The 53,280-nt window shown below is 42.5% G+C and overlaps 1 protein-coding gene across 2 annotated transcripts; it reads left to right on the top strand.

Moving 5' to 3' along the window:
• The first annotated feature begins 3,866 nt into the window (after positions 1–3,866).
• Positions 3,867–38,591, top strand: gigyf1a (GRB10 interacting GYF protein 1a). 2 transcript variants are annotated; one of them, XM_076288579.1, is made up of 25 exons: positions 3,867–4,062; positions 13,939–14,755; positions 15,226–15,289; positions 15,848–15,977; positions 18,409–18,504; positions 18,728–18,842; positions 19,009–19,117; positions 19,563–19,807; positions 20,043–20,260; positions 20,678–20,813; positions 21,032–21,208; positions 22,234–22,355; positions 23,359–23,518; positions 24,093–24,319; positions 24,940–25,043; positions 25,992–26,092; positions 26,354–26,427; positions 27,938–28,078; positions 28,587–28,784; positions 29,180–29,382; positions 31,503–31,666; positions 32,316–32,482; positions 33,924–33,971; positions 36,893–37,037; positions 38,384–38,591. In XM_076288579.1, the coding sequence occupies exons 2-25, from the start codon at positions 14,698–14,700 to the stop codon at positions 38,449–38,451; spliced, it is 3,270 nt and encodes a 1,089-aa protein (XP_076144694.1). In that variant the 5' UTR covers positions 3,867–4,062; positions 13,939–14,697; the 3' UTR covers positions 38,452–38,591. The 2 variants fall into 2 exon arrangements, with proteins under 2 accessions (XP_076144694.1, XP_076144693.1); XM_076288578.1 differs by having other exon boundaries at positions 25,989–26,092.
• Positions 38,592–53,280: the final 14,689 nt, after the last annotated feature.

Genomic DNA, 53,280 nt, shown 5'->3' with positions numbered 1-53,280 from the left:
ATGCAACACTTTACAAAGCACTGACAGGGCCACCAAGGACTGTGACCAAATCAACAGCAGAAAAAAAACTATTTAGCAAGCAGAATCCCAGCCCGGTGTTTGCATCATAGCAGGTTATCTTTCAGGTATATTTTCCATTAGAAAACCATCACGTTAGGGAACGTTGTGGCTAACTTAGCTTGTTAGTAGGCCAGAATGAGATGACAGTCGAAAGATACAATAACAGTGCTGCTATCAATTTGCTTGGTATAACCGCATTTATAGTTTTCTACAAATGCAATCAAATTGGCCTCCATCACTCAACCAATGCTAACGGTAACATTATTGTACCTAGGTCCTTATTGATATTATAAGATTAACGTACCTGCAGTAAAAACCAAGCATGTCCGATAAAAATTCTCAGATTTATTTCGGCTTTAAGAAGAAATGGGAATTACATTTCATGTGAAAATCGTCCTATCCTTATCAGACGTTCTCTGCGGTAAACTACAGTCCTTGTAGGAAGCGTCCATTGTTTTTCCAACCCACTTTTATCTTCCAACAAAATTACGTCTCACTGCAACGATGCGCCATCTAGTGGACAAACGACTACGTATCGCCAATACTGGAAATGCAGCCATGATGATGATGAGGAATATTTGGCTTTCCTTTAATCCTACTGAATTTGTAATTATGTATCAGCTGTTCTAATTGCCGATAGATAGTATGTGGGTGCCTGTGTGTGTGTGAATGTGTATATGTGTGCACCGCCATCTACAGGCCAATGAGTGTACAGTCACTACACATGTACACATAACCTAAATACTTTTAGACCCCCCCATGGATAAAATTCTACGAAACTTGGCATACCCCCAGAGAATGCCAGGTTAATCATACACATAACATTTGGTGCAGTTCTGAACATCTTAACTGAAGATAGGGGCGATTAAAGCAGAATGATATTGCATTTAAATTTTTTACCGGGGGGGGGGTGCAAATCACAAATGAGTGATTATGGGCCAGGTTGATGTGGGCCCTTGAGACCAACATACCATAAAAATGTCTTCATCCTCGGTGCCATGGTTTAGGTAGTTATTTAGGAAAAACTGCATTTTTTGGGTTTCGGGGGGCCCAGCGCGGGGGGGGGGGGGGGGGGGGAGTGGCCCCCGGAGACCAAACGAAATTTTTCCGTAAAAGTCTAGTGGGGCTACATACCCACCAAATTTCATGTGCCCCGGTGGTTCGGTGTCCCGGGTATCGTTGACCAAAAATTCAGGAAGTAGATGAGGAAAAAAAAAAAAAAACTTTGACAATCCCTATATGACCGCTTCGCTAGCTTCGCTAGCAGCGGTCATAAATATATACACGGGTTTCCCGTTTACCAACAAAACTAGATGCGCGCGCAGCCTTGAGGCAGAAGACGCTTGGTGGCCGTCCACAACGTTATAAACTTAACCTAAATAGTCGGCTGCTGTAAGCTACAATCGGATTTTTTTGTATACCCCTGTTGTCTCAATGATAATAACATCTCATTTCAGACTATATTTCAAAGTTTGACGTTCATTTGGATTATTAATATAACATCATCGTATTTTGTCATTTTTGGCGAAGACATGCATTCCGTTAGGGATATTGAACATATTTAACATTCTCTAACCATTGTGATTTCGAATTGGTGCAGTTTTCAGCACAAAAACTCCTTTTATTCTTTTGCTCTTTTGCATTGCTCTATGCTGTTCTATGGTGCTTTCTGCCTCTTGGTTGCGCACGCATGTTTTCGTGACGTTCCATAGAAATCCATGTATAGACAAACGTGGATTAGGCAGTTATTATGACCGCCGCGCAGCGAAGCGGCGGTCATATAGGTTTAGTCAGATTTTTTTATTTATTTTTTATTTTTTATTTATTTATTTATTTATTTATTTTTTCTTTTTCGCATGCCCAAATTTCTGTCAATGATTCCCGGGACACTGAAAGACCGGGGTACACGAAACTTGGTGGGCATGTAACCCCACATGGATAGCATGGAACCATCGTTTTTCGTTTTGATCTGTAGCCCCCCCGCTGGACTGGACCCCCCGAAAGGAGGGTAGGGCAGACACAGTTTTCTGTGAATATCTCGAAAACCGTAGGGTTTAGGAGGACCATTTTTTTTTTGTATGTTGATCTCAAGGGGCCATGTCAACCCATTCCATAACCACTCATTTCATGTATAGCGCCACCTAGTTAAACACAAAAAAGTAAAAATGAGGTGTTGTAATTGAAGGTATCTGTGACCTAACAAAGTCAAAACTGTACAAAATTGGAAGTGTAGGATCATTATGACACCCTCTGTATGCACGCCAAGTTTCGTGGAATTCCGTTCATGGGGGGCCACACAATAAATTAATTTATGTTACTATACACCAACTGGCCTGTAGGTGGCCGGAGACAGTTTTCTGTGAATATCTCGAGAACCGTAGGGCCTAGGAGGTCCACCTTTTTTATGTATGTTGGTCTTAAGGGGGCATTCCATTACCACTTATTTTATGTATAGCGCCACCTAGTTAAAAATGAAAAAGCAAAAAATTAGATGTTTTCATCACAATATCTCTGGCTGACAAGGTCAAAACTGCACGAAATTAAAAGTGTAGGATCATTATGACGCCCTCCAAATGCATGCCAAGTTTTGTGTACTTTCGTTCATGGGGGGCCTTACAATAAAATAATTTATGTGTACATTTAGTGACGTACACCAACAAGGATTCCCGGGACACTGAAAGACCGGGGTACACAAAACTTGGTGGGCATGTACCCCCACATGGATAGCATGGAACCGTAATTTTTCGTTTTGATCTGTAGCCCCCCCGTTGGACTGGACCCCCCGAAAGAAGGGTAGGGCAGACACAGTTCTCTGTGAATATCTTGAGAACTGTAGGGCCTAGGATGACCATTTTTTTCCGTATGTTTGCCTCCAGGGGTCATGTTAACCCATTTCATGTGCACACATGTGCACAAACAGATACACACACACACACACACACATACATTCACAGTAATCATACGTATGACACATACTCACACAGTAGACATATGTACGCTTGCATGCACAGGCACATACGCAGGCACACACACAAGCACGCACACACACACACACACACACGCATAACATAAACATGTACATGCACACAATTCAAGAATTTCTCAGAATTATGAACAGGCAAGATGGAGGTGGGGTTGTATAAAATTAATTTTACATGTGAAATCTATGAACTAATCATGTTTTAGTACTTGTTGTCTAGCAGATATCAGTGAGAATTGAGTGTGGATAATGCAATTTAGTGAGACAGTTAGAATCATATAGGCCTTTCAGAGTGATTTATTTTTGTGGAAAAAATGTGCTGGACTGGGTGGCGGTCATATTTTGTACCGCTCTGCGGTACATCTAGTTCATTTCCTTCTTGTTCCTGCGACTTGGTGGGGCTATCGAGTCAAATTGGGACAATCTATCGCACTACATCCAACGTGTCAGTGTGTTGGTCAATAAATAGTTAACTTCTCCAGCAGCCGCTTGTAGTAGTAGATTTCCAAGCTAACCCGGCCTGTGTCAGTCTCTGTTAACTAGGCCTACTGTACAATGTAGAACAAAGTTTATTTGTTGCGGGATGCTTTGCGGGTGCTTAGCCTACACATATGCCTAACATAATATGACAGATAGTTAAGTTCACACTTCGCTATTGTGACTAAACTAGTCCACATCCCATGAACGCTTGCTGTGATTGCAAGTAATGCTGAAACACTGATGAGCTGTCATCCTTTACCAAAACCTCAAACAGCCGAATCTCCTCAAGTCACGTGGTATTAAGAGGACGGCCATCTTTCTAAAACACAAACAACAAGAGTAGCAAGCAGGCCAGACATCAACACGCAGCGACCGTTGGAGTGGGTGAAATCATTAATTTAACAATTGATCACGATTCCATGAAGATAGCGCAATTCTTTTGGAAAACGTGATCAGAAGGAGAACAGATACCCATGCACGCACATCAAAAGTGAAGATAGTAAACAACGATTGGATACTAAAATACAGTTGCTTCAGATAAGGTGAGTTAATACTGTCCTACGCTGTGGCAATGGCTTGCTTCATGGTGGACGTAGCGACTGACTATCCACTTAAACCGAGGATGGCCTCGCTAACGTTACGCGTGTGCAGACTAATCGCGGGTCCGGTTTCTTTGGTACCGACTCTATCCTGGGTTTGTTGTGTTACCGGGCTGTGTCATATTGTCATGTCTTCACAAGGCCAACACAAGCAGCGGGTTAAAGTAACAGGGGCGGCCGGCCTGTGGTGAGGGAGGGGGTGAGGGGGAATGTGTTAACACACGCGGACACTCCGCCCCCCTTCGCCATATCTCTTGTCATGGGCAGTTGAAGTGAACCCACGTAACGTGGTTTAACCGAGGCCCACAACGACCGATTGCATTATTGAGATAGCCGTAGCGGAGTTATAAAGCATGGTAGCTTATAACGAGTAAAGCTTATTGGTTCATGCAGTGTAGAGCTGTATGATTTGTATCAATATCCGTGTTCATTTGCACCGAGACGTAACGTTAGTGCTATCGCTAATGCCCTGGACTCGATCACGTTGCTGACGCTACGTTCCGAAATGAATCCAACATCAGCGGTTCATCCTTAGTTCCAGACGGCAATATTACTTGTAGTTTGGCTGTGTATATCTCAGGTAACATCAGGTATGTTCACAAACAAATTCGCAATGGGGATTATAATCGTAGGTTGCTCACTGGTTTATGAACCATTGCAAACGGATATGATTTGCTTGAACAGCATTAGCGTCGTTTAGCCAGCCATGTTTCATGCAATGAATTGTCGATATGCATGCATGAACGCAGTAAAAACAAACGTGTAAATGTATAATTTCAGTTATTTACAACTACGATTGCGTTACTCCTACACTCAAACGTTCACATTCAAATCCAGCATGGCCATATTCACCTCGCTATGATTAAAACAACCCATGCATGTATCTCAGTTGATCAGGTGCACATGCGTAATGAGATCAGCATTATAATTGTTTTTGACCTGAAAATGTTTGTTCTGAGTTTTTAAAATAACTATACTATTTTTTGTTTGGTGGAAGTTATCGTGTAGCTGTAACTAGCGGCGGAGACCAGTGTAGTGGATGAATGTACAAGAATGTATGGCCTGTACGTAAACATTACGTACAAAGTACTGCACTTAATTTTTGTGGAATTGAGGTTGAAAGAGAAGTGTACCATTTGACCATCTTTAAGTCATCTATAAAAGCTAATTGGGGTACATGTCACTCCTTCAATTCTTTTTGAAAATTACCACCAATAACTTTGATCTTAGCTAATTATTTCAACACCCATATTTCAACACCCATTGGAAAACTTATTCATAACATTACTGTTCAGAAATTGTGAAATCTAATGACAAACACGTTGTGAATGAGTGTCTGTCTGCTTTTGTCAAAATATAAAAATAAAAAAGGTGCATTAGTGTCAGAAATTGCCTTAGACATATTGCCTAGGGTTAGGAAAGAAGGCTAGGGTTGGGAACATGGTCCAGGTGTGTGTGTATGTAAATATATGTTTACATGTATGTGTACATGTTTACAGATATTTAAATAATTTAATACATGATTGATTAATATGTTAATAAATGAGATTAGATAAATTAGAACTGACACTTGACTGTTTAAAAACAGTACTCACTGATGCATTTATTGTATGCTACCTTTTTTTAAATTGTCCTAGAATTGTTGAGAGAATTGCTTTAATGTGCTTTCAGAAAAGCTTAAACTGTTCATCATGTTAGTCGCTTTGGCTAAAAATGTGTCAGCCAAATGTAATGTAATAAGTGCTGGGTTTCCTACATCTTCCCTTATACTTCATTTAAGCACCTTGAGAGTGAAGCTGTGCCAGATCTACCGTCACAACGGTTGTCGGTCCAGTAATTTAGTTCATAAAAATGTAGCATTTTGAGATTGTGAAAAGTCTATATAGGTGTTCATGTGAAACAAACAACTTGTGTTAGACAACTAATTAGGTATCTCTCAGCTGCCTAAGTGAATGCGCTTCACACTTGCTTTTATGAGACTTGCTCAAAGGTAGGCTAGCTATCCTGGTGACCTTAACTCCCACTGCAGTCGAGCTAAACAGCTGATAACTCTCATGCTGCTCCTCTTTACTTCTTCTATGGTGCTATAGTTAGTTGCCTAGATATGGCTGGTTGCCATAGCATCTGTAGGTGCAATATAAGCCACCCCCTCCCCCATCCCTTCGTTCACAAGCTGAAGGCTTGAATGTTATCGGTAGCAATGTAAAAATGTGTGCCTGTGTTTGTTTTTGTGAAGAGAGGGTGTGCCAAGCGTTCTTTAACTTCCTTTAAGACTGTCACCTTCACTTGATTGTTGTTTCACACAACTTGGCAGTGATGTGCTAGTGAGGCTTTTTACTGGGTTGAGGGTGTCCTTGTGTAGGGGGAATAAAGCATCCAACAACAACAATAACAACTTGCATTTATATAGTGCTTTATCAAGGCACCGAAAGCACATTACAGCACATTAGTGGAGGGGGAACCTCACTAACCACTTGCATTTAAGTAATAATATTTGCAGTAGACTTTTGTTCACCAAATGTTAACCAAATTATTTGAAACACATTTCTAGATGTGCATTGTGATTTGGAATGCACATGCATGCCGGATATGCATGCCGGTGGCCGGTATGACCCTGGTACAAAAAGTTAAAGTACATCAGTCCAGTACTTTTTAAGTGATATGAGAGTATACAGTTGGACAAGGGCACTTGATTACAATACGCCCCCCAACTAGTAGCTGATCTTTGTTGTGTAAGTCTATAAAGTATATTTTGTTTTCTCTTGACTTGAGCCAGTGCTTCAGTACTTTCACACGCATGCCATGCATTATATGCATAATGCCTGACGGACACAAAATGTCTGTAGGTACCGGATGGTGCTGAAATTTGTATCGCCCGCATTTTTTTTTTTAGTATTTGCCCCGGTTCTCCCGGTTCTGAGGGAGAATGTGCATGATCTAAGGATCCATGCTGGTGTGTCCTTTAGCAAAAGATGATTCTGGGAAATGGGAACCACAGCTTGGAGCCCTAGACCGCAATATAGGACCTTGTTTCCCGACTTGGAGCACAAGACCGCAATATAGGCCCTTGTTCCCCGACTTGGAGCACAAGAGTGCAATATAGGACCTTGTTCCCCGACTTTGAGCACAAGAACGCACTATAGGACCCTGATCCCCCGACTTTCATGTTCCTGTGGCATTTCGGGTCAGTCATATCTCAATCATGGCTTGGGCTACACAATTTGCAGGAAAATATCTATTTGCAATGTTTAAAAGATAAGCTTCAGTTCGGTATTCCAAACTTCCAAAATATTCCAATGCACCACTTCTCTTAGGTGAGCTTCACTGTCTGTCACACAAGGAGGATTACATGAATATAAAAATCATAGATGTGGTAATATTAGCCATTGGGACAGAGTTGTGAGCTGCATGATTAATTGCAGTCTTTGCGATCAGCTAATTTCATTAGTTCAAATTGCGATTTTGATTAAAAATCGATTAATTTGTGTAGCCCTGCTCGTGGCAGTTCACCGGAGTTGAGACCGGCATTGTTAAGAGCTTCTACCCTTGGAATTATAAGATTCTACCTGCTTTCTGAGTAGTTCTGAGATACACTACCAGTCAAAAGGTTGGGGTCACTTAGAAATTTCCATTCCACTCCATTATAGAATGAAAACCAGCAACTGATCTCAACCCTTTTGCAATTATGTAAATTATGTACACATAATGTAATCTGAAAACAGCTGCCCTGATTAAAAAAGCAATGCAACTGATCTCAGCTTGTATTCTGTCTATAATGGAGTGGAATGACCCTAAACCTTTGACCGGTAGTGTATTGAGAATCACAATTTTAGAATTCCATAGAGTTATACTGATAAGTGGAACAAACTTTTTCAGATATAACGTCCAAAAATGCCAAAACACTTTTTGCAACACAAAAATGCAACAAACAATTTTTGTCGTATGCAGACACAGGCTACCGTTTAACTACCTAGTATTAACTTCTCTGAAATTCCCTGCTACACTTTTCAACCCAATAGAGAATTACTAAAACCCTTACCCCTATTCCACTCTTGTAGAGATGTGTCGTGTTGTATTGAATTTGTCATGTCACTCACGTATCACGATACTAATTTTGTAGTTGATCTGTTTACATAGGCCCTACTCACTGCAAGGTGGGCAGCTCACATGTAGAATAAGAACAAGAACGACTGAATGCGGAGTTCAAACTGTAGGCGAGGAAGAAAATAAATGGTCTGGATCACGTTTCACAAAATATGTTTTTGCATGGCTCTCAAGACTGTAAGATGATGTGACTTGTGGCTAAGAAAACCATGGCGAAAAATATTATTCTCATATCGTCATTTGTATTGTTGTTGCCAAAAATGTCTTTAAATATTGTGATTTCAACTCAATATCGTTCATCCCTACACACTACCAGCCTCTGTGGTTTTGCATGTGGTTTACTTTACTATCTTTCTAATGATCAAGGTGTGTGTTGTGTGTGTGTGTGTGTTCGGTCTATTTTTGCTGCTTTCACGTCAATGTGCTTTGACTTTCACACTACTCGCTTGTTGTGAGCTGCAGCTGATTTGAATTGCAAAGCAAAGTAGGCAGGCCACAGAATTGCTTTTCATTTCTCAACATTTTAGTTTTTAAAAGAGGGGTTAGCGTTCTACCTGCCTCCATTTGATTCAACACACCTGGTTTTACATGATGGAGAACAATGCCATTCATGTTTTTACAGGCTCGTTGCTTGCACAGATCTAGAAAAGTATGGAATTGTGAAAAATGTTTTACAGGCCTTTAAAAGTATGAAAAGTGGGAGGGGGTAGTTATGGCTTTACACACCTTGTGTATATATATTCCACTCCATCATAGTCAGTTGCATTGTTTTTTTAAGCCGGACAGTTTTCAGATTCCATTATGTGCTTACATAATTGAAAAAGGGGGTTCTCCAATGTTTCCTCAGTTAGCCTTAAAATGATATCCAGATTAGTAAACAGTGTGTGCCTTTGCAACATTGAATGAATGAATGGTTGCTGATAATGGGCAATGTAGATATTGCATTAAAGATCAGCCATTTCTTTCTACAACAGTCAAACATTAATGATGAAAACAAGGACATTTCTAAGTGACCCCAAACTTTTGAACTTTTGACAATCGGCAACAATTTCCTTTAGTCGTAACAATACTAATAATTTCTTAAGACTATTTTCTTCTAAATTTGAAGTTCAATTTAGTGTGAGATATTTAAAAAAATGTTACATAGACTAATGTCCTTCATTTTTGCACTCTCTGGCAGACGGTCTTTAAAGTAGCCTGCATATGCATCAGTATTATGCTCAATATCAGTTCCAGGGAATCCCTGCAAAGTGTTTGTTTTATGCTAAAACAGGGTCTGTAGAATTAGTGTGTGTCTGGTGGTGTGTCTGATGGTGGCTTCTAGGGGTGTAACGGTACACAGAAGTCACGGTTCGGTTCATACCTCGGTTCGGACATCACGGTTCGGTACGAGTTCGGTACAATGGAGGGGAAAGCAAAACAAAAATGCAGAAAGCATTTTTTTTTGTGCATGTCTCAGGCTGTACCACCTAGTGTCATACAGTATCTTCCCTGAGTTATCTGCAACAGCCTGAAGTGTGTAAGATGTAGGCTAAACAGTACAATAAGTACCCAGACTCCATCTGTAACTTGTAAACAAAATAAGACAATCAGCTCTAAAACTGAAAATAGGCCTACAGCATCTCTTATTTCTGAAAGTGCAAATTACATAGAAAAATGATTTTTAAAAATCCACTTAAGCAAGACCTTCAACATCTGTGTTTAGTTGTATATGGAAGGGTCTACAATTTGCCTCAATATTTTTTTTATTGTGTGTAAAGTAATAATCTAGCCTACTAATTGTGAAAATATCACACTATTTTGACTTTTTAAAAAAAATGAAATTGCTCCTTTCATTTCATAAACAGACTACAACTAGAAGTCACGTGACTTTGCCCTTTGACGTTAACTCACCGTAGCATGGTTTGTTTATTAGCCTGGTTAGCGTTGTCACTTTATTTTACTGTCTATGCACTTAACACTACCAGAACCTCATGTGAGAAGTTACAAGTTACCCCAACATAAAGGCAATTACCACACGATTTACATAGCTTTCTGTCATTACGAAATCATTTAATTTAAGCCATAGGTTTTGGCCCTATTTGTATGTGTATCCAAAGGCTGCTGAAGCGCAGGGGAAGTTTTTTCCCCTCGTTTCAGTGATTGGTAGCCTACATCATCTGGGTGATGGCTTCGAGTAGCATTTTTTCCACTCACATACCCAACAACTGCTGAACAACGCCGACAAACAGTTTCATCTTATCCACCACTCTTTCGCCTGTACTAACGTTACTGTAACTGAAGTTTTCAAACTTGCGCTCTTAAAGAGACCAGCGGATCCTCTAACTCTTGTGGGTCTAACGTTAGTGCTGCTAATGACTGACGGACTCGACCGACGACCTGACAAAAAAAAAACATAGGCGCCAATCAGAGCTAAGGCGAGGCTACAGATTAGCATTAGCTGTCGCTAAAGAACTCCCGTAACTCTCGCTACTTAACAGTAATTGCCCATGACATTAATTAATCCGCACACGAGTTTTATATATTTTTAGACCGTGTATTCTCCGTGTAAATTCATGCACCGAACCGTGACGCCCGTACCGTTTCGGTTCAATACGAATACATGAACCGTTACACCCCTAGTGGCTTCCTATCGTGATGTCAGTCAACCATCACGATGGACAGTGACGTCGTTCATCGGCCCAATCCTAGCTGAAAATTTGCAAAGAAATATCTAAGCTAGAAGGTGAAAATCCCAACAAAGTACATACTTCGTCCCCTTAGAATTATAAGGTTCTATTTACATTCTGAGTAGTTTTGAGATATTGAGCTTCAAAGTCTTAAGAATTCCATAGAGTTATACCGATAAGCGGAACAAACCTCTTTAGATATAATGTCCAAAAATGCATACAACTACAAGAAACACCTCACCTTCTTAAGGTGTCACAGAATAAGAATATGTCAACAACTCAATCTTGGGAAAAAAAATGTCAGATAGAACCATATTCTTTCCGTCCTTTCCATATTCACAGACAGACGAGACAAAAACCAATGACCGACACTAAGCTATACAACATAACAGGCTAATGTTCAGAGTAAAGTATTGAGACGTTAAGTAAGCAAATATTTTATCACATGTCTGTCTTGTTGTCAGTATGGCAGTTTACTCTGTAAGTACATTATTTTCTAATGAACAATGTGCAAGGCAGCACTATTTTCTATTTCAAAACTACAAAGTTACACATTATTGTGTGTGGCGGGGGTTGATTGCAAAAATGTTTAATTCTTTGTTCTGTTGACAGACATTGTGACAGTATAAAGAAAACAAAGGCTTTTACAGCGTTGTAAATGCACCACTGTACTGTGTTTTATGGAGTAGGACTATTCAGCAGGGAGCCAGACCAGTATAGTCCATTTTGACCAACATGACATTAGTCATTCCGTGTCAAATCAGATAAGGTTGTTGCTGCACTGTCTCAGATTTTGTTCAAACCGTGTCTATATCATCAATGAGTCCTAAAACCAAGGCCTGTGAAATATTTCTGTGCAAATCTTCTGTCTTCATATCTTTTTCAGACCTTGACATTCTTTCATTTTTACAGCTTGAAAAACAAGTGCCATGTTTGGGTATTAATATCTTGACAAATATTTTCTCTAGTCTCCTCATATTTTCCAACAATTTGAAGTCTCCACATCAAATGACCATGACAATAAAAAGGATAAAACAAGGGGTGTTTGTATTTTTGTGTCATTTTCAGGCAACTGAAATGGTATGTGGGGTAGCTAGCAGGACCATAAAAATCTATGTGGAAATAGTTTAGTATATGGATTTTTAATGTGTAAAGTACCAATATTGTACCAAGTCCCATTGACAGAATAGATGCATGTAGTTACAGGTGTTTTGGGAATACCAAAATAAACATTTAAAATAAACAATAGATTTTAGCGCCCCCTCAGGTGAAACACAGCATAGCATTTTGCTCCTTTTATAATGGTGTTACAGTATGTTCCCAAAACACACAAGTTGCATGAAAGTGACACAAAAATACAAACACGCCTTGTTTTATCCTTCTTATTGTCATGGCCTTCACATTTTGGGACAACATTAACAAAGGATTATATTTCTAGAGAAAATACTGATAGGGCTGTCACTTTACGTTTGAAAATCGATTGCACAATCGATTGGACCAACCAACACAAGTTTCGAAAACTAAAATAGGGAATCGATTTTAACCAAATATGTACACTATTAATTTTAAACGAATTAAACAAATAAAAAAATCTAGATCTAACAAAACTCACAAACAAGCAGAAAAATAACGAAGAATTACGAACTGCAGTAAGCATTGCGAAAGCTAAAAAGAAAATTCCCACCAGTTTTACGCACCAGAAACAGCTGTTTCAATCGGCTGCTGTGCTGCTGGTGTTTTGCCAAAAAATTGAGGACAACGCGATCAACCTGTGCGACATGTGAAAGACGAGTGATGGGCCCTAATAACTTGAGGAGTTCGATATGGAAGCACTTCGGGGTTTGGGTATATCAAACTATGGAGAAGGACAAAGCGATATGCAAACTGTGCATTCGTGAGTTCTACGTAGGCGAAATTTGTTTGACATTTCTAATTGTAAACGCAGCCACGTTGAAGCCTGCAGTAATGTTTTTCATTGATGTTATGGCAGTCCACTCTGCTTATTGTTTTTTGAGAATGTTGCACTCCTGTTTGTCATTGTGCACGAAACTTCACGCCAAGAAATCATCAGAAATATTGCTGGCTTGTGCCTCTTCAAGCGCCCCCTTTACATTCGTCCTAATGCCTGTTAGTTGTTCGTAGATTGGCCTATATTTGGCATTGAAAATGTAAATGTCTTTAGACATGAAAAATCGATTTTACAATCAATTCAATGAACAATTATGTCTCAAGAATCTAACAGGATTTGTTCACAAAAGTGACAGCCCTAATGGCAGGTGTCACAATAAAGTTTTCTGAAACTTGGGGCTTCTATAAAACCAATGAGTCTGTGGTACAAACTTTTAATGATTGAATCGTACTGAGAACATGTTTGTCTTCCATTCTATAAAGTTTGGTCAGGCTAGGAATAATACTTTTTAAGATATGAATGTCCAAACATGGCCTCCAAGATAAGGCCTTTTAGAGAGTGTAAACAATCATACATCAACAAAAATATTCTACAGGTTTTAGTCATGGAACCTAAACATTGTGCAGACAAACTTTGAGGAAAATCGAGTCGGTACTGCAACCATTTTCCTGGATTTTGTCTGATTTGACACGGAATGACTCATTAGCAATTGAAAATAAAAATAAACAGCAGACATTTTGTACAAAATCAGTTGCATGGATGTACTAAAGCATTGTGATTTGTTCAAGATGGGGAGAAACTGCTTTAATGATGGGCACAAGTGATAAGATGATATGGTGTTTGAGTTTTGAGAATTTTAATTCTGATCTCAAAAATGCACCAAAGCAACTGAGAAACACTTTAGTGTTTCACAGTGCCCAGTAGCCCACCGATTCAGAATGTGATCAAGCTTTAATCATAAAGAAGAATGAAGAAAAATGCATTCTCATGTGTAGCCCCTCCCCTTATATTAACCTCATAGCTGAAGACATTTTGCAAAATCAGTGTATAATAGTCGGGAAATTAAATTACAGTATATAATACCTCCATGGGAGTGACTGCTTAGACTAACATGTCCTCTCCTTCCTGTCTTCCCAGGTGCTGGGCGAGAAGATTCAGACGTAAAGGAATCAGGGAGCGGTCACCACAGAGGACCACAGCGGACGGGCGTTTTGGCCGGAGCGAGGAAGCGGCTTGAGAACGGGGGGCGAGATCGATAGAGAACGAGAGAGGAGGTGTTGTGTCGCGTGGCGTTGCGTTGCGTCGTGTGGCGTCACATCGGCTGCAGGCAGCTGCGACCTCATCTGGTCCGCTCCCCCCCCCTCCCTGACCCTTCCCCTCCCTGTATATCCCTACACACCCTTAAAACACTCTCACGGCTGGATTGTACCTGTTTCTCTTGGAGTGTCTCTCTCATAGTATACCTCTGCTGACACTGGCAGCCCAGTTTACAGCCCTCTGGGACCGTGGTCTTCTTTTGCCCGAAAGGAATCGCACTCGTTTAGAGATTTCTGCAAGTTTTATTCATTCTTGCAATTTTTGCTGTTTTCTTTTTTGTCTCTCTTCCTGGGAGAGTTATTGGCTGAAGTGCCCAGTGTTTTTTTTCCCTTTGGTTTGATTTTCTTTTTTTAAAATTGCCTTTTGTTTGAGTTGTGTTTTTTGACCCTTCTCCCACCCCATCCCTTTCCTAATTGAGGCAGCTATCCCCACTCTCTACCTTATCCTGGGAGTTCTCTCTCTCTTTCTCTCTGTTACACAAGCTGATAACAGACAGGTTTGCAGCCGCTCAAACACACACACACGCACACAAAGAGTAACAAACGCACACACACACACACACACACACACAATCACTGGATGCAAACAGGACTCTCGGATCCACACCGAACCCACCTGCTCCGCTCAACAGGACAGGGTGAGTACACACAGGCTGGATGTGTGTGTGTGTGTGTGTGTGTGTGTGAGAGCACTCCATCATCAATGCATGCCTGGAAAAGCAGCCCCTTGTATTTTATCCCCTGCAGTACACCGGTATATCCCCTTTACTCAGACTCACATTTCTAGTGTGTGTGTGGCTTTCATAGTGTATGTATGGCTTTGTTTAGCACGTGGTAACGTCAATGAGCTTAAAATCCCTGGAAAAAATGTTTGTGTTTATTTAAGGGATTAAATTATTAAAGATCATGTGACTGCATTGCTGTGTCTGTGTGCGTGCACGCACTCAGCTGATTTAAATTACATTTGTATTTTCATATGTGTATGAGTTGGTGCATGAAAGGCAATACAGTACTATCAAATGTGTGTTTCTATGATGTGTTTTGTCTATTATTGTGTTTTGTGCATTCTATTTTGCCATGTGTCACATGTGCTTTTGTTGCCTGGCAGACTTTCAGCTCTTGGAGGACAAGAGGAATATGACTGCTGAGACTCTCAATTTCGGCCCAGAATGGTGCGTCACACACACACACACACACACACACACTTCATTTTCCTCCTCATTTCCTCTTTTAGGCATTGTCTTGCTATATTCACTTTCACACAACCTCTCCTTTCCCTTTTCGTCTGCTTTCTATCTCTCTATCTATCTATCTATCTATCTATCTATCTATCTATCTATCTATCTCTCTATCTCTATCTATCTCTATCTATCTCTATCTCTATCTCTCTCTATCTCTCTCTATCTATCTCTCTCTATCTCTCTCTTATTCTTTAAAGGGCTCATATTCTCTCCTCATGTCATGTATGTCCAGTTTGAGTGACAGACAGTTATGGAAAGGAAAGGCAGAACATAAATGTTCTTTCTATCTCTCTCTCTCTCTCTCTCTCTCTCTCTCTCTCTCTCTTTCTCTCTCTCTCCTTTCTCTCCTTGTCTCTGTGGGATTTTTATGTGTGAATGTATTTATGAATGTTTGTATGGTGTTTGGCTTTGTATGGGCCATGTCATGATGTCATGGGTTAAGGAATGATCCAATAAATCTGTCTCTCTCTCTGTCCCTTTCTCGTCCAGGCTCCGTGCACTATCCAGCGGGGGCAGTGTGACTTCCCCCCCACCCTCCCCCGCCATGCCAAAGTACAAACTGGCCGACTATCGGTACGGCCGCGAGGAGATGCTAGCACTTTATATCAAAGACAACAAGGTGAGAAAGAGACACACACGCACCCACTCATATAGGTACACGGACACACATAATATACCATATTTTCCGGACTATAAGTCACACTTTTTTTCATAGTTTGGCTGGCCCTGCGACTTATAGTCAGGTGCGACTTATATATGAAAAAAATATATAATTGAACATGTTTTTAAATGTTAATTCATATTAACTGACATGAACCCTACATGAAACATTACTGTCTAGCCGCGAGAGAGCGCTCTCAAATGCACAAGTTCTGTGCACTTTCAGTCAGAGATTAGTGGTTGCGCTATGCCTGAAACACACGTGCATACCTAAATCCTCAAATTATGACCTGGATTCTGTTTGGGCCTCAGATTCGGACAAATAAAGGCCAGTAATAATTTTGTTTCAATTTAACTCAGAGCTCTTCTTAATATTTTATATTGTTGGTTGGTTTAATATTGTTGCCATGAGTCTCCAACACGTTGCTCTCAAGCTACCAGTTGCATGCCGCCCCCTTCTGAGCTTGCCAGAGGCTGAAGCAGTAACCTACATTTAAACACAATTGTTGCTGTCAGGCATCAGCCTACGAATTTTATAAAAAAAGTAAATCATGCATAATTAAAAAAAGAACTAAATTTAGGCTGAATAAGGTTTCCATTTCAGCACAACACACGTTCCATGAATAAATGAAAGCGGATGCCTTATCTTGCAATAAGCGGATGGAGATCCCAACACCCTACCCCACATACATGAAACTTAATGGTGAACCATCAAATACCCCATAGATTTCAGTGGTCATCAATCCCGATATTTAGCAATATAATCAAACAGTAAGCCATGCCCCAAATAAAGGTGCTGTGCTTTGCGCAGCCTAAATAAAAAGACCCCAGCGATAATTTGAAGATTTACGATAGTCTGTCGCCTAAACATTCCTCACCCGTTATCTAGACATGCATGAAAATATTTGAAAACAAAACTCACTGCCATGAGGCTAATATTTGATCGCTGTTTTGCTACTAATTATCTTTCACGTACTGAATACGCACACTAGACAGTGAAAGTAGGCCTACTATGCACTTCGTGTCTGTATCTGTCCGCAATCGGTTATAACGTTCCTCAAATGGAGAACACATCCATGTTCTCTCGCGTTATAGGCTGTCGCTTCTGTGTTTACAAAATTCCTGATCGGTTCTGATCGCTAAACGTTTGTTTTCCTGTCGATCACGGTTGATGTAGAAGCACCTCCTAGGCTATAATTTGACTTCAGCGATGAGAGAGGGAGAGAGAGGCACCCGCAAAGTGGTCCATGCGCACGTGTGTGTGTCTCTGCATGGGGTTCCTGCGCTGAAATTTAGGCCCTGGTTTTAAATGCGCATATTTTTTTCTCTCGCTCTCTCGGAGGTGGCCAGCCGAGTAATTGTTCTGCTGCCAGCTTGTGCCAATATATCGTCCAAAATGCTTGATTGCATTGCATTCTCCACATTTTTAGCTAAATTTTCATGTACCACATAAGCATTTTTGTCCATTGAATCTTTTGTAAATTGCTTCACAATTAGCGCGGGCACTCGTCAGCAGCCTTTGGCTTGCCTCTTGCCACTATTCACTCCTTCGTCTTCATTAACATTCCCTATAGAATTCTCAATATTTTTGGCCTCTATGTGTCCAGTTATATCTGTTTGTTCTTGGTCTTGGATTTTGTGAAATAAATTTCTAAATATCACCTGCTTGCTGCAGCTTTGGTCTGCACGTCCTATTAAAACCGGTCTGTGCAGTCTTTTTAAAACGCATCTTTTTCTCTCGTGGGCATTTAATCTGCTGCCGGCTTGTCACTCCACATCGCTAAAAATGCTTGATTGCATTGCATTCTCCACATTTTTAGCTACATTTTCATGTACCATATCAGCATTTTTGTTCAGTGAATCGTTTGTAAATGGCTTTACAGTTTTATCTTCGGGCCTATAGGTCTACGCCTGGCTTGCTTCGGTCACGTCTTTTTTTTTTTTCTCTCTCGTGAGCATTTAATCTGCTGCCAGCTTGTGACTCCACATCGCCCAAAATGCTTGATTGCATTGTATTCTCCACATTTTAGCTAAATTTTGGTGTACCACATGGCATTTTCTTTCAGTGAATCTTTTGCTTTAGGTCTATCCGGCCTTCTTCTTGGCTGCCTTCACTCCTTCATCTTCATTAACATTAATCTTTTTGGCCTCAATAGTCCAGTTACATAGTCTCTGTTTTTGGATTTTGTGAAATACATTTCTAAATAAATGCGACTTATAGTCCAGTGCGACTTATATATGTTTTTTCCTGTTCATGACGCATTTTTTGACTAATGCGACTTATACTCCGGAAACGTCTTATAGTCCGGAAAATACGGTACATCAGACACACGCACGGACACACGCACGGACACACACACACTTGTAATGTAAATATTGTGTGTGTTCAGGTTCCTGAGGACATGCAGGATAAGGAGTTTGCTGCTATTCTGCAGGAGGAGCCTCTGCAGCCTCTGGCTTTAGTGCCTCTGACTGAGGAGGAGCAGGTGAGATATTTATATATACACACACACACACACACACACACAGATTTTAGCGCACACATAGACACACACAGATTTAAACACATGCATGCCATGTGTTTATTCGTTTTGTTAGAATAATTATTTACCACCCTGCATTCTATTAGCATTTACCTGTGTGTTTGTGTTATGAGTGTATATGTGTTTATCAGTCAAATGTGATTTTAAGTGTTGAACTATGCTGCAGAGGAACTTCTCCATGTCGGTGAACAGCGTTGCTGTCCTGAGGCTCATGGGAAAAGGAAGCGGGGCCATTCCTGCCGGTGTGGCTCGAGGCCGAGGCAGCACGCGAGGAGGCAGAGGTGTGTGTGTGTGTGTGTGTGTGTGTGTGTGTGTGTGTGTGTGTGTGTGTGTGTGTGTGTGTGTGTGGTGTGTGTCAACATGTGGAATATATTTCTATTACTATCGGTGTTTATTTACAAGGGTCTCTCTCTCTCTCTCTTTTTCTCTCTCTCTCTCTCTGTACAGGACGAGGAAGAGGAGACAGTGGATTCTACCAAAGAAGTATTGAGGATGGAGAGGTTGGCTTTGGGCGCTGTGGAAGAGAAATCCATCGCAGCCAAAGCTGGGATGACAGGTGGGCCTTTCCTTTCTCTCCTTCTGTCTGTTCTTTCTTTCTTGCTCTTATCCTTTCCTTCTTTCTCTTGCTTTCTTTCTCTGTCTTTCTTTCTTTTTCTTTCTTGATCTTTTTCTTTCTTTCTTTCTTCCTTTCTTTCTTTCTTTCTTTTTTTTCCGTGAGAGACTGTGACGTTATTAATCTCTATTGTGTACACAACCATACGCTACCTGCACTTGGTATTTAATGCTTCTTTGCACTCCTGGTTGGATGTCGACTGCATTTCATTGGCTCTGTACCTGTACTCTGCTAAATGACAAGAAAGTTGAATCTAATCTAATCTAATCTAAAGTCAATGTATTATATTATATACATATTGATTGATTGATTAATTGAAGGTTGTGTAGTTGTTTCTTTGCATTTTTGAAAAGGATAGTAAGTAAAAAAAAAGTTGAATCTCCCTCAGGGGTGAGCGTCGCTTTGAAAAGCCGCTGCGCCGCGACGGAGTGCGTGTGTGTTACGAGGAGGCGCCCAGCGGCAGCAGCGTCGCCAGTGGTGTTGCCGTTGCCGTAGCGACCGCCGGTGGGCGGAAGGACTTTACGCGCTCGGACAGCGACAACTGGCGCACACTCCGCGAGGAGCAGGAGGATGAGGAAGGGGCCGGAGCCGAGCCCGGAGGCAGCTGGAGATTGGCTGGCTCGCGCCGAGACGGTACACACACACACACACACACATTAACACACACACACACATATTTACACTCATTCAGACACTCAGTCATTCCTTCCTTCACCAGTCTAACTTATCTAAAATTCCCCCATCTTCCTCGTTCTCTCCCCTCCTCCCTCCCTTGCTCACGTTCGCTCTCTCTCCCTCTCTCCCTCCCTCCCTCCCTCCCTCTCTCTCTCTCTCTCCCTCTCCCTCTCTCTCTCTCTCCCTCCCTCAGATGGCGGTCCTCGTTCGGCGGGCTGGCGGGAGCACCCTGGCGATGCCCGGCGCAGGAAATACGACTTTAATTTCCCGGAGGCTGGCGAGGGTGGGCGTCGGAGGGCGGGCAGCGAGGGCCTGGACGATGACCGCGACAACCTGCCCGAGTGGTGCACCGACGAAGAGGATGGCGAAATGGGCACCTTCGACTCCTCCGGCGCCTTCATGCCCTTGAAGGTGAGCTCACGTGTGTGTGTGTGTGTGTGTGTGTGTGTGTGTGTGTGTGTGTGTGTGTGTGTGTGTGTGTGTGTGTGTGTGTGTGTGTGTGTGTGTGTGTGTGTGTGTGTGTGTGTGTGTGTGTGTGTGTGTGTGTGTGTGTGTGTGTGTGTGTGTGTGTGTGTGATAAGGAGAGGGGCCATGATGGTGGCAGCGTAGTGGTTAAGGAGCTAGGCTAGCATGCAGTAGCCTGAAACAGTCATGGGTTAAATTCCCGGCTTCCACTGTTGTGCCCTCGAGCAAGGCACTTAATCCTGAGTTGCTGCGTGGACAATGACCCTTGTAATGTAATTGACATAAGTAGGTCGCTTAAATTACTAAATGTAATTGTACCACCCACCCCCCCCCTCTCTCTCTCTCTATCTCTCTCTCTCACAGAAGGGCTCTAAAGACCCCATTCATGAGGAGCAGGAGTTTGAGTTCCAGGGCCTGGAGGACGAGGATGACGAGGTCATGGCCACCGCCAGAGAGGAGGAGAGGAACAGCAGCAGCGAAGGGGAGAGACTGGACAAAGGTAAAGGTCAAAGGTCAACGGAGTGGGAGGGAGGGAAGGGGGTCATGTTGATGAAAATGGGTTGTGTTGTGGTACTATGTAATGTGATTAAATCGGGGGGGATTCTGTGAAACACAGAATTTCCTCACGCATCTTCTTTTTACACACACACACACACACACACACACACACACTCTTTCTCTCCTCCCATCTCACATCTTGTCATCATTCCATTGCAGATGTGAAAGAAGCCTTGGCTGAGATGGAGGTGAAGCCGGTCTCCCCCTCCTCCCCTCCCTCTCTCCCCCTTTCCTCTATGCCTGCGCCACCTGCTCCTCTCTCTGAATCTGTGACTGCTCCCCCTGCTGGTCTGGAAGAGCCGCTGCAGCCCACCATCAGCAAGAACACCACTGAAGGTAACGGTGCAGTCATACAGGGATACACTCCATGCATTCAGATTCACGTTCACATTCGCACTAGAGGCTAGAGATGTACCAGTATGAAAATGTAACATGACTTGTCATAAAAGTGGTGTGGCTTTCATAAAAAGGGCTCCCTTTTTGTTATTCTGTGTGTGTTAGTGCAAAGGGAGAGCGAAAACGCACACGCAAAACTAATAGAAGTTAAATGGGCTGGCGACTGAGGCTAAGTTAGTGAACTGCTGGTTACTAAATAAAGCTCAACAAAAAGTTATTGTGTGCACATCCCACCTTCTGGCAGGTGCAGAACAAAAAAAACCTACTCAAGTGAAAAAATATATAATGTAATGTCCGCAACACTGCTTTTGACTCCCATATATTTAATGTACAAAAGGCTACAAAAGGCAACGTTTCGACCCTGCTGGGTCTTCAGGTAAAGGAGCCTTTTGTAGCCTTTTGTGCATTAAATATATGGGAGTCAAAAGCAGTGTTGCGGACATTATATATTTTTTCACTAAATGAAGCTGCAACTCCTCTGATTGAAGCTGTATCTTGTGCATGCCTGTTCACAACTAGCCTACCATAAGGGAGAGCCAGGACGATTTAAATACTTTAAAACACTAATTTACGTAATTTACAAAAAGAGCGTGACACACTGAAGTTAATATTTTGTCACTAGTAATTTACGTCTGTCCTCTGTCAAATATAGTTGCATTTTCAGCTTTTTGTATCGAAACAGTAATTTTGGTACCGTGACAACACTATCCCTTATACAGGCATTCCAACACGGGAAAAGCATTAATACAGGCTTTCTTATACACACATTAGTAAGTGTGTGAGTCTGCAGGCTTTCTTATACACACATTAGTAAGTGTGTGAGTCTGCAGACATCACACTAAGGGCCTGATATTGTTGCGAAATGGCAGTGCTTTTTGTTTCTTTGTCACAGAAGCTTCCTTGCCTTTTCTGTGTGTGTGTGTGTGTGTGTGTGTGTGTGTGTGTGTGTGTGTATGTGACTGCAGAGGCAGCTCCACAGCTCAGCCCCCCTGCCAGTCTGGCTCCGCCCCCTTCCTCAGCTGCTATTCACCCCCCACCACCGGGGGGTGACACCGAGGATGACGAGGGCATGAAGCACCTGCAGCAGGTGGGTGTGCGCGTGTGATTTATTTAAGAAGAGATGGCTAAAGAGTGAATTCTTGTAGAAAAGTGTTTCGCCTGTCTGTTTGATTGAGTGTGTGTGTGTGAGGGGGGGTAGGGAGGAAGTGGATGAGATTCTTTCTGTGTGCAGTTTTTGAGCGTGAGTGTAATTGTATTTGTATGTACGAATTTCTCTTTGTTTGCAGAGTGTCCAGTTATGTATGTGTCTGTGTGTGAGTGTGAATATGCTGAAAGCAAGAGTTCTGTGGAGTCATCATTCATTTTAATAGCAAAATTATTGTTTTAAAGGGTTTAGAATATGCTTCATGTTTATATACAAGACACTGGGTGTTTGCAATGTTAGAGACGGAGTATTATTTTTTTAGAATTTTAAGAATTTCTAAAGCACACTAAAAATAAGATGATCTGCAACACCCAGATAACAAGGCTGGATTTAGTCGCTGCTGCGGAATGGCAGAACAGATGGTTTTCTCCCGGTACACCTCTGAAGCCTCTGAAATATACTGCTGAAGGGCTACGGCCATGCCCACATAGATCTCCTTTCATGGAGATATTTTCAAAGTTAAAGCAACACCAAAGAGTTTTTTGTACCTTAAAATAATGTTTCCAAAATTGTTTCCGTGGTTCATCAACTCTTAACAGGGTGAACGGCACTTCTGCATTCGCTTCGCGGCCCTCTATCGGCTATAACCGCACTATGTAAGTTTGCCAGATCGGCTAGCGGATCTGTAGTTCGATGGAATGAGACATAAGAAACTACAAATTTGACTTGCATGATGTCGCAATACATCGTAATTTCATAAAATCATGCAACATATTCTACCTTGTCTATGGACATCGTTATTTGCAAAGCCGTTGCTGGATAAACAAATGACCTACTGCTATGTTTGTGTGTGTGGAAGCTTCAGAGCAATTAATCATTTACATACCTGACCCTCTGTGTGCGCGGGTGTGTGTGTGTGTGTGTGTTTACATTTACATGTTTACAGGAGGCTGAGAAGATGGTGGCGTCTCTCCAGGACTCGTCGCTGGACGAGGAGTGTTTCACCCAGGCGCTGCAGGAGAGTCGGAACACAGCGTCCGCACTGCCCCTCTCCCACGAGGCCGCCATGAAGTGGTTTTACAAGGACCCGCAGGGAGAGATCCAGGGTACACACTCACACACACGCTCCACACACACTCTCTCCACACTTACACACACACACACACACACACACACACACACACACACACACACACACTCACGCGCACACACACACACACACTCTCCACACACACTCTCTCCACACTCACACTCCACACTTACACACACACTCACTCACACACACACTCACTCACTCACGCGCACACACACACACTCTCCACACACACTCACTCACTCTCACACACATACACACACACTCACTCACTCTAACACACACACACACTCTCCACACACACTTCACACTCACTCACTCTCCACACACTTCACACTCACTCACTCTCCACACACACTCCACACTCACTAACTCACTCTCACACATACACACACACACACACACACACACACACACACTCACTCCACACTCACTCCACACTCACTCCACACGCACACACACACACACACAGACTCTCCACACACATACACACTCACTCCACACTCACTCACTCACTCACACACACACACACACACACACACACACACACACACTCACACTCACACAACTATCTCCCCTGTTCCCAGGTCCGTTCACGACAGTGGAGATGTGCGAGTGGTTCCAGGCGGGCTACTTCTCCATGACTCTGCTGGTGAAGCGGGGCTGTGATGAGGGCTTCCAGCCTCTGGGTGACGTCATTAAGATGTGGGGGCGCGTGCCCTTTGCCCCCGGACCCTCGCCGCCCCCCCTCCTGGTCCGACCACAACAACAACAACCCCCCCCAGCACGCCAGCCTGCTGCCAGGGCCAACACCGTGAGTTCACAGCCAGTGTGTGTGCGTGCTGTGCTTTCTGTGCGTGCGTGTGTGTGTGTGCGTGTATGTGCGCGCGTGCGTGCGTGCTGTGCGCGTGTGTGTGTGTGTGTGTGTGTGTGTGTGTGTGTGTGTGTGTGTGTGTGTGTGTGTGTGTGCGCGTGTGCGCGTGCGTGCGTGCTGTGCGTGCGTGTGTGTGTGTGTGTGTGTGTGCGTGTATGTGCGCGCGTGCGTGCGTGCTGTGCGTGTGTGTGTGTGTGTGCGCGTGCGTGCGTGCTGTGCGTGCGTGTGTGTGCGTGTATGTGCGCGCGTGCGTGCGTGTGTGTGTGTGTGTGTGTGTGTGCGCGTGCGTGCATGCTGTGCGTGCGTGTGTGTGTGCGTGTATGTGCGCGCGTGCGTGCTGTGCTTTCTGTGCGTGCGTGTGTGTGTGTGTGTGCGTGTCTGTGCCTGTGTGTCTGCGTGTGTGCGTGTTTGTGTTGTTTGATTGGTTGTGTCTGTATGAGATCTGTGTAACTAATATAACGTGTGTGTGTGCGTGTTTGTGTTGTTTGATTGGTTGTGTCTGTATGAGATCTGTGTAACTAATATAACGTGTGTGTGTGTGTGTGTGCGTGTACGGACAGGGGAGCATGGATCAGGAGCGCCTAAAGAAGCAGCAGGAGCTGGCGGCTGCAGCAGCTCTCTATCAGCAACTCCAGCAGCAACAGCTATTCCAGCTCATCAACAGGTGTGTGTGTGTTCGTATACTGATGTGTTTGTGTGTTTATTTGTTTCTGTTGGTGTAGTATGTGTGCGGTATAGAGTACCGAAACCATGACGTGGCGTTGCCAAGGTAGCAATTTCATTGGATCTAAACAAACCAATCTAACCATAGTGGTGGCTTTCTTAATCTATTTAAATAATTTTACGACGTTTCTAAGACGTTGGTATATATTTTTTACACTGTAGGAATCACATACTACAACACATTCATAGCCCGCCAGCACGTAGCCCGCCAGCACGATCAAATTCTTGACTACAGAGTTGTATTTTAGCATGGGTTTCCTCCATGCATTTAACCAGAGACCAGCTTTTAACCAGCATTTAAGAGACAGCCTTCACAGCCTGCGGTTAAAATCCTTAAATTCACGGACGCGTTTTGGCAAAAAAAAAAACATCACTCTTCACAGTTGTCAGTCTTTGATAAGGTGTGAAATATCCACTGGGATTTTTTTTCTTTCTATTACACCTGTGAGGGGATCCGTGTTCTGTGGCTAAGCTGCTGCCTAGCAGGTAAAACACGTTTAAACTGCTATAACCTACATTTAAAAACAATTTCTGAGGTAGAAACGATGCCACTACATTTAATGCTATTGATGCCACTTCGAAAATTTGTTTAGATCCAGTAACACTGCAGTCATGGAAACGGAGCGTCACACTTTGTTACTCTATTGTATCTGTTTTTAAATGTGTGTGTTTCTCATAATATGAGAAATGATTATGCTGTGTGTGTGTGTGTGTGTGTGTGTGTGTGTGTGTGTGTGTGTGTGTGTGTGTGTGTGTGTGTGTGTGTGTGTGTGTGTGTGTGTGTGTGTGTGTGTGTGTGTGTGTGTGTGTGTGTGTGTGTGTGTGTGTGTGTGTGTGTGTGTGTGTGTGTGTGTGTGTGTGTGTGTGTGTGTGTGTGTTTTCCCAGCAGGTGTGGCGAGCAGGGTATGATGCCTTCGATGAACAGGTCAATGTCAGTGCCAGATACAGGGTCCATGTGGGACATGCATACCTCAGCCTCACAGCCGACAGGTAACACACAAGCACACACACACCCACACACACACACAAGCTTACCAGTTGCAAACCACTTCCCAGCTAACAGCTACCGGCAGATATACACACATCCTGGAAACTTTTTTCCAGAGTTTCCAAATGGAATATAGTGGGGGGTGGGAATCTCACTCTAAAATTCTCTATTAGATTGTTTTTGAATGCCAAAATCTTCTGAATATCTGACCTTGCCGTTTCGTTTGCTCCCTCGTCTTACACAAATGTCTGTTTGCTCTTTAGGCGGTGAGGCCAGTCTATGGGACTTAACAATGAATTCTTCAACTCAGGGTCCAACTCTTGAACAGCTTCAAAAGGTGAGCTTTTGCTCCCCCTGGTGTCATCATCAAATATAACAGCATGTTCCCCACTTAACTGAAAAGATTTTAGTTAATGGTAGAAACTGGAAAAACAAAAATGTGTAATTGACTTGAGTGTCATACCTGCAAACTACATTAGCATTTATTCATTTAGCAGACACTTTTCATCCAAAGTGACTTACATAATATGTATACATACATATTATAATGTATTATAAGGGACTACAGTGTCCCTGGCATTGTCTCCTAGCAACTTGCTCAAGGGCACAACAGTTAAAGCCAGGAATTGAACCCACAACGTTTTAGGCTACTATGGTAGCCCAGCTCCTTAACCACTACGCTACCACTGCCCTGTCAAACTAGTAATTTCTGCTATAATATTCACAATATGATTTAGTTTGCTTGACTGAATGTAGAGGCTTTTGGCAGGGTACATGTTCTCAAACTCAAATGACTTCTGGGGGACCAGTGCAAAAGTGTATGAGGGGGAAAATCTTCTGTTGGTTTGAAAAGACTTCTGATAAATAGGCCTATAGCTTGTTGTGCATTGTAAATGATCTATGTCTGTGCTTTAATGAAGTGAATGAATATATAGCAATATATAATATAATAATAATAATAATTATAATAATAATAATGAATATATGAATATATACATTTATTCCACTGCTTAGTTGAATTTCCCATTGTCCTACGTATTTCAGAAAGACCATTAACCGTATGTTATATCCACACCTATGAAGTAGATCCATTTTTTTGGATCACACTTGTATATAAATTTGCCAAACTCGTAAAGTTTAAATGAACCGTCACGTTGCATCTGAGCTGTAAAATGCAGACGTTCAGAACATAGCAACATTGTTGCATATGACGGAGGTGGCTTTTAGCGAAGCTAGATGGATGACAGCAGGCTAAGTAAAATAGCGATGTTTCAAAGCTAAAGTTCATCAGAATCTTGGGATACACCCGCATGACAACGGGAGAGATAGAACTAACAACCGGCCTTTGGTCGTAGCAACCATCCATTTAGAATTAGTAACGGCAGTTTGTCCTGCAAGTTGAGAAATTAAGTTTTAGCGATTAAAATGTTTAAATTGTATGAACACAACGCATGTGGCAACAGTGGAATAAGCGGGATAATGGACAACACGGTGGTCTGTTCACAGAAATTAATGCACTTACGAGGTTTAAACGCTTCGCGTCGGGGCCATTTTACAACCTCGGCCGTACATTTACTTCTGTGAACAGACCACCGTGTCGTCCATTATCCCTTACATATAATAATATAGCAGCTCTTGCTTTAGGGCACACTGTCCATCAAACGTTCAGCTATTGTATTTAAGGGTTGGCGTTTGCCTTCTACATAATATGCCTTTTCTGGGCAGATGATATTTTGCAACAACCTGCAGCATAACAGTTCACTTTCTTGTCTTTCAGAAACAGTTCCACATTAAATAACCTTGGCTTTGCTTCGTGTGTGTGTCTGTGTGTGTGTGTCTGTGTGTAGCTCCAGCAGGAGAGGAGAGAGGCTGAACTCAGGGCCAAGCGGGAGGAGGAGGAGCGGAAGAGGAGGGAGGAGAAGAGGAGGCAGCAGCAGCAGGAGGAGCACAAGAGGAGAGAGGAGGAGGAGATGTTCCGACGCAAGCAGGTAGGAGCGTGCACACACACACACTCACACACACACACACACACACCTACCTCACTCCATGCAAGTAGGAGCTCCCATGTTGTCTATTGAAGGAAATGTTTGAGTATGGTCACACATTCATTCATTCATTCACACACACACACACACACACACACACCTACACCTACCTCACTCCATGCAAGTAGGAGCCCCCATGTTGTCTATTGAAGGAAATGTTTGAGTATGGTCACACATTCATTCATTCATACACACACACACACAAACACACAGTTCTGGAAGTACGTGTGCTCTTGCCTGCTCCTGATCACTGATTCCCTGCTTGTGTTGATTCCCCTCCCTTTTGCCCTCGATCCCTCCTAACTTCTATCCCTCCTCTTATCCGTCCAACCCTCCAACCTCCCTTCTCTCTATCCCTCCTATCTATTCCTCCTTTCCTCCATCCCTCTTTCTCTTTATTCCTCCTCCTTCTCTCTCTCGCTATCCCTCTATCCCTCTCTCCCTCCCTCAGTGTCGTCAGCAGCAGGAACTGATCATGAAGCTGCTGGCGCAGAGCCAGAGCCAGGGGGGCCCGGCGTCGGGCTCCGGCTGGTCCGGAGGCTCCACCGCTGGGCTGGGCAAGCCAGGCAAGGCCCTGGGGCTCCTGGAGCTGCAGCAGGAGGCTGAGAGGGTGAAGCAGCAGCAGAGAGCCCAGCAGCAGCGTGAGAGGGTAAGGACGCCCGTACACACACACACACGCACACACACACGCGCACACACATACACACACACACACACACGCACGCACATACACACACACACACACACATACACACACACACACACGCGCACACACGCACGCGCACACACACACACACACACACACACACACACGTGCACACACACACACACACACACACACACACAGACACAGACACTCTGGGCTAAATGCGCTGTGCTCTTGCAATCAGATAATCCGCAATCCATCTTAAAAACAAATGTAAACAGGGTCTTGGTATAATAAATAATGAATGCTTTTTTTGTCATTCTTTCCTTTCCCTCTCTCTCTTCCTCCCTCCCTCTCCCCTCTTCCTCCCTCGCTCTCTCTCTCTCCTTGTCCCCCAGCAGCAGCATGCGGGCCTGATGTCGGGGCAGTGGGGGGAGGGGGTGGGCTCTCTCTGGGCCAGTGGGAGTGGCCTGGAGGGGAAGTCCGGGGGAGGGGGCGGAGTCTCTGGCGCCATGGGCATGTGGGACGAGGCGCTGAAGAGCCAGGCTGGCATGCGGGGTATGAGCCACAAGAACAGCAGCAGGAGCAGCCCCTCACTCAGGTACGCACACACACACACTCGCACGCACGCACGCACGAACGCACACACACACTCACTCACTCACTCACACACTCACTCACTCACACCACTCACACACAACGCACTCACTCACTCACTCCACTCACGCACACACTCACTCACACACTCACACTCACACACACACACACACACACACACACACACACATAAAGCGCTTTCAGATATAACCTCCGGAGTATATGAGGAGGTTTGTCAAACGGAGGTCCTACCCTTCGGATGATTCAGATATGATGCTAAACTGCGGACCTAATACTGACCTTACACGGACGTATGTGTGAACGACATACACGCACATTACAGAATCTCTGTGTGGTTGTCGAGTGAGGGGTGGGGGCTTGTAGAGTTCACAAGATGCGAGACGTGACGCAGAATATATGCGGCCGCTGCCTGTCACAGCTGCTTTTTGTTTACAAAATGTAGCCTATGCATTATGTAGGCTAAAGAAGAGAAATCTATTGCGCATAGGCTAATACTTGAAGTAGGCTAGTCACGTAAGTGCGCACTTGAAATTGACCTAGCCTACAGTATTTGTATGTGTGCTTCAAATAAACACATTTATCTGTTTTCAACGTTATGTACCAGAATTACCTATAGAACCCCAAATCTGGTTTGCGTTGGAGAGAGAGAGCATGCACAAACTTTATGGTAGGCTACCAGCCAATTCAGTAGGCTAACTCAAGACTTCAAGATCATACTACGTTTTTAAGCAACAAACAAAATACTAACATTAATAACAGTGAAGTTGTTCGTTTTTTCATGGTTTATTTTTTCCAAAAGCATCCTCTCCCCATGTGTAGCATTTACGTAAGGAGCTTGGAACAAAGTTGGGTTTTCTTCGTTTTCATTTTCTCTAGGCATATATGCTCAGCAAATATCAGCGAGCTCAGCAGGTCATGAAGGCTATCAATGAACAGAAAACCGTGTTGGCTAACAATTTATTAAAGCAACACCAAAGAACTTTTCATCTGTCGCACGCAGTATTTGTTTATCCAGCACCGGCTTTGCAAATAACAATGTCCACAGACAAGGTAGAATAAGTTGCATGATTTTATGAAAGTACGATGTATTGCGACATCAGATGCAAGTCAAATTTGTAGTTTCTCATGTCTCATTCCATCGAACTACAGATCCGCTACCCGATGCAGCAAACTTACATAGTGCGGTAATAGCCGATAGAGGGCCGCGAAGCGAATGCAGAAAGTGCCGTTCACCCTGTTACGAGTTGATGAACCACTGAAACGATTTTGGAAACATTATTTTAAGGTACAAAAAACTCTTTGGTGTTGCTTTAAATACTCCTGTTATTGTCGTCAACGACGTCGATATAGGCTACTGCCTTTTCAGCGCCTTCTGCTTATGATCTTCTGAATTCGTTTGTCCTTGCCATGCAGCTGTAGGCTAACATGTCTCTAAGGTTCCCTTCAGGTGTTCTATCAAAATGTTGTATGCCCTCATGGACAGTAGCTCCGTGATGTCTGCATATTTCCAAGTCGGACATTTTCTGGACAGCACTATGCCACTCCATCATAACACTGGCATTTAAGTCAGATCTAACCACATGGACGCACGAAAGAAACGTCACCAACACGCCCTCTCACTAGGTGTGATTTTAACCGCATGTTCTACTCCTCGTTCAGACACAGCACATTTACATAATGTCCGGAGGAAATACTAGGGGGGGAGTAGTATAAACACCGGGTGAATTCGGACTTCCATATGACCGGTTATGTTGTTCAGATATACGGCCCCACCGTTTAACATCGGCAGAACCTCCGGTCTTACACGTATGTCTGAAAGGGCTTATACTCTCCATGCCATGGTGTGGGTGTGACTGCGGGGTAAGTGCTTTTTAAAGTGGTTTGATCCATACAATGGTTAAATAAAAGGGGTTTTAAAAGTCTCTCTTTCTTTCTTTCTTTCTTTCTTTCTTTCTTTCTTTCTTTCTTTCTTTCTTTCTTTCTTTCTTTCTTTCTTTCTTTCTTTCTTTCTTTCTTTCTCTCTCTCTCTCTCTCTCTCTCTATTTCTCTCTCTCTCTCTCTCCTTTCTTTCTCTCTCCCTCTCTCCCTCCCTCCCTCCCTTAGCGAGCGTGAGCAGTATATGCTTCGTCGTAAGCGCACGGAGGAGGAGGATAAGCTGCTGAAGCTACTGCAGGGCATGAAGCCTCAGGACGGCTTCACCACGTGGTGTGAACAGATGCTGCACGCGCTCAACACCACTACCAACAACAACGCCTCCTCGCTTGATGGTAATACACACACACACACACACACACATGAACACACACTCAACATCACCACCAACAACAACGCCTCCTCGCTCGATGGTAAAACACACACACACACACACACACACACACTCAACAACGGCTCCTCGATTGATGGTAACACATGCACAAACACACACACACGCACACGCACGCACACACACTCAACATCACCAACACCAACAACAACGCCTCCTCACTCGATGGTCACACACACACACACACACACACACACACAGTGCTTAATGCATAATTTTTTTGTAGTTTTAGTTCTGATACTTCAGAATTAAACTTCAGCTGAATATGTTGCGTTGGTTAGAGGGGTTTTGTATTTCACTGTTTCCGTAATGTGTAGCTGGGTCATGGTTGGAGAAAAGTTAAAGCAGCTGCAGGTTAACTAATGTTAGCTAAGTCTAAATTTACATCTGGCAACCCAGAAGAGGCTCGCGTCCGGTAGTCTTGAGAACGTTCACCAGTGTTTTGATTTTGGCCTACAGAACGTTCGGTAACAATCCTACAAATCGCACCTTTAAGGAAGAGATGATCAGTATGTGTGTGTGTGTGTGTCTGTGTGTGTGTCTGTGTGTGTGTGTCTGTGTGTGTGTGTGTGTGTGTGTGTGTGTACTGACAGTGGCCACCATTGTGGCATACCTGAAGGAGGTGGAATCTCCATACGAGGTGCTGGACTTCATCCGGTCCTATCTGGGGGACACCATGGAAGCCAAAGAGTTCGCCAAGCAGTTCCTGGAGCGCCGTGCCAAACAGAAGGCCAACCACCAGAGGCAGCAGCAGCAACAGGTGTGTGTGTGTGTGTGTGTGTGTGTGTGTGTGTGTGGTTTGAGCAGGAGAGAGAGTGTGTGTAAGAGAGAGCCAATAGGAATGGCTTAACCCTTAGAACCCAATTGATGCTAAGTGCATCAAAAAACACACCCTTCTTCTCCGTTACACTGCTCTGGAACTGTTCATTGCAGGGAGATGAACTTATTTATTTATTGCGTGACAGAGCAGAAGTGGGGCTTTCCAACGAGACTACGCACTTGTCTGTACGATCAAGTATGAAAATGAAAAAAAAAGATCATGAAATTAAATCAAATTACAATATATTTACAGTCTATACTTCTCTGCGTTCACATGCGCACCCATTACTCTCATTTGAATTACTCGCGAACCCGTGAACGCATAGATATGGCAAGCATAGCAGATGAAAGAGGAGACACAGGGCTATCCATTGGTACCATGCATATTGTTCCTTCTGGCTTATAAAAACAGACAAAGTGACTGCAAAATAATATCATGTACACAAACCAATGTTGCACACCCATTACTCAGGCATGTCAGATGAAAGAGGAGACACAGAGCTATCATTTGATACCAAGTACATCCTTCTGGGTTATATAACAGACGAAGTGACCGCAAAATAATAACTCCATATAGCTGGACTTACCCCACGTTTTTGTCTGTTTTTGTGGCAAAGCATGTTTATAATCCAACGCTATCATGTGTTTCTCTATGACAAAGCATGTTCATAATCCGGTTTTGAGATCCTAGCAAATTCCTGCATGGCATCCAATTCAAGGCTCACATTGCATTCCGATTTGTTCAACAAAGAAACACCATAGGCACACACAGGCTAACACGCAAACTCGGGTCAAGTTAGGTCAGATCAGTTCGTGTCACAGATATGGAGCGCAGAAAAAGCCATTTATTTCTGTAAGGTGCACACCACATATGTCTGTAAATTGCTCAGCCCCAGAGAATCCCACCACCATGGCATTGATATTGCCAAATTCAGGACAGTCTACTCTACACACATATGTAAGGCAAGTTGAGCTGCCAGCTTGCAGTGGTGAGATACATATCAAAATATTTAAAAAAATATAATACGCTTTTTGTATTTTATTATTTAAAAATCAAAATTAAATTATTAATACATAAAGTATTAATACATAAAATGTGGCAGATTTGGGTAGCCTAGACACTGCTGAAAAAAACTATATATAGCATGTGTGTATGGCACTTACAATGATCAGAATAAATCCATCTAACTAAAGGTAGTGAAAATGCCCTTAAAACATTCTAGGGTTCTAAGGGTTAACTATTAGCAGTGTGAAGGTGGCTTCAGTGAGTAACATCAACTAAAAACATTAAGATGGAAGTTATTCTCTGCATCATCACTTCTCTCTCTCTCTCTCTCTCTCTCTCTCTCTCTCCCTCCCTTCCTGTGTCTCCACTCCTATAGCTCTCCAAGGAGGTGGCTGGACTGACCATGAACAACTTCGCTCTACAGGTAAATCTACTGTTACACACACACTCTCTCACACACACACACACACACACACACACACACACACACACACATAGCACTCACCAGTGTGCAGGCTAGAGTACAGACAGCCAGTCTATCATCAGTCACTCCCTTCTACTTCCAGTCCATGTGACCTATCTTGTGAAAAAATATGAACAGGAGTTACTAGAGAGGTAACAATTATTTTTTGTCCTGTTCGAATTGTAGCATGAATTTCACATATGATGTGTGTAAATTTTAAAAGATATTTTTTCATGTCAAGAAAGTACTGTTTGATAGACTGCAAAAGTTGGGTTTTGTGTGAATCCGCTCAGTGGACTACATCTCTCGTCTCGATTGATGTACATCACCAACATAGTGAAATGATACAGCTAGCTGTTATGCTAGCTAACGGTTACATCTTGCCACCAGCTATGTCACTTAACAGTATAGTAGTTTGTGTACAGTCTATGGACGAATACATACCTTACCTGATGTGTTTAATCCTCTGACTCATGGTATTTTCATCGGCCAGGGAAGCCCAAGTAAAAACTGTTGCTGGTATGCTTGTACAATCCGGTGTGGCTGTGAAAAGGCTAACATCACTAGCGCGACTGCTGTGTTTGTAGTTGTTGGAATTATAAACTTTCACAATGTTGTAATTCGAATGTTACAACCAGAGTAGGAATTTCACGGCGGCCACGACGGCCCTGGATGTCGTTGCCCCTTGCATTGGCCGTGATGCCCCTTTGAAAAAATCAGAGGTTTACAGGCCACTGTGGCCTTGGTGCCCCCTTCTTTCAATATTCAGCTTTGTGTCCAACTAATAGCGATTTTTATTTAGCCTATGGCCTGTCAAAATAATCTTAGCATTCACAGCGCAAATTAATTTAGTCTTTTACTCAGTGGAGAAAGTGACAGCGCACGGCAAGAAAGAAAGTGCGTCCAAATTCACCCATTCTCAGTTGAACTACTCCCGAAGTAGCCTACTCATCACACAGACATCACAAGTATCACATCACATGAAAGAGCTTTTTCTCAGCTTTCTCAGCTAGCCGCTAATTGCTGTGGTGAACGGTTTGCGAAAAAAAAAGTAAATAATATTATTCAATTTAATCATAAATTCTACATAAAGTTCTGTGCCTATCTCCCTACCCATTCATTTCGGTGGAATACTTCACGAACCCTTCGTTCAACACATGGCAAACTATATATCAGAATAAACAGCAGACCTTACCGAACACAAAGGTGTAAAGCAGTCTCTTGTACAGTTAGCTGTTCCAGAGTTATCCGGTTTTGAATTTGCAGCAAATTTCGACATACATTTCTCCAAATTTGGGCTTTACATTTCACAATGTGTTTAAATGTTTTCATAACAGGTCAAATACAAATATCGCCTAGATATCGGTAAATATTAAAATCAGGACAGCTGACTAAGAGTTTGTGAAAGTAGCCCTAATGATCACAAAATGCTAAGCATGCATCTAGGCTATTTGAGTTTCTTAAAGCTGAGCTGTGCTTAAATTGTTCAAAACATGATTTCATAACAGGCCAAATATAAAATAAATGTTAAATATAGCCTAGATATCTGTAAATATTAGATGATCAGATGATTTACAGTTATATGTAATATGTCATGTTTCATGTTTTTGTAATGTTTCATGCAGTGATGCAGGTCTACAGCTGTGAATAGGCTAAATACAACTTTGATCATTTTTATAACCTACTACTGTATAGTTACCTTTGGCCTTGGTGCACTGACATGTGGCCTTTGGGCCTTGCCCCTAAAATGGTGAAATTCCAAGCCTGGTTACAACACAAACTGCAACTTACCTTACATGAGAAATTGTCTTTAAAATTGACAAACATCATAATATCACATGTAATTCAAGGCACATGTCGATCGTGACCAGAAAATAATTTCTCTTTCGCCATTGACAACAGATTTTTCAGAACCATGACTGCAGTGTCACTGGATCTAAACATACTTTTGAAGTGGCATTGTATTTAGACATGTGGCCTTGTTTCTATAAATTGTTTTTAAATGTAGGCTATAGCTGTTTAAACGTGTTTTACCTGCTAAGCAGCTGCTTGGCCACATAACACGGATTCCCTGTCAGGTGTAATAGTAAGAAACAAAACGCCAGTGGATATGTATTATCAAATGCTTACAGCTGTTAAGAGTGACGTTTTTGCCTCATGTTACATGCAGGTTTCTTTTATGGAGGAAACCCGTGCTAAAATAAAACTTTGTTAGTCACAAATTTGATTGTATTGATATATGTGTTGTAGTATGTGATTCCTACAGTGTAAAAAAAATATACTAACGTCTTGGAAACGTAAAATTATTTAAATAGATTAAGAAAGCCACGTAGCCTATGGTAACTACTATGGTTAGATTGATTTGTTTAGTTCCAGTGAAGTTGCTACCTTGACAACGCTACGTCATGGCTTCGGCAAAGATTGTTAAGGCAGAGCAAGATATTTCATCAGGAGCCACTTCCGGGAACCCGGATCGCACGAGGGGGGGGGGGGGGGGTCAAAATCCCCCTTTATGCAGAGCAGACGCAGCGACTGCTCCATTGAAGTCTATGGCCATAGCTCAGAATTTCACCACATATGCTAAGATCTTGGTTCTTATCAGTACATTGTCAGTCATTGACACGCCTCTTTATGCAGACAGGATTCGACCCCCATTTCGCGCCCATAGACATGAACTACGACGAAGTATCTTGCTCCGCCTTAACAATCTTTGGCTTCGGTACTGTATTGTAAAGACTTGTTACCATGGTTACTATTGTTAAGTTTGTTCATTATTCCCATTATTTCATTGTTGCCGTTGTCATGGTCATGGAATGTGACATGCTCACGTTGCTTGGCGGCCTTTCCTAACTCCTCATTGTCCTACTCCTCCTTCTTCCCAGGATTCCATGCGTGGCGTGACCCCCAGTGCTCTGCAGTCCATGTTCCAGGCGGCCCATGCCGGGAAAGGGGGCATGGCCTACGACCAGGCCGCCAAGCTGAAAAAGAAACAGCCCATGATGCTGCATTCTGACCCGAGCATCCTTGGTAAGATAGATGTATTTTAAAAAACACAATGCATGCATCACATACATGACACTGAATCTCATGGATATCACTATATATCACAATTTTTCTTACTTAAGGCACAAAATGAGATTTACAAGTTCAATAGAACTGCTACAGTTTTAGTGTCTGGTGTGTCTGCACTGTGCTGCTCACTACATCTGTATAGCTGTTCACAATGTTAAAGGTTCACAATTTTTCAGACTTTTCTAAGATGCACACAGGCTGCATTGCACACACATACTACAGTAATTTCCCCATGTGTTGGCCCCATTTTGTGTTTAAACCAAAGGACCCTGAGCACTGTATACATTTTTAAAATGCAGTACCCAATAGCCCAATTAATCAGAATCAGATCATGCTTCAAAGAAGATCGAAGAAAAGAAATTTCCATTTATAGCCTGCCCTTTGTGTATTTACTTTTTAGCTGAAGACATTTTGCACGTACACAAAATGTGCATGCATACATTATACAAACACACACACACACACACAAGCATACATATACACTCACACACAATGTGGAGTGTACAGGTTAAATGTAGCCATATTTTTTTTTTAACATCCATAAAATTCCATGTCACCATGTTTGAATTGTCTTAACGCTGCGTCCCTCCCCAGTCTAGCCATGCATGAGAGGTCATGGTTTCTGCTGTTGTGTGAGGTTGCATAAGGTTATCTTTTAAAGCTTATTTCCCATGCTCTTTTCCCTCCCTCTTTTCCCTCCCTCTTTTCCCTCCCTCTTTTCCCTCCCTCCCGTCTTACCTCCTGCCTTCTCTCCTCCTCTCTCCCCATTCCTTTTCCTTCCTTTTTATCACTATCCACTGCTCTCTCTCTCTCTCTCTCTCTCTCTCTCTCTCTCTCTCTCTCTCTCCTTAACTATCCACTACTCTCTCTCTCTCTCTCTCTCTCTCTCTCCTTAACTATCCACTACTCTCTCTCTCTCTCTCTCTCTCTCTCCTTAACTATCCACTGCTCTCTCTCTCTCTCTCTCTCTCTCTCTCTCTCTCTCTCTCTCTCCTTAACTATCCACTGCTCTCTCTCTCTCTCTCTCTCTCTCTCTCTCCCCTTAACTATCCACTACTCTCTCTCTCGCTCGTTCTTTCTGTCTCTCTCTCACTATCCACTACTCTCTTTTTCTCTCCATAACTATCCACTATTCTCTCTCTCTCCCTTGTGTCCCCCCCTCCGCCACCCATTTCCTTTCTCTTTCTGTTGTCTTCCTCTTTCTCTCTCTCTCTCTCTCTCTCTCTCTCTCTCTCTCTCTCTCTCTCTCTCTCTCTCTCTCTCTCTCTCTCTCTCTCTCTCTCTCTCTCCCCCACCCATAGGGTACTCATTCCATACTGCAGGGGAGCGCCTGAGCCTAAATGAGATGGAGATGGTGGAGGATTACTGATCTACAGCAATAGCTACCTGAGGCCTTTTTTCTATGTAACAAAAACTACACAAAAAAACAACAACAAAAACAACAACGTGGTGCCCAAGTAATCAGACACCCCGATGACCAATGTGCACTGCTGTGGGTTGGGGGGGGGGGGGGGGGGGGGTGGATACTGAATGCCAGGACTATCGAGTTTGGGACTTGGGGTGTGTGTGTGTGTGTGTTTGTGGTACAGGGTGGTTGGGGTAAAAGATGTGGTGTCAGTTGTGTATAGGGGGTGGACAGAAATCCTCCTGCCTTATTCCACTGAGGTTTGGGAGGCAAGCTGGGTTGTATGGTGTGAGTTTGGTGGATCGTTTTCTTTGTTGTTTTTTGGATATTTGGGTTGTGGGATTCCTCTGGCACTAAGACAGTAAGCACCTTAAAACTAAATGCACTTTATCAAGATTGCGATTCTGACGAGGGTTATTTATATATATATATATATATATATATATATATATATAGTATATATTATTTGGGTGTGTGTGTGTAGGCGTGGGTGTAGGCGTGTTTGAATTTCTGTTGTTGCTTGGGTTTTATTTTACATGCGAACACGTCATCTATGTGTGTAGATAAGGAATGTGAGCTAGCCCTCTCACACTCTACTACATGTATGTGTGTGTTCGTCACAACTGGAAGGTGTTTTGTTTTGTTTTTTCTTCCTGATCTATGACTGGTGTTTAAGAAGTGATTGAGAGAGAGTGTGTGTGTGTGTGTTTGTGTTTGTGGGGGTGAGGGTGGGTGTATATATGTGTGAGTAGGCCTAGAATACCAGAGGGACCGATGGTTTCTGTTTAACAAACAAACAAAAAAACCCTATCAGACAAACAAAATCCTTTCTTGAAAGACACTGTTTATTTTCTACATTTCTATAAAAGGTAAAGCTATTAAAATGATTTAAAAACTTGAATATTTGCACTTGCATAAAAAATAATAAGGAAAAAAATCAAACAAAAAAAGTCAACGTTTATATAGATGAATATTTTTGTGAATGTGTTTGTGTGAATTTAAAAGTGTGTGTGAGGTTGTACGAGTGTGAATGTCTTACTGAAGTGTGACCGAAAATAATGTCGGCGCAATTTTTTGTTCTGTTTGCTTACCAAGATTTGTTAGGCCATTTTGTCATTTAGTTGAAATGAGTTACTTTGTTTATTTTGTATTTCTGTCAAAAAATGTCTGTGTGGTCTCTTCTGAAATGTGTGAGTGCAAGTGTGTGTATGGCACAGACATGATGGTGAAAGGGGGCAATAGAACAGTGCATGAAGGTGAGAGAGGGCAATAGAACAGTGCATCCATTTTTGTTTCAACTTTATTTTTTGTACACCAGCACTCTCATCCCCAGGTTGATTTTTTTTTCTCCTTTCATTTGCTACCAAACTGGTATGGGTGCCACCTTCTTTGCCATTAGCCAACACTTGTTTACCGGCTTACCTGTTTGGTGGGAACTGGGAAGGTCTGGAGGGGTGTGTGTGTGTGTAAAACAGTCTCCATGATCTGTCACCATGGTTTTGCTTTCTGCATCTAAGCCACTCGACCACAACTCTGTGCCTCTGTGAGGTTCCAGTAGCAGAATGGGATTGAGGTGGACCTTGAATCTGTGTGTGTGTGTGTGTATGTGCGTGCGGGCGGCTGTGCGCATAACACAGAATGAGATATCATAAGAGGTACTCATTGAATGAATGTGTGATTTTTGTTGTTTGCGAACGTGTGTATGTGTGTGCATTTCCACAAGTGTGCCTATGAACTAAAAAGGGTCACAGTTCGCCGCAGCCATGGAGATTTAAGGCGGTTATTATGGGGTGGCAGAGCTGTTTTGAATCTGTGCCTCAATGGCTTACTAACCATGAGATCTTGCACGACGTGCTGTCTTATCATTCTCCGTAGGGCGTAGCACAGTCTGGAGATGGTTCATTTGAAAAAGGAAAAAGAAAAAAAAGTAGTCCAGTTTGATTTCTCCACGGGGATGTGAGCTAGTTGCCTTGTGTACACTCTCTTGCTCCTGGGCGATTGAGTAATTCTGATTGTGATCTTTGCTCTAAAAGTTCAAAAAAGTCAAAAAAAATAAAAATAAATAAACTTGGCATCATACTGTGCAAAGTGCACAAATAAGGTGCACACAATGTTAGTAAATTGTTATGTATTCATTGTTGTTGCTATTGTTGTTGATTTCTTTTTATATATCTCTATATATAAAGAAATATATATGCATTATATTCAAAGTTAAAAGTATTTGGACTAAGGTTAAGCACTTGGGGCTGCTATTTTTTTCCTTCAGTTTCATTGCCACCATGTGAAGTGTTGTATTATTTCTTTCTTAAAAAAAAGAAAATGGTTGAATGTATTCCAAAAAAAAGGACAGGAAAAAAACCCGTGAAGCCAGAAGATTTTTTTTTCCTTTTGTTCTCCGATACTTCAAGATACAAACGTGGAGAACCAAAAAGTGTTGAAAGGCAACAAAGAGGCTTATGGGAGTTGAATCCTGTTTCTCATTCTGCTTTTGGATTATCTCATCTTAATTGTGGACAAAGAATGGACGCTTGATTGAACACACTGCCTCTTACAGTCCTGTTAATACAAAAAAAAAAACAATGTTATGATGAAATACAAAAAGAATCTGACTTTTTTTTTTTTTTTTTAATTCCTTACTGGATATTTTGTTTTTGTTGTTTACAAACCATGCGGATTACTTTGGGTGCAGTTTCTTTTTTCTTTTTTTTTGACGGCGGGAAAAGTAATGGGGGCGATATGGAGGTAAACATGGAGGTGCTGTATAGACTTTTCAGGAAGAGACCCTTGACAGACACTCTGGGGGATATTTCACCATCACTATCAGACCTCCCCCTGTTGTCAGACCTCCCCTGGGTGGTAATATTGTTGTCTGTGTGACATCAAAGAACATTGCAGACAAGATTGTCTCAAGCGAAATTTTTGTTTGTTTGTTTGTTAGTTACTTGGGTGCCCAATGGTGGAAAAACCTCATATTCATGGTAGCCATTTGTGTTTACTGATTTTAAGTCCTTAACTCCCTGAACTGAATGAATCATTGTGGTCAGGACTGGAGAAATTCAATTAGCATTCACAAACACAGCACACCAGAATTTGGAGGTACAAGGAATCAGAAATGCTGCAGGAAAGTGAAGAAAGCCCCTCCATAGTTGATGCTTCTCCCTGCCCTCCATTCTTCCAAGGACTAACTTCTGGCTTAAGCATTTTGTTTTCTTTTTGAGAAACAACTATGGGACATATCTTATGGTAAAAAGAAAAAAGTGAGAGACCTGTAGATATGTAATCCATGAATGACCTCAAACCACCTAGCATTGCATTTGATAGGGCAGTTTGTGCAAATAGAAGAAGAAAAGTCAGCTCATCCCAATCCAAAACCCCATCCATCGAGGGTTTAAAAAAGGTGTTTTTTTTGTATGGGCAATTCCTATTAATCATGAGGTAGTCTATGCAAAGGACTACCGGGATGTTTCCCAAACCCTCATGCTTACAAACAATAGACACTGCCCTGGCACACTTGCTATGCACTTTTTCTTTCGTTGAAACTGTGAGGTTCATCTGCATTGGGAGGGGAGCACCAAGTTATGTGCCCACTCCCTTCAAACAAAAAAAAAAAATAAGTAAAAAAAAAAAAAAAAACTGAACTCTTGGAGGGATGACAGAATCCTATCACCTCCTTTGTATATTGACATATTTTTGTACAACCTTCTCTTTGAAAAAATAAATATGTGGGGAAAGATTAAAACAGGTTTGAGGCAACAGATGAAAGAATTTCATTATACAACAACAACTATGAATGTTTCTCCAAACAGTTTTTATACAGCAGACTGAAAAGTAACAAAAAAAACTACTGCAAACATGGATCTTAAGTCCCCGTTGTTGTTGAAGGCGGGGAGGACATGAGAAGAGCATGAATGGGACATATTGCTGAATAGCACAAGCAAAGACAGATTATCACAATACCACAGATTGACAATGACTGCACCCTCTGTCCTGCATACTCACACTGTGGGAATCAATCAGGATTTGCAGGAATACCCGAGAATGAGTGGAGTTCCTTCAATGAGTCCCCTCAAGACTTGTGAATAGTTGGGAAACGTGGTTGATGGAATTAAAGACGTTCCTGACCTCCATCATCCAACACAGAGCCTTGTATAGATTTCGGTTGGAGCTGCAGGACCATCAAATTGGTACTGATCTTTTTTGTTAAAACACTATATATCCACTGATTCCCATAAATGCTTTTCATAGCCTCAGTATTTCAAGACTTTAATTAAGTTTAACTTCTTGTTTGTGTTCTATTTTCAGGATGGTCTTGATCCAAGGACTTCAGGAACCAGAGCATCTCTTCCATCCTTTCTTACCCCTTTCTCTACACCCTTCCCCACCCCCTTACCCCTTCTCTCTCTTCACCCTTCCCCACCCCCTTACCCCTTTCTCTACACCCTTCCCCACCCCCTTACCCCTTCTCTTCACCCTTCCCCACCCCCTTACCCCTTCTCTTCACCCTTTCCCTGCCCCCTCCTTCCCCTTCTTCCAGTTTCCTTTCTTTACCTCCTCCAAGTTCAAAAGGATGGTTTGGAGCCAATAGAAACGTGTTAGAAGATTGAAAAGAACACCTGATCATTGGCCACAAAGCTGAACCAGATAACCCTGACAAAGTCGAGGGTCCTAGTGTATGTGCTACTATACACAATCACTCTGGACTACTGTCCCTCCCCTGCCCTCCTCGACTCTTAGTCTTCGCTCTCGGGACCTTGGAGGACAACCAGAATCTAGAGTTGGAAGCTCAGATCTATTGGGAAGATGATCACCTCGGCTTTGAGGAACATAACCCTTGGACAAATCGAGGAGATGCTTGAGGACAAAATCCTCGCCGAATAAAAGACATTTGCGTGGGTCTCTGCGACTGGACGTGTCCTGTAATCGGGTGGAACTCTGAAGGAAGTGACCGACCCAACCAAGACCTTGACTGACATACTGCAAAAGGGTCTAGAGAGATGCCCCCTTTATGTGCGGAGATACTGGTTGCCAATGGTGATGGCTCTAATGTCAGTGCAAAACAGATGCCCATGCAACTAGAGCTTGCATTGTAAATCTTCCCGCATACATGTACACACAGACAAACAAACACAACATTTTACATATTTCATAGCCAAGTGAAGCTCCCTCCACACACAGTTTTCACCAAACAGCAATGTTATTGAACCACATTTGACCCAATTGGACAGAAGCGCCATATTAATGTTAAACCCCCAGAAAGCATGTGTATGGTCACTGGGAAGTGATGTGACCATAGATTCTGATTGTTGTAAACATAGTAGAGATCCTTAAATATATCGGCCTAGTCCCACAAAGGTCTTCGCTGCTTCAGTTGACCTCATTAGACCACTAGACATCCACAGGTTACAAACATTAAAAACCCCTTATATATAAACACATACAAATTCCCCACAGACATATGGTTGCAAAGACATACACATACACACAGTCAGACACATAAGATATACACATACTTAAACACCTTTTGACAGGTGGATTCTGTAAATATTGTAGAAAGTTGTATCCATTTTGTCATTTTTTTCTTAACATGTCTTTATTTTCCTGATCAACATGCCTTAACTGTACAGCATAACATTGGGTGATGAGAAAGACACAGAAGTGCTGAGGGTAATCCAAGTACATAGTTTAGCGACAAACTATGGTAAGTTCATTAAGTAAGTGGTAAACCCCTAATACCCCCCAGCCATAGGGCTCTATATAGGAGGGTTACCACTTAGCCTACTAGTATTTACGTACCTAAGTTAGTCACTAAATCAAGTACTTGGAAAACCCTCTCGGTGTCTTTGGAAAGCGATTTGGAAACCGAAGTCAGGTCAAGAGTTGTAGTCTCCAGAATGAATCAATGTGGAAGAATTGATTTACGTGTCGGAAGTATTCAACAGTATGGTACCAGAGACAAACACTCAATAGACAGCGCAGCCAATGGTAACAGAGAAAGACAGAGAGAGGGAAAAAAAATGACTCTCATGATGGTGGTTTTGCCTTTTTTTCCTGAAATGAACGACCAGTTTTAAATGCCTCTACATGTAGCTGAGTTCACAGGCAAGGAGATGTGAGAGCCGGTGTTCTGCTAAGATGAGCTGAGCTGACTGGGAAAGGGTTAGCGTTAGCATGCTAATATTAGCGTGTTTAAAGTTTAGCTTTGCCCTACAGCCAGGCTGTCCCTCTAACACACACATTTATTAGCGTCTTTATGGATGTGAAATTGCTCAGACAATTGGGTGACTACTTGTTAACTTCATGAACTGCATTATGCAATCTTTTCTTTACCTTGTAATCGTGGATTCCTTTCCAGTCCTTGTGTGACTTAGAATTGTGGTCTTTGGAAAATGTGCAACATGAAGGTTGCTTTTGGCCCCCAGATTATTGCATGATATTACAGGCTGGCTTTGACAATTTGGTGCTTGGGTGGCATCCATAATATTGGGTTATCGGTGGTTGTCTGCAGAATAATTTTTTTGTCTTAAACTTTGTTTTGGTGGTGTTATACTGAGGTACTATCTCATATTGTTCTTATACCTAGTTCAGTATTTCAGAGTGAGAGTAGAGAGCATGGGCCGAAAGCAGAGTTGCATAATGCAGTTTCAAAAGAATACTAGTTTATTTGCTGTCTACCTCAGATTTAGGTAAGAGGATACCCTTCTCTTCTTGGTGCGTGCAATAACCCAGTTCGATACCGTTAGCATAGCTTAGCATAATTCACCATTAGGTTATACCAGTTGACCTATGGCTCCCTTTTAGCTATAGGCTAGCTATTAGATATCTGGAATACGCCATTTTCAATTAATTATGCTAAGCTAGGCTAACTGTGTCGGACTGGGTTATTGCACACACAGAGAAGTGAAGGGTATGTATCCTCTTATCCAACTCTGGGGTAGATGGCAAATAAACTAGTTTTACAAAATGTTGATGTGTTCCTTTAAAGAACCGCTTCCAAAATCTGTTATGCATGAAGCACAATTGGATAATCCTTCCTAATCATTGGATATATTTACAAAATGTTGGTAAAATGCCAATGATTGTTTGAACATGCAGTAGTTAAGATGGAAATAAACTATTTTGTTTGAAAAAATAAATGTGCAGCCATAAGCTAGAAAAGAAATGTTTTAATTCTGCTAATGATTGTCACTTGTGGGAATTTTTTTTTTGGAAGGAAAACATTTATTAGGCTACATTAATTGTCATTGGATTTTTATTTAGTTGCCTCTTCTTGACCAGTCAGCTCAACCCCTTCTGCTTACATTTTATGAATGTTTTAGTGATAACAGAGTTAATAGGAGAAGAACAACCAACGTAAAACTGTACATAGTTTGTTTGTTTGTTTGAAGAGATAAAATGATTAAACAAATACAATAAAAGAGATCTTGATTTAAATCCATTTTTGTGTACAGATTTCACCTTTTGGGCATCTCTTAAGCATAGAAGATAGCTCATTGGCTACATGTTAATATGCCTCCGGGAGGCATTACAGGTCAACAAAGAGGCGGACATCCCCCATTGCCCCCGCCCCCCGGACAATTGCACTACCCTATCCCACCCATAGTGTTCTATTTATTTACAAATGTACATACTGTAATTACACTTACACATAGCCATATTCTGCTGCTCTTTATCCTGTACACTTTATTCTTACTACTCTTATAATGTTACTGTTTTTGCACTACAGTGCTACTGTTACCACACTGCACATAGCTGTACATATCTGTCTATATGGTTCATACTGAATATCCATATTTATTCAGTTTTTCTTATAATATATTCTGTTAATATTATCTATATCTATATTCTTACTATACTATAATGGTACTGCCACTACAGTGCACATATCTGTACATGTTGTTTATGTTCATATTACATAGTAATATTTAACATAATATTTATTCTGCTCTTATAAGGTAACTGCTAATACACTGACTGCACATATTTATATTTCATTTATATCACTCTCTAAACCAGTGTTACTCATTGGATACAGCCACATGCGGCTCGTCAAGCTATTATTGGTGGCTCGCATGCAGCTTTGGCGAGATTTCGCCAAATTTGGTTTTACTCATTTTGAGTAGGCCTAAACTGTTCGCCAAAGGCCATCATCTCTGGCCCCAGCTTGATAAAAACAAAAGTAGGCTCTGATTTAGCCTAGTCTACTGTATGACTTCAACGAGGTGATCTTTAGTTTCGTTCTGCTTACAGTATCTCACTGCCACTTGCAACGACTTTGAATGCTCGATCCAAACACTCTCATCCATGGCTAAATGATACCCTCCGATCGCAGCGCACCAAACTCAGAGCCGCAGAGAGGAAATGGCACAAATCCAAACTAACTGATGACCTCAAAAACTACCAGACACTCCTGACCTCCTTCTCAGCCAGCATCACTGCTGCTAAGACGGCTTTCTACAATGACAAAATCAACAGCGCTACAGACACTCGAAAACTTTTTTCAACCTTCAAATCGCTACTCAACCCTCAGATGCCTCCATCCAGCCTTATTGCAGATACCCTCGCCTCATTTTTTACAAACAAAGTGGCGGCAATCAGCAGTCAATTCTCTACATGCCCACTCAACGCATCGGACTCAGATACCGCACTCCTACAACCTCTAGGGACTGCTAGATCATCTTTTTCAGCATTCACGCCTCTCTCTGAGAATGAAGTATCTAGACTCCTGACATGCAGCCGTCCTACCACATGCTCGCTGGACCCTATACCTACGAGCCTACTTCAGTCCATCAGCCCGACCATCGCACCAGCTATCACACACGTGATCAATGCCTCGCTAACCTCCGGCACATTTCCAACAGCGTTCAAAATGGCCCGGGTAACACCGTTACTTAAGAAAGCTTCTCTCAACCCTGCTCAAGTCAAGAACTACCGCCCTGTCTCACTCCTGCCTTTCCTATCCAAAGGCATTGAACGAGCAGTCTCCAAACAGGTCTCTGACTTCCTTTCACAGAACAACCTTCTGGATCCAAATCAGTCTGGGTTCAAAAGCGGCCACTCTACCGAAACGGCTCTGCTGTTTGTAACAGAAGCCTTAAAAGAAGCCAGGGCGACCGCTCGGTCATCAGTACTCATTCTGCTTGACTTATCCCGCATCCTTCTCTCTATACTCGCTAACATGGGAATCTCCGGTTCTGCTCTCTCCTGGTTTGAATCCTACCTCACAGGACGCTCGTTTAACGTATCATGGCTTGGTCAGCTATCTGCACCTCACCATCTCACCACAGGGGTCCCCCAGGGCTCAGTACTGGGCCCCCTTCTTTTTGCTATCTACACCACCTCCTTGGGACAGATTATCCGTTCGCATGGCTTCTCATACCACTGCTATGCAGACGACACACAGCTCTATCTGTCCTTTCCACCTGATGACCCCTTGGTTTCAGCACGGATCTCGGATTGCCTCTCAGACATAGCTACATGGATGAAGGCACACCACCTCCAGCTGAACCTCTCAAAGACTGAACTGCTGGTCCTCCCAGCTAAACCTACCATACACCACGACATCAACATCAAATTTGACTCCCTGTCTGTTTCACCTACCAGGACTGCAAGAAATCTAGGAGTTGTTCTCGACAACCAACTAAACTTCTCAGATCATGTTGCCTCAGTCGCCCGGTCATGCCGTTTCACACTCTACAATATACGGAAAATCAGGACTTACTTAACTCAAGATGCCACCCAACTTCTGGTTCAGGCAATAGTCATCTCACGACTCGACTACTGCAACGCCCTCCTGACAGGTCTCCCAGCCTGCGCAGTGAAACCACTTCAGATGATCCAGAACGCGGCGGCGCGCCTGGTCTACAACCAACCCAAGAGGGCACATGTTACCCCGCTACTCATCCAGCTACATTGGCTACCTATGGTGGCCCGCATCAAATTCAAGGCTCTAACGCTTGCCTACAAAGTAGTCTCCGGTTCTGCTCCCACCTACTTGAATGCCTTCATACAGACATACGCTACCTCCAGACCGCTGCACTCCTCAGACGAACGACGTCTAGCTCTACCTCCGGTACGCTCAGGCCAATCCAAACTTTTCTCATCTGTTGTTCCACGCTGGTGGAACACACTGCCAGTTCCTACAAGGGCAGGGATATCCCTCTCCATTTTCAAAAAACTCCTGAAGACCCAGCTCTTTAGAGAACATCTCCTCTCATAGCAACACTTACAACAAGTCTTGCTGATCCTAGCACTCACCAGCCGTCTTAAACTGACACGTAACTGTTAAAAACAGCACTCACTGATGCACTTATTCTTACTGTACTCTAATGTTTTTTAAATTGTCCTAATATTGTTGAGAATTGCTCTAAAACTTAAACTGTTTACCATGTTGTTAGTCGCTTTGGCTAAAAATGCGTCAGCCAAATGTAATGTAATGTAATGAATGCAATCCGCTGCCCTGTTTACCGGAAATGCTACAGCAGACTTAAACTGCCACCTTGTGGCGATAAGTTGTAATACATTTCATGCAGCTGCGTGTATCTTTTACTGTGCGTGTATCACCGAAAGCGCGAATGTGCTATGTGGCCATTTCTAAATGGGACCCACTGTAGGCTATGTGGTAACACAGCCAATATATTTTTTCCAATGTGCTTCATAAACATACAATACTGCACTAAAAACGCAAACATCTGAATTATACTTCTTCCTTCACCCAAATAATTAAGGTGAAAGGAAGTTATTAAAGGAGAATTCCGGTGTGATATTGACCTAAAGTGTATTGAAACATGATACCGAGTGTGAACGTAAGTCTCATAGCCCATCTCGGCTTGTCCCCTGCACTCCAAAATCTGGCGCTAGTTAGCCGATGCTACCAACAGCTTTTTCAATTGTGGTGCTTCGGCATCAGGCTAGCCATGCAAATAAATCACTGTTTTACACCATTTACGAGGCTCAATGTATCTCCACACTTCATTGGTATACTTCCGAGGGCCCTGACATTTAAAACGAGACATTGAGAACTTTGAAAAAGCACTGGTAGTTTACTTACAAGACGATTTATACAGACAGTATCTTCACAAAGTTTAGCGTTTGCAGCCATCTTGAATTTAGTCACGATAAGTCGAGCGACGAGTAAGAATGAACAGGTATGATAAGGGATCAGATTCCAAAAATAATTCAGTGGAAATGCATGGATTCCAGTTGCTGCTACTGGAAGAAACTGGAATCCATGCATTTCCACTGAATTATTTTCGGTTAACTAGCGCCAGATTTTGGAGTGCAGGGGACAAGCCGAGATGGGCTATGTATACGTTCACACTCGGTATCATGTTTCAATACACTTTAGGTCAATATCACACCGGAATTCTTCTTTAAGCATTGGCTGTATATATTTAGCTGTTTTGGATGTGTTATTTTTTTTGTGGGATATTTATATGTAGAAATGCACATTTGCAAAGGTGAGTTAGTATGTTGTCTTAAAAGTGGCTCTCTTTTTGATTTTGCACTGCCAATGTGGCTCTTGTGAAAAAAATAGTGAGGATCACTGGTCTAAACCATCTTCTGTAATACAACTGTATACTACGGTCTACATTGCACTATATTTCAATGACCATAACACTTCAAAGACCAAGGAGATACAAGGATACAAGGATACAAGGAAGTTTATTGTCACATGCATATAGTTACTGGAAGTAAGAAATGCTGTGAAATTATGTCTGGTGTCAGCCTATTTGTGCATTAATGGGGGGGGGGGGGGGTTTAGTAGATTAAGTGGCAAGGGCTGCATAAAAAAGGTGGGGGAAGATTGGGATTGGGTGGGGGGCACCAACAAGGAGCACCCAAGAGCAACGGGCAAGGAAAAACTCCCTTACCAAGGAAGAAACCTTGGGCAGATCCACGGCTCAAGGGGCTAACCCAACTGCCAGGGGTTGGGGGGATGACAGGGGAGATGGGATAGTGTGCTGTGTATGTGGGGAGAGGGCAGTGTGCAATATGTGTGTTGGAGAAGCTTCCTCATGAGACAATGTGCTGTGTATTGGGGGGGGGGGGGGGGGGGGGGGGGGGCAGGGACTTACTATTGCAAGCAGAGTACTGTATGTATGATGTATGTGAGTGATGACAGTGAAGATGTGTGTGTGGGCGGGAGGGGAGTGGAGCAGTGACTGTGTGTGTGTGTGTGGGCAGTGTGCTGTAAGTATGTTGGGGATGTGTGTTGGAGAAGCTTCCTGATGAAATAATGTGCTGTGTATGTAGGGGGGGGGGGGCAGGGACTTACTATTGCAAGCAGAGTACTGTATGTATGATGTATGTGAGTGATGACAGTGAAGATGTGTGTGTGGGCGGGAGGGGAGTGGAGCAGTGACTGTGTGTGTGTGTGTGTAGTGTGTGTGTGGGTAGGTGGGGGCAGTGTGCTGTAAGTATGTAGAGGATGTGTGTTGGACAGTGTTGGGTGTAACACCTTACAAAAGTAATGTAATTACTGTAATATATTGCTGTTTGCGGTAACGTGGTAATGTAAGGCATTACAAAAAAAAATACTCACACTATACTGACTTTGCACACATTCACTCCTCAGCACTCTCAAACATTTCCCAACTCTAAGTAATATTTTACTCGGTACAAACTTCAGTAACGCGCGTTACAATGCATTTAACCCGAAATTAAGTGGTGTTTTGTTTTGATATTTGCAAACACCACGCGAGAACAACAGAGGAGAAAAAATCAGCGCAAAATAGTAGAACGTTATCTCCTGATACTGGTTGAATATGACTGCTGCAGCAGACTCGCAGGCGGACTCTATTTGCGGGATGGACATAAGCCTACGCTCATTATTTTCAGCTTGTCAGAGACAAGGCTATGAAGAACATAATAGTTAGTGCACTTTGTGTGCGAAACCGAAAGATCTCTCTATGCCTCGCGAAATAGCACAAGTAAATTAATGAAACATCTAAAGTAGTGCCACGCTAATCTTTTTGATTCTTGATAAAACACAAACTATGCTGTTGTGCATGTCAGATTTGTGCTGTGAACTTGAATTGAAGAGAATAAAGGGATAGAAATGCAGAAAAAGATTGTGTAGCCTGGCAGTGCCACCACGCGCATCACGCACTTTGCGTTGGGCACCAAAGGATAGAGGGGGCACCCAAATGTAACCAATGAATAGTAGTTTTATTGCAAACTGTGTTTCACTCTTCATCAATAACGTTTACAATGTCAAAATGCACTAACACGATGTTACATGCAAGTTTGATACCTTTTGGGTTCTCTCAATCACCACGTAGTACTAGAATTGGTGGGTCTTCAATCATTCGTTTTCCAAGCATTTAGGCTACATGAAGCACATGATATGCTGAGTCGACTGAAACGCATTCCATTCAGATAGCTAGGTGGATACCAGGCTCATAATTCACTTGTATTCGCAAAACGAAATGTGAAGCAACATGTCATTGCATACTTCCATTTCCAAAGCAATGAAGGTTGCTTAAAACAACTTAACATTGTGCATATTATTGTTAATATTGTGCTATCAATGTAACTCACTCACAAACAAGGCTTGTAAACAAGAGCTGGCAAAAGGGCATTATGACAACGTAAAGATCAATGCTCTTAAAGTGACAGTGCACCATTTATAGGTAAAACAGCATTTCTTCAGAAATTAATGTTTAAAAACACACAGGTGTTTGAGTGTTTGAGTTATCATTTAAATGTCACTCACTCAAAGCCACTCACTTAGGGCACCGAAATGGCCAGCAGGCCACCATCTTGACATGTCTTTATTAAAGGAACCGTATGTAAAAAATGTATTTCAATTAATCATAAAATTGCCCTGATATGTCACTAGACATTAAGAAATCATGTTCATTTCAAATACTTATATCACTGACAACAGTAGTCTGGCCAGGATATTGTCATTTAAAAAGTGAAGTTGCAGCCCTCAACTGATGTTGATGTTGTCATGTTGTGTTTTGGCCTAATGCGCCACCCTCCACCTATCTACTAATCACAAAGTCAGTAGTGTTTCGTCATCCGGTTGCCAACTCTGCCAGTCAGAGGGGAGGGGAAGGGGATACACCGCTCTACAGTAATTTGAAAGTGATTGTAGTACCAGTTTTGGCCACAATCTTACATACGGTTCCTTTAAGCTTTGATTTACAATATAGTAGGCTCTCTATTGATTTTATTGAGTAGGCCTAGGCCTTAAAGTTACAGTATTTCTATCACAATTTACCAGACTTTGACCTTTTGTCGGTTTTTAACAAAATTCTGACTATGATTGTTCCTTGTATTGCATCATGAGCACTGCGCCTATTGCATTCTACTGTTGTTAGCCTTAAGCCTAGCTCAGTCATTATGCTAAACCACATCTCCCTCCATTGGAAGAGCAAGCTGCATTGAGCGTAATAAACTGCATTTAGAATGGCAAATCCATATTTCTAGATATTTTGGTGGAAGTAACTTAAAAGTAATGCAATAGTAGTGTAATGCCTTACAATTCAGAGACAGTAATATTATAATGTAACAAATTACTTTGAAATGACAGTAATAAGTAATACATAATACATTATGATTTTGAAGTAACTTGCCCAACACTGGTGTTGGAGAAGATCCTGAAGACAATGTGCTGTGTATGTAGGAGGGGGGGCAGTGTGCAGCAAGTATGTAGAGGAGGCTTACTGTAGCAAGCAGTGTGCTGTATGTATGTGAAGTGATGACAGTGATGATGTAAGTGTGTGTGTTGGGGATGGGGGTGGGGTGGGGGGTGGGGGGGGGGGGGGCAGAAAGGCTAGGCAATCA

This window comes from Alosa pseudoharengus, unplaced genomic scaffold (assembly GCF_046254945.1).
Source record: "Alosa pseudoharengus isolate Yale_2024_CS ecotype anadromous, Long Island Sound unplaced genomic scaffold, YU_APseudo_1.1 YU_APseudo_1.1_scf_17, whole genome shotgun sequence".
Lineage (NCBI taxonomy): Eukaryota > Metazoa > Chordata > Actinopteri > Clupeiformes > Clupeidae > Alosa > Alosa pseudoharengus.
This window is presented reverse-complemented; position numbering and strand designations above follow the sequence as displayed.

Excerpts from the sequence above, each read along its gene's own strand:
- gigyf1a (XM_076288578.1), top strand. The coding sequence starts at position 14,698 with ATGCAAACAGGACTCTCGGATCCACACCGAACCCACCTGCTCCGCTCA. Across the intron at positions 22,356-23,358 it reads GCATGAAGCACCTGCAGCAG|GAGGCTGAGAAGATGGTGGC; the intron begins GTGGGTGTGCGC and ends ACATGTTTACAG. Across the intron at positions 33,972-36,892 it reads TGAACAACTTCGCTCTACAG|GATTCCATGCGTGGCGTGAC; the intron begins GTAAATCTACTG and ends CCTTCTTCCCAG.